Source organism: Schistocerca gregaria, unplaced genomic scaffold, assembly GCF_023897955.1.
Source record: "Schistocerca gregaria isolate iqSchGreg1 unplaced genomic scaffold, iqSchGreg1.2 ptg000259l, whole genome shotgun sequence".
In the NCBI taxonomy this organism is placed as follows: domain Eukaryota; kingdom Metazoa; phylum Arthropoda; class Insecta; order Orthoptera; family Acrididae; genus Schistocerca; species Schistocerca gregaria.
Window position 1 is genome coordinate 3,213,542 of NW_026061764.1, and position 72,089 is coordinate 3,285,630.

Consider the following 72,089-nt stretch of genomic DNA (forward strand, 5'->3'; position numbering starts at 1 on the left):
AATTACTCCCATGGAGGAAAGTGCGCATGGTGACTGTTGTATTCAATTCCGATGCAATTTCTGTGTTTCATTAACACTCTGATAGTCCACAGATTACAGAATGCCTACAGATGTGCATCGGAAACTACTACTGGTCTTCCAGGGAAAGACCAAAGCGTAGACTGTTTGAGACATCACTCCAAGGGAGGAATGTGCACATGGTGACTGTTGTATTCACTCCCGAAGCAATATCTGTGTTTCATCAACACGCTGATTGTCCACAGATTACAGAATGGCTCCAGATGTGCATCGGAAACTACTACTGGTCTTCCTGGGAACGATGAAATCGTAGACTGTTTGAGACATTACTCCCATGGAGGAAAGTGTGCATGGTGACTGTTGTATTCAATCCCGATGAATTTTTGGTTTCATCAACACTCTGATGGACGACAGAATACAGAATGCCTCCAGATGTGCATCGGAAACTACTACTGGTCTTCCAGGGAACGATCAAAGCGTAGACTGTTTGAGACATCACTCCCATGGAGGAAAGTGCACATGGTGACTGTTGTATTCACTCCCGATGCAATTTCTGTGTTTCATCAACACTCTGGTAGTCCACAGATTAAAAAATGCTTCTAGATGTGCATCGGAAACTACTACTGGTCTTCCAGGGAACCATTAAATCGTAGACTGTTTGAGACATTACTCCTATGGAGGAAAGTGTGCATGGTGACTGTTGTATTCTATACCGATGCGATAACTGTGTTTCATCAACACTCTGATAGTCCACAGATTAAAGAATGCTTCCAGATGTGCATCGGAAACTACTACTGGTCTTCCAGGGAACGATGAAAGCGTAGACTGTTTGAGACATTACTCCCATGGAGGAAAGTGTGCATGGTGACTGTTGTATTCAATCCCGACGCAATTTCTGTGTTACATCAACTCTCTGATAGACGACAGATTACAGAATGCCTCCAGATGTGCATCGGAAACTTATACTGGTCTTCCAGGGAACGACCAACGCGTAGACTGTTGAGACATTACACCCATGGAGTAAAGTGCGCATGGTGACTGTTGTATTCAATCCCGATGAAATTTCTGTATTTCATCAACACTCTGATAGTCCACAGATTACAGAATGCCTCTAGATGTGCATCGGAAACTTATACTGGTCTTCCAGGGAACGATCAAAGCGTAGACTGTTTGAAACATTACACCCATGGAGAAAAGTGCGCATGGTGACTGTTGTATTCAATCCCGAGGCAATTTCTGTGTTTCATCAACACTCTGATAGTCCACAGATTACAGAATGCCTCCAGTTGTGCATCGGAAACTACTGCTGGTCTTCCAGGGAACGATCAAAGTGTAGACTGTTTGAGAATTACTCCCATGGAGGAAAGTGCGCATGGTGACTGTTGTATTCTATTCCGATGCAATTTCTGTGTTTCATGAACACCCTGATAGTCCACACATTACAGAATGCCTACAGATGTGCATCGGAAACTACTACTGGTCTTCCTGGGAAGGATCAAAGCGTTGACTGTTTGAGACATCACTCCCATGGAGGAAAGTGCACATGGTGACTGTTGTATTCACTCCCGATGCAATATTTGTGTTTCAACAACACTCTGATAGTCCACAGATTACAGAATGCCTCCAGGTGTGCATCGGAAACTACTACTGGTCTTCCTGGGAACGATCAAAGAGTAGACTGTTTGAGACATTACTCCCATGGGGGAAAGTGTGCATTGTGACTGATGTATTTAATCCCAATGCAGATTTGGTTTCATCAACACTCTGATATTCCACAAAATACAGAAAGCCCCCAGATGCTCATCGGAAACTACTACAGGTCTTTCTGGGAACGATCAAAGCGTTGACTCTTTGAGACATTACTCCCATGGAGGAAAGTGCGCATGGTGACTGTTGTATTCAATCCCGAAGCAATTTCTGTTTTTCATAATTCTCTGATCGTCCACAGATTACAGAATGCCTCCAGATGTGCATCGGAAACTACTACTGGACTTCCAGGGAACGATGAAAGCGTAGACTGAGACATTACTCCCATGGAGGAAAGTGCGCATGGTGACTGTTGTATTCAATCTCGATGCAATTTCTGTGTTTCATCAACACTCTGATAGTCCACAGATTACAGAATGCCTCCAGATGTGCATCGGAAATTACTACTGGTCTTCCAGGGAACGATCAAAGCGTTAACTGTTTGAGACATTACTCCCATGGAGGATAGTGCGCATGGTGACTGTTGTATTCAATCCCGATGCAATTTCTGTGTTTCATCAATCCTCTGATAGTCCACAGATTACAGAATGCCTCCAGATGTGCATCGGAAACTTTTACTGGTCTTCCAGGGAACGATCAAAGCGTAGAATGTTTGAGACATTACACCCATGTAGGAAAGTGCGCATGGTGACTGTTGTATTCAATCCCGAGGCAATTTCTGTGTTTCATCAACACTCTGATAGTCCACAGATTACAGAATGCCTCCAGATGTGCATCGGAAACTACTACTGGTCTTCCAGGGAACGATCAAAGTGTAGACTGTTTGAGAATTACTCCTATGGAGGAAAGTGCGCATGGTGACTCTTGTATTCAATTCCGATGCAATATCTGTGTTTCATGAACACTCTGATAGTCCACAGATTAAAGAATGCTTCCAGATGTGCATCGGAAACAACTACTGGTCTTCCAGGGAACGATCAAAGCGTACACTGTTTGAGACATTACTACAATAGAGGAATGTGCGCATGGTGACTGTTGTATTCAATCCCGATGCAATTTCTGTGTTTCATCAACACTTTGATGGTCCACAGATTACAGAATGCCTCCAGATGTGCATCGGAAACTACTACTGGTCTTCCAGGGAACGATGAAAGCGTAGACTCTTTGAGACATTACTCCCATGGAGGAAAGTGTGCATGGTGACTGTTGCATTCAATCCCGATGCAATTTCTGTGTTTCATCAACACTCTGATAGTCCACACATTACAGAATGCCTCAAGATGTGCATCGGAAACTTATACTGGTTTTCCAGGGAACGATCAAAGCGTAGACTGTTTGAGACATTACACCCATGGATTAAAGTGCGCATGGTGACTGTTGTATTCAATCCCGAGGGAATTTCTGTGTTTCATCAACACTCTGATAGTAAACAGATTACAGAAAGCCTCCAGATGTGCATCGGAAACTACTGCTGGTCTTCCAGGGATCGATCAAAGCGTAGACTCTTTGAGACATTACTCCCATGGAGGAAAGTGCGCATGGTGACTGTGGTATTCAATCCCGAAGCAATTTCTGTGTTCCTAAACACTCTGATAGTCCACAGATTACAGAATGCCTCCAGATGTGTATCGGAAACTACTACTGGTCTTCCTGAGAACGATCAAAGCGTAGCCTGTTTGAGACATTACACCCATGGAGGAAAGTGTGCATGGTGACTGTTGTATTCTATCCCGATGAAATTTCTGTATTTCATCAACACTCTGATAGTCCACAGATTACAGAATGCCTCAAGATGTGCATCGGAGACTACTACTGGTCTTCCAGGGAACGATGAAAGTGTAGACTGCTTGAGACATTACTCCCATGGAGGAAAGTGTGCATGGTGACTGTTGTATTCTATCCCGATGAAATTTCTGTATTTCATCAACACTCTGATAGTCCACAGATTACAGAATGCCTCAAGATGTGCATCGGAGACTACTACTGGTCTTCCAGGGAACGATGAAAGTGTAGACTGCTTGAGACATTACTCCCATGGAGGAAAGTGTGCATGGTGACTGTTGTATTCAATCCCGAGGCAATTTCTGTGTTTCATCAACACTCTGATAGTCCACAGATTACAGAATGCCTCCAGATGTGCATCGGAAACTACTGCTGGTCTTCCAGGGAACGATCAAAGTGTAGACTGTTTGAGAATTACTCCCATGGAGGAAAGTGCGCATGGTGACTGTTGTATTCAATTCCGATGCAATTTCTGTTTTTCATGAACACCCTGATAGTCCACAGATTACAGAATGCCTACAGATGTGCATCGGAAACTACTACTGGTCTTCCAGGGAAAGACTAAAGCGTAGACTGTTTGAGACATCACTCCAATGGAGGAAAGTGCACATGGTGACTGTTGTATTCACTCCCGAGGCAATATCTGTGTTTCATAAACACTCTGATTGTCCACAGATTACAGAATTGCTCCAGATGTGCATCGGAAACTACTACTGGTCTTCCTGGGAACGATGAAATCGTAGACTGCTTGAGACATTACTCCCATGGAGGAAAGTGCGCATGGTGACTGTTGTATTCAATACCGAAGCAATTTCTGTGTTCCTAAACACTCTGATAGTCCACAGATTACAGAATGCCTCCAGATGTGTATCGGAAACTACTACTGGTCTTCCTGAGAACGATCAAAGCGTAGGATGTTTGAGAATTACTCCCATGGAGGACACTGCGCATGGTGACTGTTGTATTCAATCCCAAACAATTTCTGTGATTCATAAACTCTCTGATCGTCCACAGATTACAGAATGCCTCCAGATGTGCATCGGAAAATACTACTGGTCTCCCAGGGAACGATGAAAGCGTAGACTGTTTGAGACATTACTCCCATGGAGGAAAGTGCGCATGGTGACTGTTGTATTCAATCTCGATGCAATTTCTGTGTTTCATCAACACTCTGATAGTCCACAGATTACAGAATGCCTCCAGATGTGCATCGGAAATTACTACTGGTCTTCCAGGGAACGATCAAAGCGTTAACTGTTTGAGACATTACTCCCATGTAGGATAGTGCGCATGGTGACTGTTGTATTCAATCACGATGCAATTTCTGTGTTTCATCAACTCTCTGATCATCCACAGATTACAGAACGCCTCCAGATGTGCATCGGAAACTACTACTGGTCTTCCAGGGAACGATGAAAGCGTAGACTGTTTGAGACATTACTCCCATGGAGGAGAGTTTGCATGGTGACTGTTGTATTCAATCCCGATGCAATTTCTGTGTTTCATCAATCCTCTGATAGTCCACAGATTACCGAATGAGTCCAGATGTGCATCGGAAACTTTTACTGGTCTTCCAGGGAACGATCAAAGCGTAGAATGTTTGAGACATTACACCCATATAGGAAAGTGTGCATGGTGACTGTTGTATTCAATCCCGAGGCAATTTCTGTGTTTCATCAACACTCTGATAGTCCATAGATTACAGTATGCCTCCAGATGTGCATCGGAAACTACTACTGGTCTTCCAGGGAACGATCAAAATGTAGACTGTTTGAGAATTACTCCTATGGAGGAAAGTGCGCATGGTGACTGTTGTATTCAATTCCGATGCAATTTCTGTGTTTCATGAACACTCTGATAGTCCACAGATTACAGAATGCTTCCAGATGTGCATCGGAAACTACTACTGGTCTTCCAGGGAAAGATCAAAGCGTACACTGTTTGAGTCATTACTACAATAGAGGAATGTGCGCATGGTGACTGTTGTATTCAATCCCGATGCAATTTCTGTGTTTCATCAACACTCTGATGGTCCACAGATTACAGAATGCCTCCAGATGTGCATCGGAAACTACTACTGGTCTTCCAGGGAACGATGAAAGCGTAGACTGTTTGAGACATTACTCCCATGGAGGAAAGTATGCATGGTGACTGTTGTATTAAATCCCGATGCAATTTCTGTGTTTCATCAACACCCTTATAGTCCACAGATTACAGAATGCCTCAAGATGTGCATCGGAAACTTATACTGGTTTTCCAGGGAACGATCAAAGCGTAGACTGTTTGAGACATTACACCCATGGAGTAAAGTGCGCATGGTGACTGTTGTATTCAATCCCGAGGCAATTTCTGTGTTTCATCAACACTCTGATAGTAAACAGATTACAGAATGCCTCCAGATGTGTATCGGAAACTACGGCTGGTCTTCCAGGGAACGATGAAAGTGTAGACTGTTTGAGAATTACTAGCATGGAGGAAAGTGCGCATGGTGACTGTTGTATTCATTTACGATGCAATTTCTGTGTTTAATGAACACTCTGATAGTCCAAAGAATACAGAATGCCTCCAGATGTGCATCGGAAACTACTACTGGTCTTCCAGGGAACGATCAAAGCGTAGACTCTTTGAGACATTACTCCCATGGAGGAAAGTGCGCATGGTGACTGTGGTATTAAATCCCGAAGCAGTTTCTGTGTTCCTAAACACTCTGATAGTCCACAGATTACAGAATGCCTCCAGATGTGTATCGGAAACTACTACTGGTCTTCCTGAGAACGATCAAAGCGTAGCCTGTTTGAGACATTACTCCCATTAAAGAAACTGCGCATGGTGACTGTTGTATTCAATCCCGATGCAATATCTGTGTTTCATCAACTCTCTGATCGTCCACAGATTCCAGAATGCCTCCATATGTGCATCGGAAACTACTACTGGTCTTCCAGGGAGCGATGAAATCGTAGACTGTTTGAGACATTACTCCCATGGAGGAAAGTGCGCATGGTGACTGTTGTATTCAATCTCGATGCAATTTCTGTGTTTCATCAACACTCTGATAGTCCACAGATTACAGAATGCCTCCAGATGTCCATCGCAAATTACTACTGGTCTTCCAGGGAACGATCAAAGCGTAAACTGTTTGAGACATTACTCCCATGGAGGAAAGTGCGCATGGTGACTGTTGTATTCAATCCCGATGCAATTTCTGTGTTTCATCATCTCTCTGATCATCCACAGATTAGAGAATGCCTCCAGATGTGCATCGGAAACTACTACTGGTCTTCCAGGGAACGATCAAAGCGTAGGCTGTTCGAGATATTACTCGCATTGAGGAAAGTGCGCATGGTGACTGTTGTATTCAATCCCCATGCGATAACTGTGTTTCATCGACACCCTGATAGTCTACAGATTAAAAAAATGCTTCCAAATGTGCATCGGAAACTACTACTGGTCTTCCAGGGAACGATCAAATCTTAAACTGTTTGAGAGATTACACCCATGGAGGAAAGTGCGCATGGTGACTGTTGTATTCAATCTCGATGCAATTTCTGTGTTTCATCAACACTCTGATAGTTCACAGATTACAAAATGAATCAAGATGTGCAACGGAAATTACTACTGGTCTTCCTGGGAACGATCAAAGCGTAGACTGTTTAAGACATTACTCCCCTTGGAGGAAAGTGTGCATGGTGACTGTTGTATTCAATCCCGATGCAATTTTGGTTTCATCAACACTCTCGTAGTCCACAGATTAGAGAATGCCTCCAGATGTGCATCGGAAACTACTACTGGTCTTCCAGGGAACGATGAAAGCGTAGACTGTTTGAGACATTACTCCCATGGAGGAAAGTGTGCATGGTGACTGTTGTATTCCATCCCGATGCAATTTCTGTGTTTCATCAATACTCTGATAGCCCACAGATTACAGAATGGCTCCAGATGTGCATCGGAAACTACTACTGGTCTTCCAGGGAACGATCAAAGCGTAGGCTGTTCGAGATATTACTCGCATTGAGGAAAGTGCGCATGGTGACTGTTGTATTCAATCCCCATGCGATAACTGTGTTTCATCGACACCGTGATAGTCTACAGATTAAAAAATGCTTCCAAATGTGCATCGGAAACTACTACTGGTCTTCCAGGGAACGATCAAATCTTAAACTGTTTGAGAGATTACACCCATGGAGGAAAGTGCGCATGGTGACTGTTGTATTCAATCTCGATGCAATTTCTGTGTTTCATCAACACTCTGATAGTCCACAGATTACAAAATGACTCAAGATGTGCAACGGAAATTACTACTGGTCTTCCTGGGAACGATCAAAGCGTAGACTGTTTAAGACATTACTCCCCTTGGAGGAAAGTGTGCATGGTGACTGTTGTATTCAATCCCGATGCAATTTTGGTTTCATCAACACTCTCGTAGTCCACAGATTACAGAATGCCTCCTGATGTGCATCGGCAACTACTACTGGTCTTCCAGGGAACGATCAAGGCGTAAACTGTTTGAGACAATACTCCCATGGAGGAAAGTGCGCATGGTGACTGTTGTATTCAATCCTGAAGCAATTTCTGTGTTCCTAAACACTCTGATAGTCCACAGATTACAGAATGCCTCCAGATGTGTATCGGAAACTACTACTGGTCGTCCTGGGAACGATCAAAGCGTAGACAGTTTGAGACATTACTCCCATGGAGGAAACTGCGCATGGTGACTGTTGTATTCAATCCCGATGCTATTTCTTTGTTTTATCAACAATCTGATGGTCCACAGATTACAGAATGCCTACAGATGTGCATCGGAGACTACTACTGGTTTTCCAGGGAACGATCAAATCGTAGACTCTTTGAGACATTACACCCATGGAGGAAAGTGCACATGGTAACTGTTGTATTCAATCCTGATGCAATTTCTGTGTTTTATCAACACTCTAATAGTCCACAGATTACAGAATGCCTCCAGATGTGCATCGGAAACTACTACTGGTCTTCCAGGGAAAGACCAAAGCGTAGACTGTTTGAGACATTACTCCCATGGGGGAAAGTGTGCATGATGACTGTTGTATTCAATCCCGATGATATTTTGGTTTCATCAACACTCTAATAGTCCACAGATTACAGAATGGCTCCAGATGTGCATTGGAAACTACTACTGGTCTTCCTGGGAACGATCAAAGCGTAGACTGTTTGAGACATTACTCCCATGGAGGAAAGTGCGCATGGTGACTGTTGTATTCAATCCCGCAGAAATTTCTGTGTTCCTAAACACTCTTATAGTCCACAGATTACAGAATGCCTCCAGATGTGTATCGGAAACTACTAGTGGTCTTCCTGAGAACGATCAAAGCGTAGACTGTTTGAGACATTACTCCCATGGAGGAAAGTGCGCATGGTGACTGTTGTATTCAATCTCGATGCAATTTCTGTGTTTCATCAACACTCTGAAGGTCCTCAGATTACAGAATGCCTCCAGATGTGCATCGGAAACTACTACTGGTCTTCCAGGGAACGATCAAAACGTAGACTGTTTGAGACACTACTCCTATGGAGGAAAGTGCGCATGCTGACTGTTGTATTCAATCCCGATGCGATAACTGTATTTCATCGACACTATGACAGTCCACAGATAAAAAAATGCTTCCAGATGTGCATCGGAAACTACTACTGGTCTTCCAGGGAATGATCAAAGCGTAGACTGTTTGAGACATTACTCCTATGGAGTAAAGTGCGCATGGTGACTGTTGTATTCAATCCCGATGCGATTACTGTGTTTCATCAACACTCTGATAGTCCACAGATTAAAAAATGCTTCTAGATGTGCATCGGAAACTACTACTGGTCTTCCAGGGAACGATCAAAGCGTACACTGTTTGAGACATTACTACAATAGAGGAATGTGCGCATGGTGACTGTTCCATTCAATCCCGATGCAATTTCTGTGTTTCATCAACACTCTGATTGTCCACAGATTACAGAATGCCTCCAGATGTGTATCGGAAACTACTATTGGTCTTCCAGGGAACGATCAAAGCGTAAACTGTTTGAGACATTACTCCCATGGAGGAAAGTGCGAATGGTGACTGTTGTATTCAATCCCGATGCAATTTCTGTGTTTCATCAACTCTCTGATCATCCACAGATTACAGAATGCCTCCAGATGTGCATCGGAAACTACTACTGTTCTTCCAGGGAACGATGAAAGCTTAGACTGTTTGAGACATTACTCCCATGGAGGAAAGTGTGCATGGTGAGTGTTTTATTCAATCCTGATGCAATTTCTGTGTTTCATCAATACTCTGATAGTCCACAGATTACAGAATAGCTCCAGATGTGCATCGGAAACTACTACTGGTCTTCCAGGGAACGATCAAAGCGTAGGCTGTTCGAGATAATACTCGCATTGAGGAAAGTGCGCATGGTGACTGTTGTATTCAATCCCCATGCGATAACTGTGTTTCATCGACACTCTGATAGTCCACAGATTAAAAAATGCTTCCAAATGTGCATCGGAAACTACTACTGGTCTTCCAGGGAACGATCAATTCGTAAACTGTTTGAGACAATACTCCCATGGAGGAAAGTGCGCATGGTGACTGTTGTATTCAATCCTGAAGCAATTTCTGTGTTCCTAAACACTCTGATAGTCCACAGATTACAGAATGCCTCCAGATGTGTATCGGAAACTACTACTGGTCGTCCTGGGAACGATCAAAGCGTAGACTGTTTGAGACATTACTCCCATGGAGGAAACTGCGCATGGTGACTGTTGTATTCAATCCCGATGCTATTTCTTTGTTTTATTAACACTCTGATGGTCCACAGATTACAGAATGCCTACAGATGTGCATCGGAAACTACTACTGGTCTTCGAGGGAACGATCAAAGCGTAGACTGTTTGAGACATCACTCCCACGGAGGAAAGTGCGAAAGGTGACTGTTGTATTCAACCCCGATGCAATTTCTGTGTTTCAACAACACTCAGAGAGTCCACAGATTACAGGATGCCTCCAGATGTGCATCGGAAACTACTACTGGTCTTCCAGGGAACGATCAAAGCGTAAACTGTTTGAGACAATACTCCCATGGAGGAAAGTGCGCATGGTGACTGTTGTATTCAATCCCGAAGCAATTTCAGTGTTCCTAAACACTCTGAGTGTCCACAGATTACAGAATGCCTCCAGATGTGTATCGGAAACTACTACTGGTCGTCCTGGGAACGATCAAAGCGTAGACTGTTTGAGACATTACTCCCATGGAGGAAAGTGTGCATGGTGACTGTTGTATTCAATCCCGATGCCATTTCTGTGTTTCATCAATACTCTGATAGTCCACAGATTACAGAATGCCTCCAGATGTACATCGGACACTTTTACTGGTCTTCCAGGGAACGATCAAAGAGTAGACTGTTTGAGACATTACACCCATGGAGGAAAGTGCGCATGGTGACTGTTGTATTCAATCCCGAGGCAATTTCTGTGTTTCATCAACACTCTGATAGTCCACAGATTACAGAATGCCTCCAGATGTGCATCGGAAACTACTACTGGTCGTCCTGGGAACGATCAAAGCGTAGACTGTTTGAGACATTACTCCTATGGAGGAAAGTGCGCATGCTGACTGTTGTATTTAATCCCGATGCGATAACTGTATTTCATCGACACTATGATAGTCCACAGATTAAAAAATGCTTCCAGATGTGCATCGGAAACTACTACTGGTCTTCCAGGGAACGATCAAAGCGTAGACTGTTTGAGACATTACTCCTATAGAGTAATGTGCGCATGGTGACTGTTGTATTCAATCCCGATGCGATAACTGTCTTTCATCAACACTCTGATAGACCACAGATTAAAAAATGCTTCCAGATGTGCATCGGAAACTACTACTGGTCTTCCAGGGAACGATCAAAGCGTAGACTGTTTGAGACATTACTCCCATGGAGGAAAGTGTGCATGGTGACTGTTGTATTCAATCCCGATGCAATTTCTGTGTTTCATCAATACTCTGATAGTCCAGAGATTACAGAATGGCTCCAGATGTGCATCGGAAACTACTACTGGTCTTCCAGGGAACGATCAAAGCGTAGGCTGATCGAGATATTACTCGCATTGAGGAAAGTGCGCATGGTGACTGTTGTATTCAATCCCGATGCAATTTTGGTTTCATCAACACTCTGGTAGTCCACAGATTACAGAATGCATCCAGATGTGCATCGGCAACTACTACTGGTCTTCCAGGGAACGATCAATTCGTAAACTGTTTGAGACAATACTCCCATGGAGGAAAGTGCGCATGGTGACTGTTGTATTCAATCCTGAAGCAATTTCTGTGTTCCTAAACACTCTGATAGTCCACAGATTACAGAATGCCTCCAGATGTGTATCGGAAACTACTACTGGTCGTCCTGGGAACGATCAAAGCGTAGACTGTTTGAGACATTACTCCCATGGAGGAAACTGCGCATGGTGACTGTTGTATTCAATCCCGATGCTATTTCTTTGTTTTATTAACACTCTGATGGTCCACAGATTACAGAATGCCTACAGATGTGCATCGGAAACTACTACTGGTCTTCGAGGGAACGATCAAAGCGTAGACTGTTTGAGACATCACTCCCACGGAGGAAAGTGCGAAAGGTGACTGTTGTATTCAACCCCGATGCAATTTCTGTGTTTCAACAACACTCAGAGAGTCCACAGATTACAGGATGCCTCCAGATGTGCATCGGAAACTACTACTGGTCTTCCAGGGAACGATCAAAGCGTAAACTGTTTGAGACAATACTCCCATGGAGGAAAGTGCGCATGGTGACTGTTGTATTCAATCCCGAAGCAATTTCAGTGTTCCTAAACACTCTGAGTGTCCACAGATTACAGAATGCCTCCAGATGTGTATCGGAAACTACTACTGGTCGTCCTGGGAACGATCAAAGCGTAGACTGTTTGAGACATTACTCCCATGGAGGAAAGTGTGCATGGTGACTGTTGTATTCAATCCCGATGCCATTTCTGTGTTTCATCAATACTCTGATAGTCCACAGATTACAGAATGCCTCCAGATGTACATCGGACACTTTTACTGGTCTTCCAGGGAACGATCAAAGAGTAGACTGTTTGAGACATTACACCCATGGAGGAAAGTGCGCATGGTGACTGTTGTATTCAATCCCGAGGCAATTTCTGTGTTTCATCAACACTCTGATAGTCCACAGATTACAGAATGCCTCCAGATGTGCATCGGAAACTACTACTGGTCGTCCTGGGAACGATCAAAGCGTAGACTGTTTGAGACATTACTCCTATGGAGGAAAGTGCGCATGCTGACTGTTGTATTTAATCCCGATGCGATAACTGTATTTCATCGACACTATGATAGTCCACAGATTAAAAAATGCTTCCAGATGTGCATCGGAAACTACTACTGGTCTTCCAGGGAACGATCAAAGCGTAGACTGTTTGAGACATTACTCCTATAGAGTAATGTGCGCATGGTGACTGTTGTATTCAATCCCGATGCGATAACTGTCTTTCATCAACACTCTGATAGACCACACATTAAAAAATGCTTCCAGATGTGCATCGGAAACTACTACTGGTCTTCCAGGGAACGATCAAAGCGTAGACTGTTTGAGACATTACTCCCATGGAGGAAAGTGTGCATGGTGACTGTTGTATTCAATCCCGATGCAATTTCTGTGTTTCATCAATACTCTGATAGTCCAGAGATTACAGAATGGCTCCAGATGTGCATCGGAAACTACTACTGGTCTTCCAGGGAACGATCAAAGCGTAGGCTGATCGAGATATTACTCGCATTGAGGAAAGTGCGCATGGTGACTGTTGTATTCAATCCCGATGCAATTTTGGTTTCATCAACACTCTGGTAGTCCACAGATAACAGAATGCCTCCAGATGTGCATCGGCAACTACTACTGGTCTTCCAGGGAACGATCAATTCGTAAACTGTTTGAGACAATACTCCCATGGAGGAAAGTGCGCATGGTGACTGTTGTATTCAATCCTGAAGCAATTTCTGTGTTCCTAAACACTCTGATAGTCCACAGATTACAGAATGCCTCCAGATGTGTATCGGAAACTACTACTGGTCGTCCTGGGAACGATCAAAGCGTAGACTGTTTGAGACATTACTCCCATGGAGGAAACTGCGCATGGTGACTGTTGTATTCAATCCCGATGCTATTTCTTTGTTTTATTAACACTCTGATGGTCCACAGATTACAGAATGCCTACAGATGTGCATCGGAAACTACTACTGGTTTTCCAGGGAACGATCAAATCGTAGACTGTTTGAGACATTACACCCATGGAGGAAAGTGCGCATGGTAACTGTTGTATTCCATCCTGATGCTATTTCTGTGTTTCATTAACACTCTTATAGTCCACAGATTACAGAATGTCTCCAGATTTGCATCGGAAACTACTACTGGTCTTCCAGGGAAAGACCAAAGCGTAGACTGTTTGAGACATTACTCCCATGGGGGAAAGTGTGCATGATGACTGTTGTATTCAATCCCGATGCTATTTTGGTATCATCAACACTCTGATAGTCCACAGAATACAGAAAGCCTCCAGATGTGTATCGGAAACTACTACTGGTCTTCCTGACAACGATCAAATCGTAGACTGTTTGAGACATCACTCCCATGGAGGAAAGTGCACATGGTGACTGTTGTATTCACTCCCGATGCAATATCTGTGTTTCATCAACACTCTGATTGTCCACAGATTACAGAATGGCTCCAGATGTGCATCGGAAAGTACAACTGGTCTTCCTGGGAACGATCAAAGCGTAGACTGTTTGAGACATTACTCCCATGGAGGAAAGTGCGCATGGTGACTGTTGCATTCAATCCCGCAGAAATTTCTGTGTTCCTAAACACTCTTATAGTCCACAGATTACAGAATGCCTCCAGATGTGTATCGGAAACTACTAGTGGTCTACCTGAGAACGATCAAAGCGTAGACTGTTTGAGACATTACTCCCATGGAGGAAACTGCGCATGGTGACTGTTGTATTCAATCCCGATGTAATTTCTGTGTTTCGTCAACTCTCTGATCATCCACAGATTACAGAATGCCTCCAAATGTGCATCGGAAACTACTACTGGCATTCCAGGGAACGATGAAAGCGTAGACTGTTTGAGACATTACTCCCATGAAGGAAAGTGCGCATGGTGACTGTTGTATTCAATCTCGATGCAATTTCTGTGTTTCATCAACACTCTGATAGTCCACAGATTACAGAACGCCTCCAGATGTGCATCGGAAACTACTACTGGTCTTCCAGGGAACGATCAAAACGTAGACTGTTTGAGACATTACTCCTATGGAAGAAAGTGCGCATGCTGACTGTTGTATTCAATCCCGATGCGATAACTGTATTTCATCGACACTATGATAGTCCACAGATTAAAAAATGCTTCCAGATGTGCATCGGAAACTACTACTGGTCTTCCAGGGAACGATCAAAGCGTAGACTGTTTGAGACATTACTCCTATGGAGTGAAGTGCGCATGGTGACTCTTGTATTCAATCCCGATGCGATAACTGTGTTTCATCAACACTCTGATAGTCCACAGATTATAAAATGCTTCCAGATGTGCATCGGAAAGTACTACTGGTCTTCCAGGGAACGATCAAAGCGTACACTGTTTGAGAAATAACTACTATAGAGGAATGTGCGCATGGTGACTGTTGCATTCAATCCCGATGCAATTTCTGTGTTTCATCAACACTCTGATTGTCCACAGATTACAGAATGCCTCCAGATGTGTATCGGAAACTACTATTGGTCTTCCAGGGAACGATCAAAGCGTAAACTGTTTGAGACATTACTCCCATGGAGGAAAGTGCGCATGGTGACTGTTGTTTTAAATCCCGATGCAATTTCTGTGTTTCATCAACTCTCTGATCATCCACAGATTACAGAATGCCTCCAGATGTGCATCGGAAACTACTACTGTTCTTCCAGGGAACGATGAAAGCTTAGACTGTTTGAGACATTACTCCCATGGAGGAAAGTGTGCATGGTGAGTGTTTTATTCAATCCTGATGCAATTTCTGTGTTTCATCAATACTCTGATAGTCCACAGATTACAGAATAGCTCCAGATGTGCATCGGAAACTACTACTGGTCTTCCAGGGAACGATCAAAGCGTAGGCTGTTCGAGATAATACTCGCATTGAGGAAAGTGCGCATGGTGACTGTTGTATTCAATCCCCATGCGATAACTGTGTTTCATCGACACTCTGATAGTCCACAGATTAAAAAATGCTTCCAAATGTGCATCGGAAACTACTACTGGTCTTCCAGGGAACGATCAATTCGTAAACTGTTTGAGACAATACTCCCATGGAGGAAAGTGCGCATGGTGACTGTTGTATTCAATCATGAAGCAATTTCTGTGTTCCTAAACACTCTGATAGTCCACAGATTACAGAATGCCTCCACATGTGTATCGGAAACTACTACTGGTCGTCCTGGGAACGATCAAAGCGTAGACTGTTTGAGACATTACTCCCATGGAGGAAACTGCGCATGGTGACTGTTGTATTCAATCCCGATGCTATTTCTTTGTTTTATTAACACTCTGATGGTCCACAGATTACAGAATGCCTCCAGATGTGCATCGGAAACTACTACTGGTCTTCGAGGGAACGATCAAAGCGTAGACTGTTTGAGACATCACTCCCACGGAGGAAAGTGCGAAAGGTGACTGTTGTATTCAACCCCGATGCAATTTCTGTGTTTCAACAACACTCAGAGAGTCCACAGATTACAGGATGCCTCCAGATGTGCATCGGAAACTACTACTGGTCTTCCAGGGAACGATCAAAGCGTAAACTGTTTGAGACAATACTCCCATGGAGGAAAGTGCGCATGGTGACTGTTGTATTCAATCCCGAAGCAATTTCAGTGTTCCTAAACACTCTGAGTGTCCACAGATTACAGAATGCCTCCAGATGTGTATCGGAAACTACTACTGGTCGTCCTGGGAACGATCAAAGCGTAGACTGTTTGAGACATTACTCCCATGGAGGAAAGTGTGCATGGTGACTGTTGTATTCAATCCCGATGCCATTTCTGTGTTTCATCAATACTCTGATAGTCCACAGATTACAGAATGCCTCCAGATGTACATCGGACACTTTTACTGGTCTTCCAGGGAACGATCAAAGAGTAGACTGTTTGAGACATTACACCCATGGAGGAAAGTGCGCATGGTGACTGTTGTATTCAATCCCGAGGCAATTTCTGTGTTTCATCAACACTCTGATAGTCCACAGATTACAGAATGCCTCCAGATGTGCATCGGAAACTACTACTGGTCGTCCTGGGAACGATCAAAGCGTAGACTGTTTGAGACATTACTCCTATGGAGGAAGGTGCGCATGCTGACTGTTGTATTTAATCCCGATGCGATAACTGTATTTCATCGACACTATGATAGTCCACAGATTAAAAAATGCTTCCAGATGTGCATCGGAAACTACTACTGGCCTTCCAGGGAACGATCAAAGCGTAGACTGTTTGAGACATTACTCCCATGGAGGAAAGTGTGCATGGTGACTGTTGTATTCAATCCCGATGCAATTTCTGTGTTTCATCAATACTCTGATAGTCCAGAGATTACAGAATGGCTCCAGATGTGCATCGGAAACTACTACTGGTCTTCCAGGGAACGATCAAAGCGTAGGCTGATCGAGATATTACTCGCATTGAGGAAAGTGCGCTGGGGAGTGTTGTATTCAATCCCGATGCAATTTTGGTTTCATCAACACTCTGGTAGTCCACAGATTACAGAATGCCTCCAGATGTGCATCGGCAACTACTACTGGTCTTCCAGGGAACGATCAATTCGTAAACTGTTTGAGACAATACTCCCATGGAGGAAAGTGCGCATGGTGACTGTTGTATTCAATCCTGAAGCAATTTCTGTGTTCCTAAACACTCTGATAGTCCACAGATTACAGAATGCCTCCAGATGTGTATCGGAAACTACTACTGGTCGTCCTGGGAACGATCAAAGCGTAGACTGTTTGAGACATTACTCCCATGGAGGAAACTGCGCATGGTGACTGTTGTATTCAATCCCGATGCTATTTCTTTGTTTTATTAACACTCTGATGGTCCACAGATTACAGAATGACTACAGATGTGCATCGGAAACTACTACTGGTCTTCGAGGGAACGATCAAAGCGTAGACTGTTTGAGACATCACTCCCACGGAGGAAAGTGCGAAAGGTGACTGTTGTATTCAACCCCGATGCAATTTCTGTGTTTCAACAACACTCAGAGAGTCCACAGATTACAGGATGCCTCCAGATGTGCATCGGAAACTACTACTGGTCTTCCAGGGAACGATCAAAGCGTAAACTGTTTGAGACAATACTCCCATGGAGGAAAGTGCGCATGGTGACTGTTGTATTCAATCCCTAAGCAATTTCAGTGTTCCTAAACACTCTGAGTGTCCACAGATTACAGAATGCCTCCAGATGTGTATCGGAAACTACTACTGGTCGTCCTGGGAACGATCAAAGCGTAGACTGTTTGAGACATTACTCCCATGGAGGAAAGTGTGCATGGTGACTGTTGTATTCAATCCCGATGCCATTTCTGTGTTTCATCAATACTCTGATAGTCCACAGATTAAAGAATGCCTCCAGATGTACGTCGGACACTTTTACTGGTCTTCCAGGGAACGATCAAAGAGTAGACTGTTTGAGACATTACACCCATGGAGGAAAGTGCGCATGGTGACTGTTGTATTCAATCCCGAGGCAATTTCTGTGTTTCATCAACACTCTGATAGTCCACAGATTACAGAATGCCTCCAGATGTGCATCGGAAACTACTACTGGTCGTCCTGGGAACGATCAAAGCGTAGACTGTTTGACACATTACTCCTATGGAGGAAAGTGCGCATGCTGACTGTTGTATTTAATCCCGATGCGATAACTGTATTTCATCGACACTATGATAGTCCACAGATTAAAAAATGCTTCCAGATGTGCATCGGAAACTACTACTGGTCTTCCAGGGAACGATCAAAGCGTAGACTGTTTGAGACATTACTCCTATAGAGTAATGTGCGCATGGTGACTGTTGTATTCAATCCCGATGCGATAACTGTCTTTCATCAACACTCTGATAGACCACAGATTAAAAAATGCTTCCAGATGTGCATCGGAAACTACTACTGGTCTTCCAGGGAACGATCAAAGCGTAGACTGTTTGAGACATTACTCCCATGGAGGAAAGTGTGCATGGTGACTGTTGTATTCAATCCCGATGCAATTTCTGTGTTTCATCAATACTCTGATAGTCCAGAGATTACAGAATGGCTCCAGATGTGCATCGGAAACTACTACTGGTCTTCCAGGGAACGATCAAAGCGTAGGCTGATCGCGATATTACTCGCATTGAGGAAAGTGCGCATGGTGACTGTTGTATTCAATCCCGATGCAATTTTGGTTTCATCAACACTCTGGTAGTCCACAGATTACAGAATGCCTCCAGATGTGCATCGGCAACTACTACTGGTCTTCCAGGGAACGATCAATTCGTAAACTGTTTGAGACAATACTCCCATGGAGGAAAGTGCTCATGGTGACTGTTGTATTCAATCCTGAAGCAATTTCTGTGTTCCTAAACACTCTGATAGTCCACAGATTACAGAATGCCTCCAGATGTGTATCGGAAACTACTACTGGTCGTCCTGGGAACGATCAAAGCGTAGACTGTTTGAGACATTACTCCCATGGAGGAAACTGCGCATGGTGACTGTTGTATTCAATCCCGATGCTATTTCTTTGTTTTATTAACACTCTGATGGTCCACAGATTACAGAATGCCTACAGATGTGCATCGGAAACTACTACTGGTTTTCCAGGGAACGATCAAATCGTAGACTGTTTGAGACATTACACCCATGGAGGAAAGTGCGCATGGTAACTGTTGTATTCCATCCTGATGCAATTTCTGTGTTTCATTAACACTCTTATAGTCCACAGATTACAGAATGTCTCCAGATTTGCATCGGAAACTACTACTGGTCTTCCAGGGAAAGACCAAAGCGTAGACTGTTTGAGACATTAGTCCCATGGGGGAAAGTGTGCATGATGACTGTTGTATTCAATCCCGATGCTATTTTGGTATCATCAACACTCTGATAGTCCACAGAATACAGAAAGCCTCCAGATGTGTATCGGAAACTACTACTGGTCTTCCTGACAACGATCAAATCGTAGACTGTTTGAGACGTCACTCCCATGGAGGAAAGTGCACATGGTGACTGTTGTATTCACTCCCGATGCAATATCTGTGTTTCATCAACACTCTGATTGTCCACAGATTACAGAATGGCTCCAGATGTGCATCGGAAAGTACTACTGGTCTTCCTGGGAACGATCAAAGCGTAGACTGTTTGAGACATTACTCCCATGGAGGAAAGTGCGCATGGTGACTGTTGCATTCAATCCCGCAGAAATTTCTGTGTTCCTAAACACTCTTATAGTCCACAGATTACAGAATGCCTCCAGATGTGTATCGGAAACTACTAGTGGTCTACCTGAGAACGATCAAAGCGTAGACTGTTTGAGACATTACTCCCATGGAGGAAACTGCGCATGGTGACTGTTGTATTCAATCCCGATAAAATTTCTGTGTTTCGTCAACTCTCTGATCATCCACAGATTACAGAATGCCTCCAGATGTGCATCGGAAACTACTACTGGCATTCCAGGGAACGATGAAAGCGTAGACTGTTTGAGGCATTACTCCCATGAAGGAAAGTGCGCATGGTGACTGTTGTATTCAATCTCGATGCAATTTCTGTGTTTCATCAACACTCTGATAGTCCACAGATTACAGAACGCCTCCAGATGTGCATCGGAAACTACTACTGGTCTTCCAGGGAACGATCAAAACGTAGACTGTTTGAGACATTACTCCTATGGAGGAAAGTGCGCATGCTGACTGTTGTATTCAATCCCGATGCGATAACTGTATTTCATCGACACTATGATAGTCCACAGATTAAAAAATGCTTCCAGATGTGCATGGAAACTACTACTGGTCTTCCAGGGAACGATCAAAGCGTAGACTGTTTGAGACATTACTCCTATGGAGTGAAGTGCGCATGGTGACTCTTGTATTCAATCCCGATGCGATAACTGTGTTTCATCAACACTCTGATAGTCCACAGATTAAAAAATGCTTCCAGATGTGCATCGGAAAGTACTACTGGTCTTCCAGGGAACGATCAAAGCGTACACTGTTTGAGAAATAACTACTATAGAGGAATGTGCGCATGGTGACTGTTGCATTCAATCCCGATGCAATTTCTGTGTTTCATCAACACTCTGATTGTCCACAGATTACAGAATGCCTCCAGATGTGTATCGGAAACTACTATTGGTCTTCCAGGGAACGATCAAAGCGTAAACTGTTTGAGACATTACTCCCATGGAGGAAAGTGCGCATGGTGACTGTTGTTTTAAATCCCGATGCAATTTCTGTGTTTCATCAACTCTCTGATCATCCACAGATTACAGAATGCCTCCAGATGTGCATCGGAAACTACTACTGGTCTTCCAGGGAACGATGAAAGCGTAGACTGTTTGAGACATTACTCCCATGGAGGAAAGTGTGCATGGCGACTGTTGTATTCAATCCCGATGCAATTTCTGTGTTTCATCAATACTCTGATAGTCCACAGATTACAGAATGGCTCCAGATGTGCATCGGAAACTACTACTGGTCTTCCAGGGAACGATCAAAGCGTAGGCTGTTCGAGATATTACTCGCATTGAGGAAAGTGCGCATGGTGACTGTTGTATTCAATCCCCATGCGATAACTGTGTTTCATCGACACTCTGATAGACCACAGATTAAAAAATGCTTCCAAATGTGCATCGGAAACTACTACTGGTCTTCCAGGGAACGATCAAAGCGTAAACAGTTTGAGACATTACACCCATGGAGGAAAGTGCGCATGGTGACTGTTGTATTCAATCTCGATGCAATTTCTGTGTTTCATCAACACCCTGATAGTCCACAGATTACAAAATGACTCAAGATGTGCAACGGAAATTACTACTGGTCTTCCTGGGAACGATCAAAGCGTAGCTGTTTGAGACATTACTCCCCTTGGAGGAAAGTGTGCATGGTGACTGTTGTATTCAATCCCGATGCAATTTTTTTTATCAACACTCTGGTAGTCCACAGATTACAGAATGCCTCCAGATGTGCATCGGCAACTACTACTGGTCTTCCAGGGAACGATCAAAACGTAGACTGTTTGAGACATTACTCCTATGGAGGAAAGTGCGCATGCTGACTGTTGTATTCAATCCCGATGCGGTAACTGTACTTCATCGACACTATGATTGTCCACAGATTAAAAAATGCTTCCAGATGAGCATCGGAAACTACTACTGGTCTTCCAGGGAACGATCAAAGCGTACACTGTTTGAGACATTACTACAATAGAGGAATGTGCGCATGGTGACTGTCCCATTCAATCCCGATGCAATTTCTGCGTTTCATCAACACTCTGATTGTCCACAGATTACAGAATGCCTCCAGATGTGTATCGGAAACTACTATTGGTCTTCCTGGGAACGATCAAAGCGTAAACTGTTTGAGACATTACTCCCATGGAGGAAAGTGCGCATGGTGACTGTTGTATTCAATCCCGATGCAATTTCTGTGTTTCATCAACTCTCTGATCATGCACAGATTACAGAATGCCTCCAGATGTGCATCGGAAACTACTACTGGTTCTCCAGGGAAAGACCAAATCGTAGACTGTTTGAGACATCACTCCCACAGAGGAAAGTGCACATCGTGACTGTTGTATTCACTCCTGATCCAATATCTGTGTTTCATCAACACTCTGATTGTCCACAGATTAAAAAATGCTTCCAGATGTGCATCGGAAACTACTACTGGTCTTCCAGGGAACGATCAAAGCGTAGACTGTTTGAGACATTACTCCCATGGAGGAAAGTGTGCATGGTGACTGTTGTATTCAATCCCGATGCAATATCTGTGTTTCATCAATACTCTGATAGTCCAGAGATTACAGAATGGCTCCAGATGTGCATCGGAAACTACTAATGGTCTTCCAGGGAACGATCAAAGCGTAGGCTGTTCGAGATATTACTCTCATTGACGAAAGTGCGCATGGTGACTGTTGTATTCAATCCCGATGCAATTTTGGTTTCATCAACACTCTGGTAGTCCACAGATTACAGAATGCCTCCAGATGTGCATCGGCAACTACTACTGGTCTTCCAGGGGACGATCAATTCGTAAACTGTTTGAGACAATACTCCCATGGAGGAAAGTGCGCATGGTGACTGTTGTATTCAATCCTGAAGGAATTTCTGTGTTCCTAAACACTCTGATAGTCCACAGATTACAGAATGCCTCCAGATGTGTATCGGAAACTACTACTGGTCGCCCTGGGAACGATCAAAGCGTAGACTGTTTGAGACATTACTCCCATGGAGGAAACTGCGCATGGTGACTGTTGTATTCAATCCTGATGTTATTTCTTTGTTTTATTAACACTCTGATGGTCCACAGATTACAGAATGCCTACAGATGTGCATCGGAAACTACTACTGGTTTTCCAGGGAACGATCAAATCGTAGACTGTTTGAGACATTACACCCATGGAGGAAAGTGCGCATGGTAAGTGTTGTATTCCATCCTGATGCAATTTCTGTGTTTCATTAAAACTCTTATAGTCCACAGATTACAGAATGCCTCCAGATTTGCATCGGAAACTACTACTGGTCTTCCAGGGAAAGACCAAAGCGTAGACTGTTTGAGACATTACTCCCATGGGGGAAAGTGTGCATGATGACTGTTGTATTCAATCCCGATGCTATTTTGGTATCATCAACACTCTGATAGTCCACAGAATACAGAAAGCCTCCAGATGTGTATCGGAAAATACTACTGGTCTTCCTGACAACGATCAAAGCGTAGACTGTTTGAGACATCACTCCCATGGAGGAAAGTGCACATGGTGTCTGTTGTATTCACTCCCGATGCAATATCTGTGTTTCATCAACACTCAGATTGTCCACAGATTACAGAATGGCTCCAGATGTGCATCGGAAGGTACTACTGGTCTTCCTGGGAACGATCAAAGCGTAGACTGTTTGAGACATTACTCCCATGGAGGAAAGTGCGCATGGTGACTGTTGCATTCAATCCCGCAGAAATTTCTGTGTTCCTAAACACTCTTATAGTCCACAGATTACAGAATGCCTCCAGATGTGTATCGGAAACTACTAGTGGTCTTCCTGAGAACGATCAAAGCGTAGACTGTTTGAGACATTACTCCCATGGAGGAAACTGCGCATGGTGACCGTTGTATTCAATCCCGATGTAATTTCTGTGTTTCATCAACTCTCTGATCATCCACAGATTACAGAATGCCTCCAGATGTGCATCGGAAACTACTACTGGCATTCCAGGGAACGATGAAAGCGTAGACTGTTTGAGACATTACTCCCAAGAAGGAAAGTGCGCATGGTGACTGTTGTATTCTATCTCGATGCAATTTCTGTGTTTCATCAACACTCTGATAGTCCACAGATTACAGAATGCCTCCAGATGTGCATCGGAAACTACTACTGGTCTTCCAGGGAACGATCAAAACGTAGACTGTTTGAGACATTACTCCTATGGAGGAAAGTGCGCATGCTGACTGTTGTATTCAATCCCGATGCGATAACTGTATTTCATCGACACTATGATAGTCCACAGATTGAAAAATGCTTCCCGATGTGCATCGGAAACTACTACTGGTCTTCCAGGGAACGATCAAAGCGTAGACTGTTTGAGACATTACTCCTATGGAGTGAAGTGCGCATGGTGACTCTTGTATTCAATCCCGATGCGATAACTGTGTTTCATCAACACTCTGATAGTCCACAGATTAAAAAATGCTTCCAGATGTGCATCGGAAAGTACTACTGGTCTTCCAGGGAACGATCAAAGCGTACACTGTTTGAGACATAACTACTATAGAGGAATGTGCGCATGGTGACTGTTGCATTCAATCCCGATGCAATTTCTGTGTTTCATCAACACTCTGATTGTCCACAGATTACAGAATGCCTCCAGATGTGTATCGGAAACTACTATTGGTCTTCCAGGGAACGATCAAAGCGTAAACTGTTTGAGACATTACTCCCATGGAGGAAAGTGTGCATGGCGACTGTTGTATTCAATCCCGATGCAATTTCTGTGTTTCATCAATACTCTGATAGTCCACAGATTACAGAATGGCTACAGATGTGCATCGGAAACTACTACTGGTCTTCCAGGGAACGATCAAAGCGTAGGCTGTTCGAGATATTACTCGGATTGAGGAAAGTGCGCATGGTGACTGTTGTATTCAATCCCCATGCGATAACTGTGTTTCATCGACACTCTGATAGGCCACAGATTAAAAAATGCTTCCAAATGTGCATCGGAAACTACTACTGGTCTTCCAGGGAACGATCAAAGCGTAAACTGTTTGAGACATTACACCCATGGAGGAAAGTGCGCATGGTGACTGTTGTATTCAATCTCGATGCAATTTCTGTGTTTCATCAACACTCTGATAGTCCGCAGATTACAAAATGACTCAAGATGTGCAACGGAAATTACTACTGGTCTTCCTGGGAACGATCAAAGCGTAGACTGTTTGAGACATTACTCCCCTTGGAGGAAAGTGTGCATGGTGACTGTTGTATTCAATCCCGATGCAATTTTTTTTTATCAACACTCTGGTAGTCCACAGATTACAGAATGCCTCCAGATGTGCATCGGCAACTACTACTGGTCTTCCAGGGAACGATCAAAACGTAGACTGCTTGAGACATTACTCCTATGGAGGAAAGTGCGCATGCTGACTGTTGTATTCAATCCCGATGCGGTAACTGGATTTCATCGACACTATGATAGTCCACAGATTACAGAATGCCTCCAGATGAGCATCGGAAACTACTACTGGTCTTCCAGGGAACGATCAAAGCGTAAACTGTTTGAGACATTACTACAATAGAGGAATGTGCGCATGGTGACTGTTCCATTCAATCCCGATGCAATTTCTGCGTTTCATCAACACTCTGATTGTCCACAGATTACAGAATGCCTCCAGATGTGTATCGGAAACTACTATTGGTCTTCCTGGGAACGATCAAAGCGTAAACTGTTTGAGACATTACTCCCATGGAGGAAAGTGCGCATGGTGACTGTTGTATTCAATCCCTATGCAATTTCTGTGTTTCATCAACTCTCTGATCATGCACAGATTACAGAATGCCTCCAGATGTGCATCGGAAACTACTACTGGTTCTCCAGGGAAAGACCAAATCGTAGACTGTTTGAGACATCACTCCCATAGAGGAAAGTGCACAACGTGACTGTTGTATTCACTCCTGATCCAATATCTGTGTTTCATCAACACTCTGATTGTCCACAGATTACAGAATGCCTCCAGATGTGTATCGGGAACTACTACCGGTCTTCCTGAGAACGATCAAAGCGTAGACTGTTTGAGACATCACTCCCATGGAGGAAAGTGCACATGGTGTCTGTTGTATTCACTCCCGATGCAATATCTGTGTTTCATCAACACTCAGATTGTCCACAGATTACAGAATGGCTCCAGATGTGCATCGGAAGGTACTACTGGTCTTCCTGGGAACGATCAAAGCGTAGACTGTTTGAGACATTACTCCCATGGAGGAAAGTGCGCATGGTGACTGTTGCATTCAATCCCGCAGAAATTTCTGTGTTCCTAAACACTCTTATAGTCCACAGATTACAGAATGCCTCCAGATGTGCATCGGAGATTACTACTGGTCTTCCAGGGAACGATCAAAGCGTAAACTGTTTGAGACATTACTCCCATGGAGGAAAGTGCTCATGGTGACTGTTGTATTCAATCCCGATGCAATTTCTGTGTTTCATCAACTCTCTGATAGTCCACAGATTACAGAATGCCTCCAGATGTGCATCGGAAACTACTACTGGTCTTCCAGGGAACGATGAAAGCGTAGACTGTTTGAGACATTACTCCCATGGAGGAAAGTGTGCATGGTGACTGTTGTATTCAATCTCGATGCAATTTCTGTGTTTCATCAACACTCTGATAGTCCACAGATTACAGAATGCCTCCAGATGTGCATCGGAAACTACTACTGGTCTTCCAGGGAACGATCAAAACGTAGACTGTTTGAGACATTACTCCTATGGAGGAAAGTGCGCATGCTGACTGTTGTATTCAATCCCGATGCGATAACTGTATTTCATCGACACTACGATAGTCCACAGATTAAAAAATGCTTCCAGATGTGCATCGGAAACTACTACTGGTCTTCCAGGGAACGATCAAAGCGTAGACTGTTTGAGACATTACTCCTATGGAGTGAAGTGCGCATGGTGACTCTTGTATTCAATCCCGATGCGATAACTGTGTTTCATCAACACTCTGATAGTCCACTGATTAAAAAATGCTTCCAGATGTGCATCGGAAAGTACTACTGGTCTTCCAGGGAACGATCAAAGCGTACACTGTTTGAGACATAACTACTATAGAGGAATGTACGCATGGTGACTGTTGCATTCAATCCCGATGCAATTTCTGTGTTTCATCAACACTCTGATTGTCCACAGATTACAGAATGCCTCCAGATGTGTATCGGAAACTACTATTGGTCTTCCAGGGAACGATCAAAGCGTAAACTGTTTGAGACATTACTCCCATGGAAGAAAGTGCGCATGGTGACTGTTGTTTTAAATCCCGATGCAATTTCTGTGTTTCATCAACTCTCTGATCATCCACAGATTACAGAATGCCTCCAGATGTGCATCGGAAACTACTACTGGTCTTCCAGGGAACGATGAAAGCGTAGACTGTTTGAGACATTACTCCCATGGAGGAAAGTGTGCATGGCGACTGTTGTATTCAATCCCGATGCAATTTCTGTGTTTCATCAATACTCTGATAGTCCACAGATTACAGAATGGCTACAGATGTGCATCGGAAACTACTACTGGTCTTCCAGGGAACGATCAAAGCGTAGGCTGTTCGAGATATTACTCGCATTGAGGAAAGTGCGCATGGTGACTGTTGTATTCAATCCCCATGCGATAACTGTGTTTCATCGACACTCTGATAGACCACAGATTAAAAAATGCTTCCAAATGTGCATCGGAAACTACTACTGGTCTTCCAGGGAACGATCAAAGCGTAAACTGTTTGAGACATTACACCCATGGAGGAAAGTGCGCATGGTGACTGTTGTCTTCAATCTCGATGCAATTTCTGTGTTTCATCAACACTCTGATAGTCCGCAGATTACAAAATGACTCAAGATGTGCAACGGAAATTACTACTGGTCTTCCTGGGAACGATCAAAGCGTAGACTGTTTGAGACATTACTCCCCTTGGAGGAAAGTGTGCATGGTGACTGTTGTAATCAATCCCGATGCAATTTTTTTTTATCAACACTCTGGTAGTCCACAGATTACAGAATGCCTCCAGATGTGCATCGGCAACTACTACTGGTCTTCCAGGGAACGATCAAAACGTAGACTATTTGAGACATTACTCCTATGGAGGAAAGTGCGCATGCTGACTGTTGTATTCAATCCCGATGCGGTAACTGTATTTCATCGACACTATGATAGTCCACAGATTAAAAAATGCTTCCAGATGAGCATCGGAAACTACTACTGGTCTTCCAGGGAACGATCAAAGCGTGAACTGTTTGAGACATTACTACAATAGAGGAATGTGCGCATGGTGACTGTTCCATTCAATCCCGATGCAATTTCTGCGTTTCATCAACACTCTGATTGTCCACAGATTACAGAATGCCTCCAGATGTGTACCGGAAACTACTATTGGTCTTCCTGGGAACGATCAAAGCGTAAACTGTTTGAGACATTACTCCCATGGAGGAAAGTGCGCATGGTGACTGTTGTATTCAATCCCGATGCAATTTCTGTGTTTCATCAACTCTCTGATCATGCACAGATTACAGAATGCCTCCAGATGTGCATCGGAAACTACGACTGGTTCTCCAGGGAAAGACCAAATCGTAGACTGTTTGAGACATCACTCCCATAGAGGAAAGTGCACATCGTGACTGTTGTATTCACTCCTGATCCAATATCTGTGTTTCATCAACACTCTGATTGTCCACAGATTACAGAATGCCTCCAGATGTGTATCGGGAACTACTACCGGTCTTCCTGAGAACGATCAAAGCGTAGACTGTTTGAGACATTACTCCCATGGAGGAAACTGCGCATTGTGATTGTTATATTCAATCAAGATGCATTTTCTGTGTTTCATCAACTCTCTGATCGTCCACAGATTACAGAATGCCTTCAGATGTGCATCGGAAACTACTACTAGTGTTCCAGGGAACGATGAAAGCGTAGACTGTTTGAGACATTACTCCCATAAAGGAAAGTGCGCATGGTGACTGTTGTATTCAATCTCAATGCAATTTCTGTGTTTCATCAACACTCTGATAGTCCACTGATTACAGAATGCCTCCAGATGTGCATCGGAGATTACTACTGGTCTTCCAGGGAACGATCAAAGCGTAAACTGTTTGAGACATTACTCCCATGGAGGAAAGTGCTCATGGTGACTGTTGTATTCAATCCCGATGCAATTTCTGTGTTTCATCAACTCTCTGATAGTCCACAGATTACAGAATGCCTCCAGATGTGCATCGGAAACTACTACTGGTCTTCCAGGGAACGATGAAAGCGTAGACTGTTTGAGACATTACTCCAATGGAGGAATGTGTGCATGGTGACTGTTGTATTCAATCCCGATGCAATTTCTGTGTTTCATCAATACTCTGATAGTTCACAGATTACAGAATGGCTCCAGATGTGCATCGGAAACTACTACTGGTCTTCCAGGGAACGATCAAATAGTAGGCTGTTTGAGATATTACTCGCATTGAGGAAAGTGCGCACGGTGACTGTTGTATTCAATCCCGATGCGATAACTGTGTTTCATCAACACTCTGATAGTCCACAGATTAAAAAATGCTTCCAGATGTGCATCGGAAACTAATACTGGTCTTCCAGGGAACGATCAAAGCGTACACTGTTTGAGACATTACTACCATAGAGGAATGTGCGCATGGTGACTGTTGTATTCAATCCCGATGCAATTTCTGTGTTTCATCAACACTCTGATAGTCCACAGATTACAGAATGCCACCAGATGTGCATCGGAACTACTACTGGTCTTCGAGGGAACGATCAAAGCGTAGACTGTTTGAGACATCACTCACACGGAGGAAAGTGCGAATGCTGACTGTTGTATTCAACCCCGATGCAATTTCTGTGTTTCAACAACACTCAGAGAGTCCACAGATTACAGGATGCCTCCAGATGTGCATCGGAAACTACTACTGGTCTTCCAGGGAACGATCAATGCGTAAACTGTTTGAGACAATACTCCCATGGAGGAAAGTGCGCATGGTGACTGTTGTATTCAATCCCGAAGCAATTTCAGTGTTCCTAAACACTCTGAGAGTCCACAGATTACAGAATGCCTCCAGATGTGTATCGGAAACTACTACTGGTCGTCCTGGGATCGATCAAAGCGTAGACTGTTTGAGACATTACTCCCATGGAGGAAAGTGTGCATGGTGACTGTTGTATTCAATCCCGATGCCATTTCTGTGTTTCATCAATACTCTGATAGTCCACAGATTACAGAATGCCTCCAGATGTACATCGGACACTTTTACTGGTCTTCCAGGGAACGATCAAAGCGTAGACTGTTTGAGACATTACACCCATGGAGGAAAGTGCGCATGGTGACTGTTGTATTCAATCCCGAGGCAATTTCTGTGTTTCATCAACACTCTGATAGTCCACAGATTACAGAACGCCCCCAGATGTGCATCGGAAACTACTACTGGTCTCCCAGGGAACGATCAAAACGTAGACTGTTTGAGACATTACTCCTATGGAGGAAAGTGCGCATGCTGACTGTTGTATTTAATCCCGATGCGATAACTGTATTTCATCGACACTATGATAGTCCACAGATTAAAAAATGCTTCCAGATGTGAATCGGAAACTACTACTGGTCTTCCAGGGAACGATCAAAGCGTAGACTGTTTGAGACATTACTACAATAGAGGAATGAGCGCATGGTGAATGTTCCATTCAATCCCGATGCAATTTCTGCGTTTCATCAACACTCTGATTGTCCACAGATTACAGAATGCCTCCAGATGTGTATCGGAAACTACTATTGGTCTTCCTGGGAACGATCAAAGCGTAAACTGTTTGAGACATTACTCCCATGGAGGAAAGTGCGCATGGTGACTGTTGTATTCAATCCCGATGCAATATCTGTGTTTCATCAACTCTCTGATCATGCACAGATTACTGAATGCCTCCAGATGTGCATCGGAAACTACTACTGGTTCTCCAGGGAAAGACCAAATCGTAGACTGTTTGAGACATCACTCCCATAGAGGAAAGTGCACATCGTGACTGTTGTATTCACTCCTGATCCAATATCTGTGTTTCATCAACACTCTGATTGTCCACAGATTACAGAATGCCTCCAGATGTGTATCGGGAACTACTACCGGTCTTCCTGAGAACGATCAAAGCGTAGACTGTTTGAGACATTACTCCCATGGAGGAAACTGCGCATTGTGACTGTTATATTCAATCAAGATGCATTTTCTGTGTTTCATCAACTCTCTGATCGTCCACAGATTACAGAATGCCTTCAGATGTGCATCGGAAACTACTACTGGTGTTCCAGGGAACGATGAAAGCGTAGACTGTTTGAGACATTACTCCCATAAAGGAAAGTGCGCATGGTGACTGTTGTATTCAATCTCAATGCAATTTCTGTGTTTCATCAACACTCTGATAGTCCACTGATTTCAGAATGCCTCCAGATGTGCATCGGAGATTACTACTGGTCTTCCAGGGAACGATCAAAGCGTAAACTGTTTGAGACATTACTCCCATGGAGGAAAGTGCTCATGGTGACTGTTGTATTCAATCCCGATGCAATTTCTGTGTTTCATCAACTCTCTGATAGTCCACAGATTACAGAATGCCTCCAGATGTGCATCGGAAACTACTACTGGTCTTCCAGGGAACGATGAAAGCGTAGACTGTTTGAGACATTACTCCAATGGAGGAAAGTGTGCATGGTGACTGTTGTATTCAATCCCGATGCAATTTCTGTGTTTCATCAATACTCTGATAGTTCACAGATTACAGAATGGCTCCAGATGTGCATCGGAAACTACTACTGGTCTTCCAGGGAACGATCAAATAGTAGGCTGTTTGAGATATTACTCGCATTGAGGAAAGTGCGCACGGTGACTGTTGTATTCAATCCCGATGCGATAACTGTGTTTCATCAACACTCTGATAGTCCACAGATTAAAAAATGCTTCCAGATGTGCATCGGAAACTAATACTGGTCTTCCAGGGAACGATCAAAGCGTACACTGTTTGAGACATTACTACTATAGAGGAATGTGCGCATGGTGACTGTTGTATTCAATCCCGATGCAATTTCTGTGTTTCATCAACACTCTGATAGTCCACAGATTACAGAATGCCACCAGATGTGCATCGGAACTACTACTGGTCTTCGAGGGAACGATCAAAGCGTAGACTGTTTGAGACATCACTCCCACAGAGGAAAGTGCGAATGGTGACTGTTGTATTCAACCCCGATGCAATTTCTGTGTTTCAACAACACTTAGAGAGTCCACAGATTACAGGATGCCTCCAGATGTGCATCGGAAACTACTACTGGCCTTCCAGGGAACGATCAATGCGTAAACTGTTTGAGACAATACTCCCATGGAGGAAAGTGCGCATGGTGACTGTTGTATTCAATCCCGAAGCAATTTCAGTGTTCCTAAACACTCTGAGAGTCCACAGATTACAGAATGCCTCCAGATGTGTATCGGAAACTACTACTGGTCGTCCTGGGATCGATCAAAGCGTAGACTGTTTGAGACATTACTCCCATGGAGGAAAGTGTGCATGGTGACTGTTGTATTCAATCCCGATGCCATTTCTGTGTTTCATCAATACTCTGATAGTCCACAGATTACAGAATGCCTCCAGATGTACATCGGACACTTTTACTGGTCTTCCAGGGAACGATCAAAGCGTAGACTGTTTGAGACATTACACCCATGGAGGAAAGTGCGCATGGTGACTGTTGTATTCAATCCCGAGGCAATTTCTGTGTTTCATCAACACTCTGATAGTCCACAGATTACAGAATGCCCCCAGATGTGCATCGGAAACTACAACTGGTCTCCCAGGGAACGATCAAAACGTAGACTGTTTGAGATATTACTCCTATGGAGGAAAGTGCGCATGCTGACTGTTGTATTTAATCCCGATGCGATAACTGTATTTCATCGACACAATGATAGTCCACAGATTAAAAAATGCTTCCAGATGTGAATCGGAAACTACTACTGGTCTTCCAGGGAACGATCAAAGCGTAGACTGTTTGAGACATTACTCCTATAGAGTAAAGTGCGCATGGTGACTGTTGAATTCAATCCCGATGCGATAACTGTCTTTCATCAACACTCTGGTAGTCCACAGATTGAAAAATGCTTCCAGATGTGCATCGGAAACTACTACTGGTCTTCCAGGGAACGATCAACGCGTAGACTGTTTGGGACATCAGTCCCACGGAGGAAAGTGCGAATGGTGACTGTTGTATTCAAACCCGATGCAATTTCTGTGTTTCAACAACACTCAGAGTCCACAGATTACAGGATGCCTCCAGATGTGCATCGGAAACTACTACTGGTCTTCCAGGGAACGATCAAAGCGTAAACTGTTTGAGACAATACTCCCATGGAGGAAAGTGCGCATGGTGACTGTTGTATTCAATCCCGAAGCAATTTCAGTGTTCCTAAACACTCTGAGAGTCCACAGATTACAGAATGCCTCCAGATGTGTATCGGAAACTACTACTGGTCGTCCTGGGAACGATCAAAGCGTAGACTGTTTGAGACATTACTCCCATGGAGGAAAGTGTGCATGGTGACTGTTGTATTCAATCCCGATGCCATTTCTGTGTTTCATCAATACTCTGATAGTCCACAGATTACAGAATGCCTCCAGATGTACATCGGACACTTTTACTGGTCTTCCAGGGAACGATCAAAGCGTAGACTGTTTGAAACATTACACCCATGGAGGAAAGTGCGCATGGTGACTGTTGTATTCAATCCCGAGGCAATTTCTGTGTTTCATCAACACTCTGATAGTCCACAGATTACAGAATGCCCCCAGATGTGCATCGGAAACTACTACTGGTCTTCCAGGGAACGATCAAAACGTAGACTGTTTGAGACATTACTCCTATGGAGGAAAGTGCGCATGCTGACTGTTGTATTTAATCCCGATGCGATAACTGTATTTCATCGACACTATGATAGTCCACAGATTAAAAAATGCTTCCAGATGTGCATCGGAAACTACTACTGGTCTTCCAGGGAACGATCAAAGCGTAGACTGTTTGAGACATTACTCCTATAGAGTAAAGTGCGCATGGTGACTGTTGTATTCAATCCCGATGCGATAACTGTCTTTCATCAACACTCTGGTAGTCCACAGATTAAAAAATGCTTCCAGATGTGCATCGGAAACTACTACTGGTCTTCCAGGGAACGATCAAAGCGTAGACTGTTTGAGACATTACTCCCATGGAGGAAAGTGTGCATGGTGACTGTTGTATTCAATCCCGATGCAATTTCTGTGTTTCATCAATACTCTGATAGTCCAGAGATTACAGAATGGCTCCAGATGTTCATCGGAAACTACTACTGGTCTTCCAGTGAACGATCAAAGCGTAGGCTGATCGAGATATTACTCGCATTGAGGAAAGTGCGCATGGTGACCGTTGTTTTCAATCCCCAAGCGATAACTGTGTTTCATCGACACTCTGATAGTCCACAGATTAAAAAATGCTTCCAAATGTGCATCGGAAACTACTACTGGTCTTCCAGGGAACGATCAAAGCGTAAACTGTTTGAGACATTACACCCATGGAGGAAAGTGCGCATGGTGACTGTTGTATTCAATCTCGATGCAATTTCTGTGTTTCATCAACACTCTGATAGTCCACAGATTACAAAATGACTCAAGATGTGCAACGGAAATTACTACTTGTCTTCCTGGGAACGATCAAAGCGTAGACTGTTTGAGACATTACTCCCCTTGGAGGAAATTGTGCATGGTGACTGTTGTATTCAATCCTGATGAAATTTTGGTTTCATCAACACTCTGGTAGTCCACAGATTACAGAATGCCTCCAGATGTGCATCGGCAACTACTACTGGTCTTCCAGAGAACGATCAATTCGTAAACTGTTTGAGACAATACTCCCATGGAGGAAAGTGCGCATGGTGACTGTTGTATTCAATCCTGAAGCAATTTCTGTGTTCCTAAACACTCTGATAGTCCACAGATTACGGAATGCCTCCAGATGTGTATCGGAAACTACTACTGGTCGTCCTGGGAACGATCAAAGCGTAGACTGTTTAAGACATTACTCACATGGAGGAAACTGCGCATGGTGACTGTTGTATTCAATCCCGATGCTATTTCTTTGTTTTATCAACACTCTGATGGTCCACAGATTACAGAATGCCTACAGATGTGCATCGGAAACTACTACTGGTTTTCCAGGGAACGATCAAATCGTAGACTCTTTGAGACATTACACCCATGGAGGAAAGTGCGCATGGTAACTGTTGTATTCAATCCTGATGCAATTTCTGTGTTTCATTAACACTCTTATAGTCCACAGATTACAGCATGCCTCCAGATTTGCATCGGAAACTACTACTGGTCTTCCAGGGAAAGACCAAAGCGTAGACTGTTTGTGCCATTACTCCCATGGGGGAAAGTGTGCATGATGACTGTTGTATTCAATCCCGGTGCTATTTTGGTATCATCAACACTCTGATAGTCCACAGAATACAGAATGCCTCCAGATGTGTATCGGAAACTACTACTGGTCTTCCAGGGAACGATCAAAGCGTAAACTGTTTGAGACAATACTCCCATGGAGGAAAGTGCGCATGGTGACTGTTGTATTCAATCCCGAAGCAATTTCAGTGTTCCTAAACACTCTGAGAGTCCACAGATTACAGAATGCCTCCAGATGTGTATCGGAAACTACTACTGGTCGTCCTGGGAACGATCAAAGCGTAGACTGTTTGAGACATTACTCCCATGGAGAAAAGTGTGCATGGTGACTGTTGTATTCAATCCCGATGCCATTTCTGTGTTTCATCAATACTCTGATAGTCCACAGATTACAGAATGCCTCCAGATGTACATCGGACACTTTTACTGGTCTTCCAGGGAACGATCAAAGCGTAGACTGTTTGAAACATTACACCCATGGAGGAAAGTGCGCATGGTGACTGTTGTATTCAATCCCGGGGCAATTTCTGTGTTTCATCAACACTCTGATAGTCCACAGATTACAGAATGCCCCCAGATGTGCATCGGAAACTACTACTGGTCTTCCAGGGAACGATCAAAACGTAGACTGTTTGAGACATTACTCCTATGGAGGAAAGTGCGCATGCTGACTGTTGTATTTAATCCCGATGCGATAACTGTATTTCATCGACACTATGATAGTCCACAGATTAAAAAATGCTTCCAGATGTGCATCGGAAACTACTACTGGTCTTCCAGGGAACGATCAAAGCGTAGACTGTTTGAGACATTACTATTATAGAGTAAAGTGCGCATGGTGACTGTTGTATTCAATCCCGATGCGATAACTGTCTTTCATCAACACTCTGGTAGTCCACAGATTAAAAAATGCTTCCAGATGTGCATCGGAAACTACTACTGGTCTTCCAGGGAACGATCAAAGCGTAGACTGTTTGAGACATTACTCCCATGGAGGAAAGTGTGCATGGTGACTGTTGTATTCAATCCCGATGCAATTTCTGTGTTTCATCAATACTCTGATAGTCCAGAGATTACAGAATGGCTCCAGATGTTCATCGGAAACTACTACTGGTCTTCCAGTGAACGATCAAAGCGTAGGCTGATCGAGATATTACTAGCATTGAGGAAAGTGCGCATGGTGACCGTTGTTTTCAATCCCCAAGCGATAACTGTGTTTCATCGACACTCTGATAGTCCACAGATTAAAAAATGCTTCCAAATGTGCATCGGAAACTACTACTGGTCTTCCAGGGAACGATCAAAGCGTAAACTGTTTGAGACATTACACCCATGGAGGAAAGTGCGCATGGTGACTGTTGTATTCAATCTCGATGCAATTTCTGTGTTTCATCAACACTCTGATAGTCCACAGATTACAAAATGACTCAAGATGTGCAACGGAAATTACTACTTGTCTTCCTGGGAACGATCAAAGCGTAGACTGTTTGAGACATTACTCCCCTTGGAGGAAATTGTGCATGGTGACTGTTGTATTCAATCCTGATGAAATTTTGGTTTCATCAACACTCTGGTAGTCCACAGATTACAGAATGCCTCCAGATGTGCATCGGCAACTACTACTGGTCTTCCAGAGAACGATCAATTCGTAAACTGTTTGAGACAATACTCCCATGGAGGAAAGTGCGCATGGTGACTGTTGTATTCAATCCTGAAGCAATTTCTGTGTTCCTAAACACTCTGATAGTCCACAGATTACAGAATGCCTCCAGATGTGTATCGGAAACTACTACTGGTCGTCCTGGGAACGATCAAAGCGTAGACTGTTTAAGACATTACTCACATGGAGGAAACTGCGCATGGTGACTGTTGTATTCAATCCCGATGCTATTTCTTTGTTTTATCAACACTCTGATGGTCCACAGATTACAGAATGCCTACAGATGTGCATCGGAAACTACTACTGGTTTTCCAGGGAACGATCAAATCGTAGACTCTTTGAGACATTACACCCATGGAGGAAAGTGCGCATGGTAACTGTTGTATTCAATCCTGATGCAATTTCTGTGTTTCATTAACACTCTTATAGTCCACAGATTACAGCATGCCTCCAGATTTGCATCGGAAACTACTACTGGTCTTCCAGGGAAAGACCAAAGCGTAGACTGTTTGTGCCATTACTCCCATGGGGGAAAGTGTGCATGATGACTGTTGTATTCAATCCCGGTGCTATTTTGGTATCATCAACACTCTGATAGTCCACAGAATACAGAATGCCTCCAGATGTGTATCGGAAACTACTACTGGTCTTCCAGGGAACGATCAAAGCGTAAACTGTTTGAGACAATACTCCCATGGAGGAAAGTGCGCATGGTGACTGTTGTATTCAATCCCGAAGCAATTTCAGTGTTCCTAAACACTCTGAGAGTCCACAGATTACAGAATGCCTCCAGATGTGTATCGGAAACTACTACTGGTCGTCCTGGGAGCGATCAAAGCGTAGACTGTTTGAGACATTACTCCCAAGGAGGGAAGTGTGCATGGTGACTGTTGTATTCAATCCCGATGCCATTTCTGTGTTTCATCAATACTCTGATAGTCCACAGATTACAGAATGCCTCCAGATGTACATCGGACACTTTTACTGGTCTTCCAGGGAACGATCAAAGCGTAGACTGTTTGAAACATTACACCCATGGAGGAAAGTGCGCATGGTGACTGTTGTATTCAATCCCGAGGCAATTTCTGTGTTTCATCAACACTCTGATAGTCCACAGATTACAGAATGCCCCCAGATGTGCATCGGAAACTACTACTGGTCTTCCAGGGAACGATCAAAGCGTAAACTGTTTGAGACATTACACCCATGGAGGAAAGTGCGCATGGTGACTGTTGTATTCAATCTCGATGCAATTTCTGTGTTTCATCAACACTCTGATAGTCCACAGATTACAAAATGACTCAAGATGTGCAACGGAAATTACTACTTGTCTTCCTGGGAACGATCAAAGCGTAGACTGTTTGAGACATTACTCCCCTTGGAGGAAATTGTGCATGGTGACTGTTGTATTCAATCCTGATGAAATTTTGGTTTCATCAACACTCTGGTAGTCCACAGATTACAGAATGCCTCCAGATGTGTATCGGAAACTACTACTGGTCGTCCTGGGAACGATCAAAGCGTAGACTGTTTAAGACATTACTCACATGGAGGAAACTGCGCATGGTGACTGTTGTATTCAATCCCCATGCTATTTCTTTGTTTTATCAACACTCTGATGGTCCACAGATTACAGAATGCCTACAGATGTGCATCGGAAACTACTACTGGTTTTCCAGGGAACGATCAAATCGTAGACTCTTTGAGACATTACACCCATGGAGGAAAGTGCGCATGGTAACTGTTGTATTCAATCCTGATGCAATTTCTGTGTTTCATTAACACTCTTATAGACCACAGATTACAGCATGCCTCCAGATTTGCATCGGAAACTACTACTGGTCTTCCAGGGAAAGACCAAAGCGTAGACTGTTTGTGCCATTACTCCCATGGGGGAAAGTGTGCATGATGACTGTTGTATTCAATCCCGGTGCTATTTTGGTATCATCAACACTCTGATAGTCCACAGAATACAGAATGCCTCCAGATGTGTATCGGAAACTACTACTGATCTTCCAGGGAAAGACCAAAGCGTAGACTGTTTGTGACATTACTCCCATGGGGGAAAGTGTGCATGATGACTGTTGTATTCAATCCCGGTGCTATTTTGGTATCATCAACACTCTGATAGTCCACAGAATACAGAATGCCTCCAGATGTGTATCGGAAACTACTACTGGTCTTCCTGACAACGATCAAAGCGTAGACTGTTTGAGACATCACTCCCATGGAGGAAAGTGCACATGGTGACTGTTGTATTCACTCCCGATGCAATTTTTGAGTTTCATCAACACTCTGATTGTCCACAGATTAAAGAATGGCGCCAGATGTGCATCGGAAACTACTACTGGTATTCCAGGGAACGATGAAAGCGTAGACTGTTTGAGACATTACTCGCATGGAGGAAAGTGCGCATGCTGACTGTTGTATTCAATCCCGATGCGATAACTGTGTTTCATCGACACTATGATAGTCCTCAGATTAAAAAATGCTTCCAGATGTGCATCGAAAGCTACTACTGGTCGTCCTGGGAACGATCAAAGTGTAGACTGTTTGAGAATTACTCCCATGGAGAAAAGTGCGCATGGTGACTGTAGTATTCAATTCCGATGCAATATCTATGTTTCATGAACACTCTGATAGTCCACAGATTACAGAATGCCTCCAGATGTGTATCGGAAACTACTACTGGTCTTCCTGAGAACGATCAAAGCGTAGACTGTTTGAGACATTACTCCCATGGAGGAAACTGCGCATTGTGACTGTTATATTCAATCAAGATGCAATATCTGTGTTTCATCAACTCTCTGATCGTCCACAGATTACAGAATGCCTCCAGATGTGCATCGGAAACTGCTACTGGTGTTCCAGGGAGCGATGAAAGCGTAGACTGTTTGAGACATTACTCCTATGGAGGAAAGTGCGCATGGTGACTGTTGTATTCAATCTCAATGCAATTTCTGTGTTTCATCAACACTCTGATAGTCCACTGATTACAGAATGCCTCCAGATGTGCATCGGAGATTACTACTGGTCTTCCAGGGAACGATCAAAGCGTAAACTGTTTGAGACATTACTCCCATGGAGGAAAGTGCGCATGGTGACTGTTGTATTCAATCCCGATGCAATTTCTGTGTTTCATCAACACTCTGATGGTCCACAGATTACAGAATGCCTCCAGATGTGCATCGGAAACTACTACTGGTCTCCCAGATAACGATGAAAGCGTAGACTGTTTGAGACATTACTCCCATGGAGGAAAGTGTGCATGGTGACTGTTGTATTCAATCCCGATGCAATTTCTGTGTTTTAACAACACTCAGAGAGTCCACAGATAAAATAATTTTTCCAGATGTGCATCGGAAACTAATACTGGTCTTCCAGGGAACGATCAAAGCGTACACTGTTTGAGATATTACTACCATGGAGGAATGTGCGCATGGTGACTGTTGTATTCAATCCCGATGCAATTTCTGTGTTTCATCAACACTCTGATAGTCCACAGATTACAGAATGCCTCCAGATGTGCATCGGAAACTACTACTGGTCTTCGAGGGAACGATCAAAGTGTAGACTGTTTGAGACATCACTCCCACGGAGGAAAGTGCGCATGGTGACTGTTGTATTCAATCCCGATGCAATTTCTGTGTTTCATCACACTCTGATAGTACACAGATTACAGATTGCCTCCAGATGTGCATCGGAAACTACTACTGGTCTTCCAGGGAACGATCAAAGCGTAGACTGTTTTAGACATTACTCCCATGAAGGAATGTGCGGATGGTGACTGTTGTATTCAATCCCGATGCAATTTCTGTGTTTCATCAACACTCTGATAGTCCACAGATTACAGAATGCCTCCAGTTGTGCATCGGAAACTTATACAGGTCTTCCAGGGAACGATCAAAGCGTAGACTGTTTGAGTCGTTACACCCATGGAGTAAAGTGCGCATGGTGTCTGTTGTATTCAATCCCGAGGCAATTTCTGTGTTTCATCAACACTCTGATGGTCCACAGATTACAGAATGCCTCCAGATGTGCATCGGAAACTACTACTGGTCTTCCAGGGAACGATGAAAGCGTAGACTGTTTGAGACAATACTCCCATGGAGGAAAGTGCGCATGGTGACTGTTGTATTCAATCTCAATGCAATATCTGTGTTTCATCAACACTCTGATAGTCCACAGATTACAGAATGCCTCCAGATGTGCATCGGAAATTACTACTGGTCTTCCAGGGAACGATTAAAGCGTAAACTGTTTGAGACATTACTCCCATGGAGGAAAGTGCGAATGCGTACTGTTGTATTCAATCCCGGTGCAATATCTGTGTTTCACCAACTCTCTGATCATCCACAGATTACAGAATGCCTCCAGAAGTGCATCGGAAACTACTACTGGTCTTCGAGGGAACGATCAAAGCGTAGACTGTTTGAGACATCACTCCCATGGAGGCAAGTGCGAATGGTGACTGTTGTATTCAATCCCGATGCAATTTCTGTGTTTCAACATCACTCAGAGAGTCCACAGATTACAGGATGCCTCCAGATGTGCATCGGAAACTACTACTGGTCTTCCAGGGAACGATCAAAGCGTAAACTGTTTGAGACAATACTCCCATGGAGGAAAGTGCGCATGGTGACTGTTGTATTCAATCCCGAGCAATTTCTGTGTTCCTAAACACTCTGATAGTCCACAGATTACAAAATGCCTCCAGATGTGTATCGGAAACTACTACTGGTCGTCCTGGGAACGATCAAAGCGTAGACTGTTTGAGAAATTACTCCCATGGAGGAAACTGCGCATGGTCACTGTTGTATTCAATCCCGATGCAATTTCTGTGTTCAATCAACTCTCTGATGGTCCACAGATTACAGAATGCCTCCAGATGTGCATCCGAAACTACTACTGGTCTACCAGGGAACGATGAAATCGTAGACTTTTTGAGACATTACTCCCATGGAGGAAAGTGCGCATGGTGACTGTTGTATTCAATCCCGATTCAATTTCTGTGTTTCATCAACACTCTGATGGTCCACAGATTACAGAATGCCTCCAGATGTGCATCGGAAACTACTACTGGTCTTCCAGGGAACGATCAAAGCGTAGTCTCTTTGAGAAATTACTCACATGGAATAAAGGGCGCATGGTGACTGTTGAATTCAATCCCGAAGCAATTTCTGTGTTCCTAATCACTCTGATAGTCCACAGATTACAGAGTGCCTCCAGATGTGTATCGGAAACTATTAGTGGTCGTCCTGGGAACGATCAAAGCGTAGACTGTTTCAGACATTACTTCCATGGAGGAAACTGCGCATGGTGACTGTTGTATTCAATCCCGATGCAATTTCTGTGTTTCATCAACAATCTGATGGTCCACAGAATACAGAATGCCTCCAGATGTGCATCGGAAACTACTACTGGTCTTCCAGGGAACGATCAAAGCGTAGACTCTTTGAGACATTAGTCCCATGGAGGAAAGTGCGCATGGTGACTGTTGTATTCAATCCCGATGCAATTTCTGTGTTTCATCAACACTCTGATGGTCCACAGATTACAGAATGCCTCCAGATGTGCATCGGAAACTACTACTGGTCTTCCAGGGAACGATCAATGCGTAGTCTCTTTGAGAAATTACTCCCATGGAGGAAAGGGCGCATGGTGACTGTTGAATTCAATCCAGATGCAATTTCTGTGTTTCATAAACACTCTGATAGTCCACAGATTACAGAATGGCTTCAGATGTGCATCGGAAATTACTACTCGTCTTTCAGGGAGCGATCAAAGCGTAGGCTGTTTGAGATATTACTCCCGTGGAGGAAAGTGCGCAGTGTGACTGTTGTATTCAATCCCGAAGCGATAACTGTGTTTCATCAACACTCTGATAGTCCACAGATTACAGAATGCTTCCAGATGTGCATCAGAAACTACTACTGGTCTTCCAGGGAACGATCAAAGCGTAGACTGTTTGAGACATCACTCCTATGGAGGAAAGTGCGCATGGTGACTGTTGTATTCAATCCCGATGCGATAATTGTGTTTCATCGACACTCTGATAGTCCACAGATTAAAAAATGCTTCCAGATGTGCATCGGAAACTACTACTGGTCTTCCAGGGAACGATCCGAGCGTAGGCTGTTTGTGACATTACTCCTATGGAGGAAAGTGCGCATGGTGAATGTTGTATTCAATCCCGATGCGATAACTGTGTTTCATCAACACTCTGATAGTCCACAGATTAAAAAATGCTTCCAGATGTGCATCGGAAACTACTACTGGTCTTCCAGGGAACGATCAAAGCGTACACTGTTTCAGACATTACTACCATGGAGGAAAGTGAGCGTGGTGACTGTTGTATTCAATCCCGAAGCAATTTCTGTGTTCCTAAACACTCCGATAGTCCACAGATTACAGAATGCCTCCAGATGTGTATCGGAAACTACTACTGGTCGTCCTGGGAACGATCAAAGCGTAGACTGTTTGAGACATTACACCCATGGAGGAAAGCGCGCATGGTAACTGTTGTATTCAATCCCGAAGCAATTTCTGTGTTCCTAATCACTCTGATAGTCCACAGATTACAGAATGCCTCCAGATGTGTATCGGAAACTACTACTGGTTGTCCTGGGAACGATCAAAGCGTAGACTGTTTCAGACATTAGTTCCATGGAGGAAAGTGCGCATGGTGACTGTTGTATTCAATCCCGATGCAATTTCTGTGTTTCATCAACACTCTGATGGTGCACAGATTACAGAATGCCTCCAGATGTGCATCGGAAACTACTACTGGTCTTCGAGGGAACGATCAAAGCGTAGACTGTTTGAGACATCGCTCCCATGGAGGAAAGTGCGCATGGTGACTGTTGTATTCAATCCCGATGCAATTTCTGTGTTTCATCAACACTCTGATGGTCCACAGATTACAAAATGCCTCCAGATGTGCATCGGAAACTACTACTGGTCTTCCAGGGAACGATCAAAGCGTAGAGTTTTTGAGACATTACTCCCATGGAGGAAAGTGCGCATGGTGACTGTTGTATTCAATCCCGATGCAATTTCTGTGTTTCATCAACACTCTGATGGTCCACAGATTACAGAATGGCTACAGATGTGCATCGGAAATTACTACTGGTCTTTCAGGGAGCGATCAAAGCGTAGGCTGTTTGAGATATTACTTCCATGGAGGAAAGTGCGCATTGTGACTGTTGTATTCAATCCCGATGCGATAACTGTGTTTCATCAACACTCTGATAGTCCACAGATTACAGAATGCTTCCAGATGTGTATCAGAAACTACTACTGGTCTTCAGGGGAACGATCAAATCGTAGACCGTTTGAGACATTACTCCCATGGAGGAAAGTGCGCAAGGTGACTGTTGTATTCAATCCCGATGCAATTTCTGTGTTTCATCAACACTCGGATAGTCCACAGATTACAGAATGCCTCTAGATGTGCATCGGAAACTACTACTGGTCTTCCAGGAAACGATCAAAGCGTAGACTGTTTGAGACATTACTCCCATGGAGGAAAGTGCGCAAGGTGACTGTTGTATTCAATCTCGATGCAATTTCTGTGTTTCATCAACACTCTGATAGTCACAGATTACAAAATGACTCAAGATGTGCAACGGAAATTACTACTGGTCTTCCAAGGAACGATCAAAGCGTAAACTGTTTGAGACATTACCCCACGGAGGAAAGTGCGCATGGTGACTGTTGTATTCAATCCCGATGCAATTTTTATGTTTCATCCACTCTCTGATCGTCCACAGATTACAGAATGCCTCCAGATTTGCATCGGAACTACTACTGGTCTTCCAGGGAACGATGAAAGCGTAGACTGTTTGAGACATCACTGCTATGGAGGAACGTGCGCATGGTGAATGTTGTATTCAATCCCGATGCGATAACTGTGTTTCATCGACACTCTGATAGTCCACAGATTAAAAAATGCTTCCAGATGTGCATCGGAAACTACTACTGGTCTTCCAGGGAACGATCAAAGCGTAGGCTGTTTGAGACATTACTCCTATGGAGGAAAGTGCGCATGGTGAATGTTGTATTCAATCCCGATGCGATAAGTGTGTTTCATCAACACTCTGATATTCCACAGATTAACAAATGCTTCCAGATATGCATAGACACAACTACTGGTCTTCCAGGGAACGATCAAAGCGTACACTATTTGAAACATTACTACCATGGTGGAATATGCGCATGGTGACTGTTGTATTCAATCCCGATGCAATTTCTGTGTTTCATCAACACTCTGATAGTCCACAGATTTCAGAATGCCTCCAGATGTGCATCGGAAACTACTACTGGTCTTCGAGGGAACGATTAAAGCGTAGAATGTTTGAGACATCACTCCCATGGAGGAAAGTGCGCATGGTGACTGTTGTATTCAATCCCGATGCAATTTCTGTGTTTCATCAACACTCTGAGAGTCCACAGATTACAGAAGGCCTCCAGATGTGCATCGGAAACTACTACTGGTCTTCCAGGGAACGATCAAAGCGTAAACTGTTTGAGACAATGCTCCCATGGAGGAAAGTGAGCATGGTGACCGTTGTATTCAATCCCGAAGCAATTTCTGTGTTCCGAAACACTCTGATAGTCAACAGATTACAGAATGCCTCCAGATGTGTATCGGAAACTACTACTGGTCGTCCTGGGAACGATCAAAGCGTAGACTGTTTGAGACATTACCCCCATGGAGGAAACTGCGCATGGTGACTGTTGTATTCAATCCCGATGCAATTTCTGTGTTTCATCAACACTCTGATAGTCCACAGATTACAGAATGCCTCCAGATGTGCATCGGAAACTACTACTGGCCTTCCAGGGAACGTTCAAAGCGTAGACTGTTTGAGACATTACTCTAATGGAGGAAAGTGCGCAAGGTGACTGTTGTATTCAATCTCGATGCAATTTCTGTGTGTCATCAACACTCTGATAGTCCACAGATTACAAAATGACTCAAGATGTGCAACGGAAATTACTACTGGTCTTCCAAGGAACGATCAAAGCGTAAACTGTTTGAGACATTACCCCATGGAGGAAAGTGCGCATGGTGACTGTTGTATTCAATCCCGATGCAATTTTTATGTTTCATCAACTCTCTGATCGTCCACAGAATACAGAATGCCTCCAGATGTGCATCGGCAACTACTACTGGTCTTCCAGGGAACGATGAAAGCGTAGACTGTTTGAGACATTACTCCCATTGAGGAAAGTGCGCATGGTGACTGTTGTATTCAATCTCGATGCAATTTCTGTGTTTCATCAACTCTCTGATCGTCCACAGGTTACAGAATTCATCCAGATATGCAACGGAAACTACTACTGGTCTTCCAGGGAACGATTAAAGCGTAGACTGTTTATGAATTACTTGCATGGAGGAAAGTGCGCATGGTGACTGTTGTATTCAATCCCGACGCAATTACTGTGTTTCATGAACACTCTGATAGTCCACAGATTACAGAATGCCTCCAGATGTGCATCGGAAACTACTACTGGTCTTCCAGGGAACGATCAAAGCGTAGACTGTTTGAGACATCACTCCCATGGAGGAAAGTGCGCATGGTGACTGTTGTATTCAATCCCGATGCAATTTCTGTGTTTCATCAACAATCTGATAGTCCACAGATTACAGAATGCCTCCAGATGTGCATCGGAAACTACTAATGGTCTTCCAGGGAACGATCAACGCGTAGACTGTTTGAGACATTACTCCCATGGAGGAAAGTACGCAAGGTGACTGTTGTATTCCATCTCGATGCAATTTCTGTGTTTCATCAACACTCTGATAGTCCACAGATTACAAAATGACTCAAGATGTGCAACGGAAATAACTACTGGTCTTCCAAGGAACCATCAAAGCGTAAACTGTTTGAGACATTACCCCATGGAGGAAAGTGCGCATGGTGACTGTTGTATTCAATCCCGATGCAATTTCTATGTTTCATCAACTCTCTGATCGTCCACAGATTACAGAATGCCTCCAGATGTGCATCGGAAACTACTACTGGTCTTCCAGGGAACGATGAAATCGTAGACTGTTTGAGACATTACTCCCATGGAGGAAAGTGCGCATGGTGACTGTTGTATTCAATCTCGATGCAATTTCTGTGTTTCATCAACACTCTGATAGTCCACAGATTTCAGAATGCCTCCAGATGTGCATCGGAAATTACTACTGGTCTTCCAGGGAACGATCAAAGCGTAAACTGTTTGAGACATTACTCCCATGTAGGAAAGTGCGCATGGTGACTGTTGTGTTCAATCCCGATGCAATTTCTGTGTTTCATGAACACTCTGATAGTCCACAGATTACAGAATGCCTCCAGATGTGCATCGGAAACTACTACTGGTTTTCCAGGGAACGATCAAAGCGTAGACTGTTTGAGACATTACTCCCATGGAGGAAAGTGCGCATGGTGACTGTTGTATTCAATCTCGATGCAATTTCTGTGTTTCATCAACACTCTGATAGTCCACAGATTTCAGAATGCCTCCAGATGTGCATCGGAAATTACTACTGGTCTTCGAGGGAACGATTAAAGCGTAGACTGTTTGAGACATCACTCCCATGGAGGAAAATGCGCATGGTGACTGTTGTATTCAATCCCGATGCATTTTCTGTGTTTCATCAACACTCGGAGAGTCCACAGATTACAGAATGCCTCCAGATGTTCTTCGGAAACTACTACTGGTCTTCCAGGGAACGATCAAAGCGTAAACTGTTTGAGACAATACTACCATGGAGGAAAGAGAGCATGGTGACTGTTGTATTCAATCCCGAAGCAATTTCGGTGTTCCTAAACACTCTGATAGTCCACAGATTACAGAATGCCTCCAGATGTGTATCGGAAACTACTACTGGTCGTCCTGGGAACGATCAAAGCGTAGACTGTTTGAGACGTTACTCCCATGGAGGAAACTGCGCATGGTGACTGTTGTATTCAATCCCGATGCAATTTCTGTGTTTCATCAACAGTTTCATGGTCCACAGATTACAGAATGCCTCCAGATGTGCATCGGATACTACTACTGGTCTTCCAGGGAACGATCAAAGCGTAGTCTCTTTGAGAAATTACTCCCATGGAGGAAAGGGCGCATGGTGACTGTTGTATTCAATCCCGATGCAATTTCTGTGTTTCATCAACACTCTGATGGTCCACAGATTACAGAATGATTCCAGATGTGCATCGGAATCTTCTACTGTTCTTCCAGGGAACGATCAAAGCGTAGACTGTTTGAGACATTACTCCCATAGAAGAAAGTGCGCATGGTGACTGTTGTACTCAATCCCGATGCAATTTTTGTGTTTCATCAAGACTCTGATAGTCCACAGATTACAGAATGCTTCCAGATGTGCATCGGAAACTACTACTGGTCTTCCAGGGAACGATCAAAGCGTAGACTGCTTGAGACATTACTCCCATGGAGGAAAGTGCGCATGGTGACTGTTGTATTCAATCCCGATGCAATTTCTGTGTTTCATCAACACTCTGATAGTCCACAGATTGCAGAATGCCTCCAGATGTGCATCGGAAACTACTACTGGTCTTTCTGGGAACGATCAAAGCGTAGACTGTTTGAGACATTTCTACCCATGGAGGAAAGTGTGCATGGTGACTGTTGTATTCAATCCCGCTGCAATTTCTGTGATTCATCAACTCTCTGATCGTCCACAGATTACAGAATGCCTCCAGATGTGTATCGGAAACTACTACTGGTCTGCCTGAGAACGATCAAAGCGTAGACTGTTTGAGACATTACTCCCATGGAGGAAAGTGTGCATGGTGACTGTTGTATTCAATCCCGAGGCAATATCTGTGTTTCATCAATACTCTGATAGTCCACAGATTACAGAATGACTCCAGATGTGTATCGGAAACTACTACTGGTCGTCCTGGGAACGATCAAAGCGTAGACTGTTTGAGACGTTACTCCCATGGAGGAAACTGCGCATGGTGACTGTTGTATTCAATCCCGATGCAATTTCTGTGTTTCATCAACAGTTTGATGGTCCACAGATTACAGAATGCCTCCAGATATGCATCGGAAACTACTACTGGTCTTCCAGGGAACGATGAAACCGTAGACTCTTTGAGACATTACTCCCATGGAGGAAAGTGCGCAAGGTGACTGATGTATTCAATCCCGATGTGATAACTGTGTTTCATCGACACTCTGATAGTCCACAGATTAAAAAACGCTTCCAGATGTGCATCGGAAACTACTACTGGTCTTCCAGGGAACGATCAAAGCGTAGACTGTTTGAGACATTACTCCTATGGAGGAAAGTGCGCATGGTGACTGTTGTATTCAATCCCGATGCGATAACTGTGTTTCATCAACACTCTGATAGTCCACAGATTAAAAAATGCTTCCAGATGTGCATCGGAAACTACTACTGGTCTTCCAGGGAACGATCAAAACGTACACTGTTTGAGACATTACTACCATGGAGGAATATGCGCAAGGTGACTGTTGTATTCAATCCCGATGCAATTTCTGTGTTTCATCGACACTCTGATAGTCCACAGATTACAGAATGCCTCCAGATGTGCAGCGGAAACTAGTACTGGTGTTCGAGGGAACGATCACAGCGTAGACTGTTTGAGACATCACTACCATGCAGGAAAGTGCGCATGGTGACTGTTGTATTCAATCCCGATGCAATATCTGTGTTTCATCAACACTCTGAGAGTCCTCAGATTACAGAATGCCTCCAGATGTGCATCGGAAACTACTACTGGTCTTCCAGGGAACGATCAAAGCGTATACTGTTTGAGACAATACTCCCATGGAGGAAAGTGCGCATGGTGACTGTTGTATTCAATCCCGAAGCAATTTCTGTGTTCCTAATCACTCTGATAGTCCACAGATTACAGAATGCCTCCAGATGTGTATCGGAAACTACTACTGGTCGTCCTGGGAACGATCAAAGCGTAGACTGTTTCAGACATTACTTCCATGGACGAAACTGCGCATGGTGACTGTTGTATTCAATCCCGATGCAATATCTGTGTTTCATGAACACTCTGATAGTCCACAGATTACAGAATGCCTCCAGATGTGCATCGGAAACTACTACTGGTCTTCCAGGGAACGATCAAAGCGTAGACTGTTTGATACATTACTCCCATGGAGGAAAGTGCGCAAGGTGACTGTTGTATTCAATCTCGATGCAATTTCTGTGTTTCGTCAACACTCTGATAGTCCACAGATTACCAAATGACTCAAAATGTGCAACGGAAATTACTACTGGTCTTGCAATTAACGATTAAAGCGTAAACTGTTTGAGACATTACCCCATGGAGGAAAGTGCGCATGGTGACTGTTGCATTCAATCCCGATGCAATTTCTATGTTTCATCAACTCTCTGATCGTCCACAGATTACAGAATGCCTCCAGATGTGCATCGGTAACTACTACTGGTCTTCCAGGGAACGATGAAAGCGTAGACTGTTTGAGACATTACTCCCATGGAGGAAAGTGCGCATGGTGACTGTTGTATTCAATCCCGATGTGATAACTGTGTTTCATCGACACTCTGATAGTCCACAGATTAAAAAATGCTTCCAGATGTGCATCGGAAACTACTATTGGTCTTCCAGGGAACGATCAGAGCGTAGGCTGTTTGAGACATTACTCCTATGGAGGAAAGTGCGCATGGTGAATGTTATATTCAATCCCGATGCGATAACTGTGTTTCATCAACACTCTGATAGTCCACAGATTAAAAAATGCTTCCAGATGTGCATCGGAAACTACTACTGGTCTTCCAGGGAACGATCAAAGCGTACACAGTTTGAGACATTACTACCATGGAGGAATATGCGCATGGTGACTGTTGTATTCAATCCCGATGCAATTTCTGTGTTTCATCAACACTCTGATAGTCCACAGATTACAGAATGCCTCCAGATGTGCATCGGACACTACTACTGGTCTTCGAGGGAACGATTAAAGCGTAGACTGATTGAGACATCACTCCCATGGAGGTAAGTGCGCATGGTGACTGTTGTATTCAATCCCGATGCAATTTCTGTGTTTCATCAACACTCTGATGGGCCACAGATTACAGAATGCCTCCAGATGTGCATCGGATACTACTACTGGTCTTCCAGGGAACGATAAAAAGCGTAGACTCTTTGAGACATTACTCCCATGGAGGAAAGTGCGCATGGTGACTGTTGTATTCAATCCCGATGCAATTTTTGTGTTTCATCAACACTCTGATGGTCCACAGATTACAGAATAACTCCAGATGTGCATCGGAAACTACTACTGGTCTTCCAGGGAACGATCAAAGCGTAGTCTCTTTGAGAAATTACTCCCATGGAGGAAAGGGCGCATGGTGACTGTTGAATTCACTCCAGATGCAATTTCTGTGTTTCATCAACATTCTGATAGTCCACAGATTACAGAATGGCTCAGATGTGCATCGGAAATTACTACTAGTCTTTCAGGGAGCGATCAAAGCGTAGGCTGTTTGAGATATTACTCCCATGGAGGAAAGTGCGCATTGTGACTGTTGTATTCATTCCCGATGCGATAACTGTGTTTCATCAACACTCTGATAGTCCACAGATTACAGAATGCTTCCAGATGTGCATCAGAAACTACTAATGGTCTTCCAGGGAACGATCAAAGCGTAGACCGTTTGAGACATTACTCCCATGGAGGAAAGTGCGCATGGTGACTGTTGTATTCAATCCCGATGCAATCTGTGTTTCATCAACACTCTCATAGTCCACAGATTACAGAATGCCTCCAGATGTGCATCGGAAACTACTACTGGTCTTCCAGGGAACGATCAAAGCGTAGACTGTTTGAGACATTACTCCCATGGAGGAAAGTGCGCAAGGTGACTGTTGTATTCAATCTCGATGCAATTTCTGTGTTTCATCAACACTCTGATAGTCCACAGATTACCAAATGACTCAAGATGTGCAACGGAAATTACTACTGGTCTTCCAAGGAACGATCAAAGCGTAAACTGTTTGAGACATTACCCCATGGAGGAAAGTGCGCATGGTGACTGTTGCATTCAATCCCGATGCAATTTCTATGTTTCATCAACTCTCTGATCGTCCACAGATTACAGAATGCCTCCAGATGTGCATCGGAAACTACTACTGGTCTTCCAGGGAACGATGAAAGCGTAGACTGTTTGAGACATTACTCCCATGGAGGAAAGTGCGCATGGTGACTGTTGTATTCAATCTCGATGCAATTTCTATGTTTCATCAACACTCTGATAGTCCACAGTTTTCAGAATGCCTCCAGATGTGCATCGGAAATTACTACTGGTCTTCCAGGGAACGATCAAAGCGTAAACTGTTTGAGACATTACTCCCATGGAGGAAAGTGCGCATGGTGACTGTTGTATTCAATCCCGATGCAATTTCTGTGTTTCATGAACACTCTGATAGTCCACAGATTACAGAATGCCTCCAGATGTGCATCGGAAACTACTACTGGTCTTCCAGGGAACGATCAGAGCGTAGGCTGTTTGAGACATTACTCCTATGGAGGAAAGTGCGCATGGTGAATGTTGTATTCAATCCCGATGCGATAACTGTGTTTCATCAACACTCTGATAGTCCACAGATTAAAAAATGCTTCCAGATGTGCATCGGAAACTACTACTGGTCTTCCAGGGAACGAACAAAGCGTACACAGTTTGAGACATTACTACCATGGAGGAATATGCGCATGGTGACTGTTGTATTCAATCCCGATGCAATTTCTATGTTTCATCAACACTCTGATAGTCCACAGATAACAGAATGCCTTCAGATGTGCATCGGACACTACTACTGGTCTTCTAGGGAACGATTAAAGCGTAGACTGATTGAGACATCACTCCCATGGAGGTAAGTGCGCATGGTGACTGTTGTATTCAATCCCGATCCAATTTCTGTGTTTCATCAACACTCTGATGGGCCACAGATTACAGAATGCCTCCAGATGTGCATCGGAAACTACTACTGGTCTTCCAGGGAACGATCAAAGCGTAGACTCTTTGAGACATTACTCCCATGGAGGAAAGTGCGCATGGTGACTGTTGTATTCAATCCCGATGCAATTTTTGTGTTTCATGAACACTCTGATAGTCTACAGATTACAGAATGCCTCCAGATGTGCATCAACTACTACTGGTCTTCCAGGGAACGATCAAAGCGTAGACTGTTTGAGACATCACTCCTATGGAGGAAAGTGCGCATGGTGACTGTTGTATTCAATCCCGATGTGATAACTGTGTTTTATCGACACTCTGATAGTCCACAGATTAAAAAATGCTTCCAGATGTGCATCGGAAACTACTACTGGTCTTCCAGGGAACGATTAGAGCGTAGGCTGTTTGAGACATTACTCCTATAGAGGAAAGTGCGCATGGTGAATGTTGTATTCAATCCCGTGGAGATAACTGTGTTTCATCAACACTCTGATAGTCCACAGATTAAAAAATGCTTCCAGATGTGCATCGGAAACTACTACTGGACTTCCAGGGAACGATCAAAACGTAGTCTCTTTGAGAAATTACTCCCATGGAGGAAAGGGCGCATGGTGACTGTTGAATTCAATCCAGATGCAATTTCAGTGTTTCATCAACACTCTGATAGTCCACAGATTACAGAATGCCTCCAGATGCGCATCGGAATCTACTACTGGTCTTCCAGGGAACGATCAAAGCGTAGATTGTTTGAGACATTACTCCCATGGAGGAAAGTGCGCATGGTGACTGTTGTATTCAATCTCGATGCAATTTCTATGTTTCATCAACACTCTGATAGTCCACAGATTAAAAAATGCTTCCAGATGTGCATCGGAAACTACTACTGGTCTTCCAGGGAACGATCAAAGCGTACACAGTTTGAGACATTACTACCATGGAGGATTATGCGCATGGTGAGTGTTGTATTCAATCCCGATGCAATTTCTGTGTTTCATCAACACTCTGATAGTCCACAGATTACAGAATGCCTCCAGATGTGCATCGGAAACTACTACTGGTCTTCGAGGGAACGATTAAACCGTAGACTGATTGAGACATCACTCCCATGGAGGTAAGTGCGCATGGTGACTGTTGTATTCAATCCCGATGTGATAACTGTGTTTTATCGACACTCTGATAGTCCACAGATTAAAAAATGCTTCCAGATGTGCATCGGAAACTACTACTGGTCTTCCAGGGAACGATCAGAGCGTAGGCTGTTTGAGACATTACTCCTATAGAGGAAAGTGCGCATGGTGAATGTTGTATTCAATCCCGTGGAGATAACTGTGTTTCATCAACACTCTGATACTCCACAGATTACAGAATGCCTCCAGATGTGCTTCGGAAGCTACTACTTGACTTCCAGGGAAAGAGCAAAGCGTAGACAGTTTGAGACATTACTCCCATTAAAATAGGCCCGCATGGTGCCTGTTGTATTCAATCCCGATGCAATTTCTTTGTTCCAACAATACTCTGAAGGTAAACAGATTACAGAGCGCCTCCAGATGTGCTTTGGAAACTACATCTGGTCTTCCAGAAATCAATCAAAGCGTAGACAGATTGAGACATTTCTCCCATGGAGAAAAGTCCACATGGTGCATGTTGTATTCATTCCCGATGCAATTTCTATGATTCGTCAAGACTCTGAAGGTATACAGATTACAGAATGCCTCCAGATGGGTTTCGGAAACAACTACTGTTCTTCCAGAAATCAATCAAAGCGTAGACAGATTGAGACATTACTCCCATGGAGATAGGTCCGCATGGTGCCTGTTGTCTTCAATAACGATGTAATATGTGTGTTCCATCAACACTATGAAGTTCCACAGATAACAGAAAGCCTCCAGATGTGCTTCGGAAACTACTACGGGTTCTCCAGAAATCGATCAAAGTGTATACTGTTTCAGACATTACTCCCAGGGTGAAAAGTCATCATAGTGGCTGTTGTATTAAATCCAGATGCATTTTCTGTGTTTCATGAACACTGTGAAAGTCCACAGATTACAGAATGCCTTCGGATGTTCTTCGGAAACTACTACTTGACTTTCAGGGAACGATCAAAGCGGAGACAGTTTGAGACGTTACTCACATGGGGGAATTTCCGCATGGTGAATGTTGTATTCAATCCCGATGCAATTTATGTGTTTCATGAACACTGTGAAAGTCCACAGATTACAGAATGCCTTCGGATGTCCTTCGGAAACTACTACTTGACTTTCAGGGAACGATCAAAGGGGAGACAGTTTGAGACGTTACTCACATGGGGGAATTTTGCGCATGGTGCCTGTTGTATTCAATCCCGATGCAATTTATGTGTTTCATGAACACTGTGAAAGTCCACAGATTACAGAATGCCTCCAGATGTGCTTTGGAAACTACTACGGGTTATCCAGAAATCGATCAAAGCGTATACAGTTTGAGACATTACCCTTAGGGAGAAAAGTAAGCATGGTGCCTGTTGTATTCAATCCCGATACATTTTGTGTGTTTCATCAACACTCTGAAGGTCCACAGATTACAGAATTCCTCCAGATGTGCTTCAGAAACTACTACTGGTCTTCCAGAAATCAATCAAAGCGTAGACAGATTGAGATATTACTCACATGGAGAAAGGTAAGCATGGTGCCTGTTGTATTCAATCAAGGTGCAATTTCAGTGTTTCATCAACACTCTGAAGGTCAACAGATTAGAGAATGCCTCCAGATGTGCTTCCGAAACAACTACTGATCTCCCATTGAACGATCAAAGCGTAGGCAGTTTGAGACATTACTCCCATGGAGAAGAGTCCACATGGTGCTTGTTGTATTCAATTCTGATGCAATTTCTGTGTTTCATCGACACTCTGAAGGTTCACAGATTACAGAATGCATCCAGATGTGCTTCGGAAACTACTACTGACCTCTCATTGAGCGATCAAAGCGTAACAGTTTGTGACATTACTCCCATGGAGAAAAGTCCACATGGTGCCTGTTGTATTCATTCCCGATGCAATTTCTGTGATTCGTCAAGACTCTGAAGGTATACAGATTACAGAATGCCTCCAGATGTGCTGCGGAAACTACCACTGGCCTTCCAGAAATCAGTCAAAGCGTAGACAGATTGAGACATTACTCCCATGGAGATAGGTCCGCATGGCGCCTGTTGTATTCAATCCCGATGCAATTTCTGTGTTCCATCTATACTCTGAAGGTCCACAGATTACAGAATGCCTCCAGATGTGCTTCGGAAACTACTATGGGTTTTCCAGAAATCGATCAAAGCGTATACAGTTTGAGACATTACTCCCAGGGAGAAAAGTTAACATGGTGAATGTTGTATTCAATCCCGATGCAGTTTCTGTGTTTCATGAACACTGTGAAAGGCCACAGATTACAGAATGCCTTCAGATGTGTTTCGGAAACTACTACTGGACTTCCAGGGAACGATAAAAGCGGAGACAGTTTGAGACGTTACTCCCATGGAGGAATTTCCGCATGGTGACTGATTTATTCAATCCCGATGCAATTTCTGTGTTCCATCAACACTCTGTAGCACCACAGATTACAGAGTGAATCCAGATGTGCGTCGGAAACTACTACTGGTATTCCATAAATCAATCAGAGCGTAGAAAGATTGAGACATTACTCCCATGGAGAAAGGTCCGCATGGTGCCTGTTGTATTCAATCCCTATGCAATTAATGTGTTTCATCAACACTCTGAAGGTCCGCATAATAGAGAATGCCTCCAGATGTGTTTCGGAATTTACTACTGATCTCCCATTGAACGATCAAAGCGTAGACAGTTTGAGACATTAATCCCATGTGAGAAAATTATACATGGTGCCTGTTGTATTCAATCCCGATGCAATTTCTGTGTTTCATCAACACTCTGAAGGTCCACAGATGACGGAACGCCTCCAGATATGCTTCGGAAGCTACTACTGGTCTTCCAGGGAAAGATCAAAGCGTGGACTGCTTGAGACATTACTACTGGTCATCCAGAAATCAATTAAAGTGTAGGCAGATTGAGACATTAATCACATGGAGAAAGTTATCCATGGTGCCTGTTGTGTTCAATCCCGGGCCAATTTCTGTGTTTCTTCAACACTCTGTAGGTCCACAGATTAGAGAATGACTCCAGATGTGCTTCGGAAACTACTACTGATCTCCCATTGAACGATCAAAGCGTAGACAGTTTGAGACATTACTCCCTTGGTGAAATGTCCACATGGTGCCTGATGTATTCAATTCCGATGCAACTTCTGTGATCCATCAATACTATGAAGGTCGACAGATTACAGAATGCCTCCAGATGTGCTTCAGAAACTTCTACTGGTCTTCCAGAAATCAATCAAACCGTAGACTGATTGAGACGTTACTCACATGGAGAAAGGTCCGCATGGTGCCTGTTGTCTTCAATCCCGATGCAATTTCTGTGTTCCATCAACACCCTGAAGGTCCACAGTTTACAGAAAGCCTACAGATGTGCTTCGGAAACTACTACGGGTTCTCCAGAAATAGATCAAAACGTATATAGTTTGAGACATACTCCCAGAGAAAAAAGTCAGCATAGTGGCTGTTGTATTAAATCCCGATGCATTTTCTGTGTTTCATGAACACTGTGAAAGTCCACAGATTACAGAATGCCTTCGGATGTGCTTCGGAAACTACTACTTGACTTCCAGGGAACGATCAAAGCGGAGACAGTTTGAGACGTTACTCCCATGGGGGAATTTCCGCATGGTGCCTGTTGTATTCAATCCCGATGCAATTTTTGTGTTTCATGAACACTGTGAAAGTCCACAGATTACAGAATGCCTCCAGATGTGCTTTGGAAACTACTACGGGTTTTCCAGAAATCGATTAAAGCGTATACAGTTTGAGACATTACCCCCAGGGAGAAAAGTAAGCATGGTGCCTGTTGTATTCAATCCCGATGCATTTTCTGTGTTTCATCAACACTCTGAACTTCCACAGATTACAGAATGCCTCCAGATGTGCATCAGAAACTAATACTGGTCTTCCAGAAATCAATCAAAGCGTAGACAGATTGAGACATTACTCCCATGCGGAAAGGTCCGCGTGGTGCCTGTTGTATTCAATCCCGATGTAAATTCTGTGTTTCATCAACACTCTGAAGGTCCACAGATTTAAGAATGCCTCCAGATGTGCTTCAGAAACTTCTACTGGTCTTCCAGAAATAAATCAAAGCGTAGACAGATTGAGACGTTACTCACATGGAGAAAGGTCCGCATGGTGCCTGTTGTCTTCAATCCCGATGCAATTTCTGTGTTCCATCAACACTCTGAAGGTCCACAGATTTCAGAATGCCTCCAGATGTGCTTCAGAAACTACTACTGGTCTTCCGGTAATCAATCAAAGCGTAGACAGATTGAGACATTACTCACATGGAGAAAGGACCGCATGGTACCTGTTGTATTCATTCCCGATGCAATTTCTGTGATTCGTCAAGACTCTGAAGGTATACAGATTACAGAGCGCATCCAGATGTGCTTTGGAAACTACAACTGGTCTTCCAGAAATCAATCAAAGCGTAGACAGATTGAGACATTACTCCCATGCGGAAAGGTCCACGTGGTGAATGTTGTATTCAATCCCGATGCAAATTCTGTGTTTCATCAACACTCTGGAGGTCCACAGATTTCAGAATGCCTCCAGATGTGCTTCAGAAACTACTACTGGTCTTCCAGTAATCAATCAAAGCGTAGACAGATTGAGACATTACTCACATGGAGAAAGGTCCGCATGGTACCTGTTGTATTCATTCCCGATGCAATTTCTGTGATTCGTCAAGACTCTGAAGGTATACAGATTACAGAGCGCCTCCAGATGTGCTTTGGAAACTACAACTGGTCTTCCAGAAATCAATCAAAGCGTAGACAGATTGAGACATTTCTCCCATGGAGAAAAGTCCACATAGTGCATGTTGTATTCTTTCCCGATGCAATTTCAGTGATTCGTCAAGACTCTGAAGGTATACAGATTACAGAGCGCCTCCAGATGTGCTTTGGAAACTACAACTGGTCTTCCAGAAATCAATCAAAGCGTAGACAGATTGAGACATTTCTCCCATGGAGAAAAGCCCACATAGTGCATGTTGTATTCCTTCCCGATGCAATTTCTGTGATTCGTCAAGACTCTGAATGTATACAGATTACAGAATGCCTCCAGATGGCCTTCGGAAACTACTACCGGTCTTCCAGAAATCAATAAAAAGTAGACAGATTGAGACATTACTCCCATGGAGATAGGTCCGCATGGTGCCTGTTGTTTTCAATCCCGATGCAATTTCTGTGTTCCATCAACACTCTGAAGGTCCACAGATTACAGGAAGCCTCCAGATGTGCTTCGGAAACTACTACGGGTTTTCCAGAAATCGATCAAAACGTATACAGTTTCAGACATTACTCCCAGGGAGAAAAGTCAGCATAGTGGATTTTGTACTAAATCCCGATGCATTTTCTGTGTTTCATGAACACTGCTCAAGTCCACAGATTAAAGAACGCCACCAGATGTGCTTCGGAAGCTACTACTGGTCTTCCAGAGAAAGATCAAAGCGTAGACTGTTTGAGACATTACTCCCATGGAGTAAAGTCCGCATGGTGCCTGTTGTATTCAATCCCGATGCAATTTCTGTGTTCCATCAACACTCTGAAGTTCCACAGATTACAGAATGCCTCCAAATGTGTTTCGCAAACTACTAAAGGCTTTAGAGATATCGATCAAAGCGTAAACAGTTAGAGACGTTACTCACAGGGAGAAAAGTTAGCATGGTGCCTGTTGTATTCAAACACGATGCATTTTCTGTGTTTCATCAACATTCTGAAGGTACACAGATTACAGAATGATTCCAGATGTGCACCATAAACTACTACTGGTCTTCCAGAAATCAATCAAATCGTAGACAAATTGACACATTACTCACATGGAGAAAGGTCCGCATGGTGCCTTTTGTGTTCAATCCCGGTGCAATTTCTGTGTTTCATCAAACCTATGACGGTCAACAGGTTATAGAATGCCTTCGGATGTCCTTCGGAATCTACTACAAATCTACCATTGAACGATCAAAGCGTAGACAGTTTGAGACATTACTCCCGTGGAGTGAACTCCACATGTTGCCTGTTGTATTCAATCTCGATGCAATTTCTGTGTTTCATCAACATTCTGATGGTCCACAGATTACAAAATGCCTCGGGATGTGCATCAGAAACTACTACTGGTCTTCCAGAAATCAATAAAATCGAAGACAGATTGCGACATTACTCACATGGAGAAAGGTCCGCATGGTGCCTGTTGTGTTCAATCCCGGTGCAATTTCTGTGTTTCATCAACACTCTGAAGGTCCAAAGATTACAGAACGCCTACGGATGTGCTTCGGAAACTACTACTGGTCTTCCAGATGACGATCAAATCGTATACAGTGTGAGACATCCTCCCAGGGGGAAAAGTCAGCCTGGTGCCTCTTTTATTCAATCCCGATGAATTTTCTGTGTTTCATGAACACTGTGAAAGTCCACAGATTACAGAATGCCTCCAGTTGTGCTTCAGAAACTACCACTGCTCTTCCAGAAATCAATAAAAGCGTAGAAAGATTGAGACATTACTCACAGGGATTAAGGTCCGCATGGTGCCTGTTGTATTCAATCCCGATGCAAATTCTGTGTCTCATCAACACTCTGAAGGTCCATGGATTACAGAACGCCTCAGGATGTGCTTCGGAAGCTACTACTGGTCTTCCAGGGAAAGATCAAAGCGTAGACTGTTTGAGACATTACTCCCATGGAGTAAAGCCACATCGTGCCTGTTCTATTCAAACCCGATGCATTTTCTGTGTTTAATCAACATTCTGAAGGTACACACATTACACAATGCCTCCAAATGTGCATCATAAACTACTACTGGCCTTCCAGAAATCAATCAAATCGTAGACAGATTGAGACATTACTCACATGGAGAAAGGTCCGCATGGTGCCTGTTGTGTTCAATCCCGGTGCAATTTCTGTGTTTCATCAAACCTCTGAGGGTGAACAGATTATAGAATGCCTCCAGATGTGCTTCGGAAACTACTACTGATCTCCCATTGAACGATCAAAGCGTAGACAGTTTGAGACATTACTCTCATGGAGAAGAGTTTACATGATGCCTGTTGAATTCAATCCCGATGCAATTTCTGTGTTTCATCAACATTCTGATGGTCCACAGATTACAGAATGCCTCCGGATGTGCATCAGAAACTACTACTGGTCTCCCAGAAATCAATCAAAGCGTAGACAATTTGAGACATTACTCACATTGAGAAAGGTCCGCATGGTGCCTGTTGTATTCAATCCCGATGCAATTTCTGTTTTTCATCAACACTCTGAAGGTCCACAGATTGCAGAATGCCTCCAGATGTGCCTCGGTACTACTACTAGTGGGCTCACATTGAAATATCACATCGTAGACAGTTTGAGACATTACTCCCATGGAGAAAAGTCCACACGGTGCCTGTTGGTTTCAATCCCGATGCAATTTCTGTGTCTCATCAACACTCTGAAGGTCCACAGATTACAGAACGCCAATAGATGTTCTTCAGAAACTACTACTGGTCCTCCTGAAATAGATCAAAGCGTATATAGTTTGAGACATTACTCCCATGGAGAAGAGTCCACATGTTGCCTTCTCTATTCAATCCCGATGCATTTTCTGTGTTTCATGAACACTGTGAAGGTCCAGAGATTACAGATTGCCTCAGGATGTGCATAAGAAACTACTACTGGTCTTCCAGAAATCAATCAAATCGTCGACAGATTGAGACATTACTCACATGGAGAAATGTCCGCATGGTGCTTGTTGTGCTCAATCCCGGTGCAATTTCTGTGTTTCATTAACACTCTGAAGGTCCACAGATTACAGAATGCCTCCTGATGTGCTTCAGAAACTACTACTGGTCTTCCAGAAATCGATCAAAGTGTAGACAGATTGAGACATTACTCACATGGAGAAAGATCCACATTGTACCTGTTGTGTTAAATCCCGGTGCAGTTTCTGTGTTTCATCAACACTCTGAAGGTCAACAAATTAGAGAATGCCTCCAGATGAGCTTCGGAAACTACTACTGATCTCCCATTGAACGATCAACGCGTTGACAGTTTGAGACATTACTCCCATGGAGAAGAGTCCACATGGTGCCTGTTGTATTCAATCCCGATGCAATTTCTGTGTTTCATCAACACTCTGAAGGTCCACAGGTTACAGAACGTCTCCAGATGTGTTTCGGAAGCTACTACTGGTCTTCCAGGGAAAGAACAAAGCGTAGACAGTTTGAGACATTTCTCCCATGGGGATAGGTCCGCATTGACACTCTCAAAGTCCACAGATTACAGAATGCCTTCAGATGTGCTTCGGAAACTACTACTGGTCTCCCACTGAACGATCAAAGCGTAGACAGTTTGAGACATTACTCACATGGAGTAAAGTCCACATGGTGGCTGTTGTATTCAATCCCGATGCAATTTCTGTGTTTCATAAACGTTCTGAAGGTACACAGATTAAAGAACGCCTCCGGATGTGCTTCGCAAACTATTACTGGGCTTCCAGGGAACGAGCATGTCGTAGACAGTTTGCGACATTACTCCCATGGGGAAAATTTCGCATGGTGCCTGTTGTATTCAATCCTGATGCAATTTCTGTGTTTCATCAACACTCTGTAGGTCCACAAATTTCAGAATGCCTCCAGATGTGCTTCGGAAACTATTAGTGGTTTTCCAGAAATCGATCAAACCGTAAACAGTTTAAGACATTACTCACACGCAGAAAAGTCCGCATGGTGCCTGCTGCATTCAATCCCGATGCAATTTCTGTGTTTTATCAACACTCTGAAGGTCCACAGATTACAGAATGACTCCAGATGTGCTTGGGAAACTAGTACTGACCTGCCATTAATCGATCATATCGTAGACACTTTGAGACATTACTCCGATGGAGAAAAGTCTGCATGGTTAATTTTGTAATCAATCTGGATGCAATTTCGGTGTTTCGCCAACACTCTGAAGGTCCACAGATTACAGAATGAATTCAGATGTGCTTCGGAAACTACTACTGATATTCCAGGGAACGGTCAAAGCGTAGACAGTTTAAGACTTTGCCCCCATGGAGAAAAGTCCGCATGGTGCCTGTTGTATTCAATCCCGATCCAATTTCAGTGTTTCATCAATACTCTGAAGGTCCACAGATTCCAGAATGCCTCCAGATGTGCTTCAGAAACAGCTACTGGTCTACCAGAAATCATTCAAAGCGTAGACAGATTGAGACATTACTCAAATGGAGAAAGGTCCGCATGGTGCCTGTTGTATTCAATCCCGATGCAATTTCTGTGTTTCATCAACACTCTGAAGGTCCACAGATAACAGAATGCCTCCAGATGTGCTTCGGAAACTACTACTGGTCTTCCAGATAACGATCAAAGCGTAGACAGTTTGAGACATTACTCCCACGGAGAAAAGTCATCATGGTTCCTGTTGTATTCAATCCCGATGCAATTTCTGTGTTTCATCAACACTCTGAAGGACCACAGATTACAGAATGCCTCCAGATGTGCTTCGGAAGCTACTACTGGTCTTCCACAATACAATAAAAGCGTACACAGATTGAGACATTACTCCTATGGAGGAAGTTCCGTGTGGTGGCTGCTGTATTTAATCCCGATGCATTTTTTGTGTTTCATCAACACTCTGATTGTCCACAGATTACAGAATGCCAGCAGATGTGCTTCGAAAACTGCTACGGATTTTCCAGAAATCGATCAAACCTTAGATAGTTTAAGATATTACTACCATGGTGTAAAGTCCGCATGGTGAATTTTGTAATCAACTACGATGCAATTACTGTGATTCGTCAACACTCTGTAGGTCCACAAATTACAGAATGCATCGAGATGTGCTTCGGAAGCTACTACGGGTATTCCAGAAATCGATCAAAGCGTATACAGTTTGAGACATTACTCCTAGGGAGAAAAGTCAGCATAGTGCCTGCTGTATTCAATCCCTATGCATTTAATGTGTTTCATGAACAATGTGAAAGTACACAGATTACAGAATGCCTCCAGATGTGCTTCGGAAACTACTACTGGACGTCCAGGGAACGATCAAAGCGGAGACAGTTTGAGACATTACTCCATGGGCAAAAGTCCGCATGGTGCCTGTTGTATTCAATCCCGATACAATTTCGGTGTTTCATGAACACTCTGAAGGTCCACAGATTACAGAATACCTCCAGATCTGCTTCAGAAATTACTACTGGACTTCAGGGAACGATCAAACCGGAGACAGTTTGTGACATTTCTCCCATGGGGAAAAGTCTGCATGGTGCCTGTTGTATTCAATCCTGATGCTATTTCTGTGTTTCATCAGCACTCTGAAGAACCACATATTACAGAATGACTCCAGATGTGCTTCGGATACTACTACTGCTCTATCAGAAATCAATCAAATCGTAGACAGATTGAGACAATACTCACATGGAGAAAGGTCCGCATGGTGTCTGTTCTATTCAATCCCGATGCAATATCTGTGTTTCATCAACACTCTAAAGGTCCACAGATTACAGAATGCCTCCAGATGTTCTTCGGAAAGTCTACTGGTCTTCCAAGGAACGATCAAAGCGTAGATAGTTTGAGACATTTCTCCCATGGGGAAAAGTCTGCATGGTGCCTGTTGTATTCAATCCTGATGCTACTTCTGTGTTCCATCAACACTCTGAAGTTCAACAGATTACAGAATGCCTACATATGTGCTTGGGAAACTAATACTATTCTTCCAGAAACCATTCAAAGCGTAGACAGATTGAGACTTTACTCACATTGAGAAAATTGCACATGGTGCCTGTTGTATTCATTCCCGATGCAATTTCTGTGTTTCATCAACACCCTTAAAGTCCACAGGTTACAGAATGCCTCCAGATGTGCTTCAGAAACTACTACTGGTCTTCCAGAAATTAACAAAGCGTAGTCAGTTTGAGACATTACTCACTTGCAGAAAGGTCCACATGGCAACTGTTGTATTCAATCTTGATGCAATTTCTGTGTTTCATCAACACTCTGAAGGTCCACAGATCACAGAATGCCTCCAGATGTGCTTCGGAAACTACTACTGGTCTCTCATTGAACGATCAAAGCGTAGACAGTTTGAGACATTACTCACATGGAGAAAAGTCCACATGGTGGCTGTTGTATACAATCCCGATGCAATTTCTGTGTTTCATAAACATTCTGAAGGTCCACAGATTACAGAACGCCTCCAGATGTGCTTCGCAAACTATTACTGGTCTTCCAGGGAACGAGCATGGCGTAGACAGTTTGCAACATTACTCCCATGGGGAAAAGTCCGCATGGTGCCTGTTGTATTCAATCCCGATGCAATTTCTGTGTTTCATCAACACTCTGTAGGTCCACAGATTACAGAATGCCTCCAGATGTGCTTCGGAAACTATTAGTGGATTTCCAAAAATCGATCAAACCGTAAACAGTTAAAGACATTACTCACACGGAGAAAGGTCCGCATGGTGCATGCTGTATTAAATCCCGATACAATTTCTGTATTTCATAAACACTCTGAAGGTCCACAGATTACAGAATGACTCCAGATGTGCTTGGGAAACTACTACTGGTCTGCCAGGAATCGATCAAATCGTAGACACTTTGAGACATTACAGGCATGGTGATAATTGAGCATGGTGAATTTTGTAATTAATCCCAATGCAATTTCTGTGTTTTTTCAACACTCTGAAGGTCCACTGATTACAGAATGGATCCAGATGTGCTTCGGAAACTACTACTGATATTTAAGGGAACGATCAAAGCGTAGACAGTTTAAGACGTTGCCCCCATGGATAAAAGTCCGCATGGTGCCTGTTGTATTCAATCCTGATGCAATTTATGTGTTTCATCAACACTCTGAAGGTCCAGAGATTATAGAATGAATCCAGATGTGCTTCGGAAACTACTACTGGTCTTCCAGAAATCAACCAAATCGTAGACAGAGTGAGACATTACTCACATGGAAAAAATTCCGCATGGTGACTGTTGAATTCAATCCCGATGCAATTTCTGAGTTTCATCAACACGCTGAAAGTCCACAGATTACAGAATGCCTCCAGATGTGCTTCAGTAACTACTACTGGTTTTCCAGAAATCATTCAAAGCGTAGACAGATTGAGATATTACGTACATGGAGAATGGTCCGCATTGTGCCTGTTGTATACAATCCCGATGCCATTTCTGTGTTTCATCAACACTCTGAATGTCCACAGATTACAGAATGCCTTCAGATGTGCTTCGGAAACTTCTACTGGTCTTCCAGAGAACGATCAAATCGTAGACCATTTGAGACATTACTCCCATGGAGAAGAGACCACATGGTGCCTGTTGTATTCAATCCCGATGCAATTTCTGTGTTTCATCAACACTCAGAGGGACCAAAAATTACAGAGAGCCTCCAGATGTGCTTCTTAGACTTCTACTGGTCTTCCTTAAATCAATCAAAGCGTAGACAGATTGAAACATTACTCCCATGGAGAAAGGTCCGGGTGGTGGCTGTTGTATTCAATCCCGATGCAATTTCTGTGTATCATCAACACTCTGATAGTCCACAGATTAGAGAATGCCTCCACATGTGCTTCGGAAACTACTACTGGTCTTTCAATGAACGATCAAAGCGTAGACAGTTTGAGATATTACTCTCATGGAGATAGGTCCACATGGTGCCTGTTGTATTCGATCCCGATGCAATTTCTGTGATACGTCAAGACACTGAAGGTCAACAGATTACAGAATGCCTCCATGTGTGCTTCAGAAACTACTACTGGTCTTCCAGAAATCAATCAAAGCGTAGACAGATTGAGACATTTCTCTCATGGAGATAGGTCCGCATGGTGTCTGTTGTATTCAATTACGATGCAATTTCTGTGTTTCATCAACACTCTGAAGGTCCACAGACTACAGAATGCCTCCAGATGTGCTTGGGAACCTAATACTGGTCTGCCAGTGATCGATCAAACCTAGACCCTTTGAGACATTAGTCCCATGGTGCAAAGCCCGCATGGTGAATTTTGTAATCAATCCCTATTCAATTTCTGAGTTTCTTCAACACTTTGAAGGTCCACAGATTACAGAATGCCTCCAGATGTGCTTCGGAAACTACTACTGATATTCAAGGGAACGATCAAAGCGTAGACAGTTTAAGTCGTTCCCCCATGGAGAAAAGTCCGCATGGTGCCTGTTGTATTCAATCCTGATGCAATTTATGTGTTTCATCAACACTCTGAAGGTCCACAGTTTATAGCATGACTCCAGATGTGCTTCGTAAACTACTACTGGTCTTCCAGATAACGATAATGCGGAGACATTTTGAGACATTACTCGCATGGGTAAAAGTCCTCATGGTGCCTGTTGTATTCAATCCCGATGCAATTTCTGTGTTTCATGAACACTCTGTAGGTCCACAGATTACAGAATGCCTCCACATGTGCTTTGGAAACTATTAGTGGATTTCCAGAAATCGATCAAATTGTAAACAGATTAAGACATTACTCACACGGAGAAAGGTCCGCATGGTGCATGCTGTATTCAATCCCGATGCAATTTATGTGTTTCATCAACACTCTGAAGGTCCACAGATTACAGAATGACTCCAGATGTGCTTGGGAAACTAATACCGGTCTGTCAGCAATCGATCAAAACGTTGACACTTTGAGACATTACTGCCATGGTGAAAAGTGCGCATGGTGAATTTTGTAATCACTCCCAATGCAATTTCTGTGTTTTTTCAACACTCTGAAGGTCCACAGATTACAGAATGAATCCAGATGTGCTTCGGAAACTACTACTGATATTCAAGGGAACGATCAAAGCGTAGACAGTTTAAGATGTTGCCCCCATGGAGAAAAGTCCGCACGGTGTCTGTTGTATTGAATCCTGATGCAATTTCTTTGTGTCATCAACACTCTGAAGGTCCACAGATTACAGAATGCATCAAGATGTGCTTCGGAAACTTCTACTGGTCTTCTTTAAATCAATCAAAGCGTAGACAGATTGAGACATTACTCTCATGGAGAAAGGTCTGGGTGGTGGCTGTTGTATTCAGTCCCGATGCAATTTCTGTGTTTCATCAACACTCTGAATGTCCACAGATTACAGAATGCCTCCAGATGTGCTTCGGAAACTTCTACTGGTCTTCCAGAGAACGATCAAATCGTAGACCATTTGAGACATTACTCCCATGGAGAAGAGACCACATGGTGCCTGTTGTATTCAATCCCGATGCAATTTCTGTGTTTCATCAACACTCAGAGGGACCAAAAATTACAGGGAGCCTCCAGATGTGCTTCTTAGACTTCTACTGGTCTTCCTTAAATCAATCAAAGCGTAGACAGATTGAAACATTACTCCCATGGAGAAAGGTCCGGGTGGTGGCTGTTGTATTCAATCCCGATGCAATTTCTGTGTATCATCAACACTCTGATAGTCCACAGATTAGAGAATGCCTCCACATGTGCTTCGGAAACTACTACTGGTCTTTCAATGAACGATCAAAGCGTAGACAGTTTGAGATATTACTCTCATTGAGATAGGTCCACATGGTGCCTGTTGTATTCGATCCCGATGCAATTTCTGTGATACGTCAAGACACTGAAGGTCAACAGATTACAGAATGCCTCCATGTGTGCTTCAGAACTACTACTGGTCTTCCAGAAATCAATCAAAGCGTAGACAGATTGAGACATTTCTCTCATGGAGATAGGTCCGCATGGTGTCTGTTGTATTCAATTATGATGCAATTTCTGTGTTTCATCAACACTGTGAAGGTCCACAGACTACAGAATGCCTCCAGATGTGGTTGGGAACCTAATACTGGTCTGCCAGTGATCGATCAAAAGTAGACTCTTTGAGACATTAGTCCCATGGTGCAAAGCCCGCATGGTGAATTTTGTAATCAATCCCTATTCAATTTCTGAGTTTCTTCAACACTTTGAAGGTCCACAGATTACAGAATGCCTCCAGATGTGCTTCGGAAACTACTACTGATATTCAAGGGAACGATCAAAGCGTAGACAGTTTAAGTCGTTTCCCCCACGGAGAAAAGTCCGCATGGTGCCGGTTGTATTCAATCCTGATGCAATTTATGTGTTTCATCAACACTCTGAAGGTCCACAGTTTATAGAATGACTCCAGATGTGCTTCGTAAACTACTACTGGTCTTCCAGATAACGATAAAGCGGAGACATTTTGAGACATTACTCGCATGGGTAAAAGTCCTCATGGTGCCTGTTGTATTCAATCCCGATGCAATTTCTGTGTTTCATGAACACTCAGTAGGTCCACAGATTACAGAATGCCTCCACATGTGCTTCGGAAACTATTAGTGGATTTCCAGAAATCGATCAAATTGTAAACAGATTAAGACATTACTCACACGGAGAAAGGCCCGCATGGTGCATGCTGTATTCAATCCCGATGCAATTTATGTGTTTCATCAACACTCTGAAGGTCCACAGATTACAGAATGACTAAAGATGTGCTTGGGAAACTAATACCGGTCTGTCAGCAATCGATCAAAACGTTGACACTTTGAGACATTACTGCCATGGTGAAAAGTGCGCATGGTGAATTTTGTAATCACTCCCAATGCAATTTCTGTGTTTTTTCAACACTCTGAAGGTCCGCAGATTACAGAATGAATCCAGATGTGCTTCGGAAACTACTACTGATATTCAAGGGAACGATCAAAGCGTAGACAGTTTAAGACGTTGCCCCCATGGAGAAAAGTCCGCACGGTGTCTGTTGTATTGAATCCTGATGCAATTTCTTTGTGTCATCAACACTCTGAAGGTCCACAGATTATAGAATGCATCAAGATGTGCTTCGGAAACTTCTACTGGTCTTCTTTAAATCAATCAAAGCGTAGACAGATTGAGACATTACTCCCATGGAGAAAGGTCCGGGTGGTGGCTGTTGTATTCAGTCCCGATGCAATTTCTGTGTTTCATCAACACTCTGATGGTCCACAGATTAGAGAATGCCTCCAGATGTGCTTCAGAAGCTGCTACTGGTTTCCCAGAAGTCATTCAAAGCGTAGACAGTTTGAGACATTACTCAAATCGAGAAAGGTACGCATGGTGCTTTTTGTATTCAATCCCGATGCAATTTCTGTGTTTCATCAACACTATGAAGGTCCACAGATTACAGAGTGCCTCCATATGTGCTTCGGAAACTACTAATGGTCTTCCAGAAGTCAATCAAAGCGTAGACAGATTGAGACAATACTCACATGGAGAAAGGTTCGCATGGTGCCTGTTGTATTGAATCCCGATGCAATTATGTGTTTCATCAACAGTCTGAAGGTCCACAGATTACAGAATTTGTCTAGATGTGCTTCGTATACTATTACTGGTCTCCCAGGAATCGATCAAAGCGTAGATAGTTTGAGACATTACTCCCATGTAGAAAAGTACGAATGGTGCCTTGTTGTATTCAATCCCTATTCAATGTCTGTGTATCATCAACACTCTGAAGGTTCACAGATTACAGAATTTGTCTAGATGTGCTTCGTATACTACTAATGGCTTTCCAGGAATCGATCAAAGCGTAGACAGTTTGAGACATTACTCCCATGGAGAAACGTCTGCATGGTGCCTGTTGTATTCAATCCCGAAGCAAATTCTGTGTTTCATCAACACTCGGAAGGTCCACAGAATCCAGGAAGCTTCCAAAAGTGCTTCGGCACTACTACTGGTCTCCCAGGGAACGATAAAAGCGTAGACGGTTTGAGACATCACTCCCATGGAGAAAAGTTCGCATGGTGCCTGTTGAATTCAATCCGGATGCAATTTCTGAGTTTCATCAACAATGTGAATGTTTACAGATTACATGAAGCCTCCAGATGCGCTTCGGAAACTACTGCTGGTTTCCAAGGGATTAATCAAGTCGTAGACTGTTTCATACATTACTCCCATGGAGAAAAGCCTGCATGGTGGCTGTCGTATTCAATCGCGCTGTAATTACTGTGTTTCATCAGACTCTGAACGTCCACAGATTACAGGAAAAGTTCGGATTGCTTGGGAAACCACTACTGGACTCCAAGAGAACGATCAAAGCGTAGACAGTATGAGACATTACTCCCATGGGGAAAAATCCTCATGGTTCATATTGTGTTCAATCCCGATGCAATTTCTTTGTTTCATCAACACTCTGAAGGTCCACAGATTACAGAAAGCCCCAAGATGTGCTTCCGAAACTACTACTGGTCTCCCAGGGAATGATCAAAGCGTAGACGGTTTGAGAGACTACTCCCATGAAGAAAAGTCCGCATGGTGCCTGTTGTGTTCAATCCCGATGCAATTTATGTGTTTTATCTACACTCTGATCGTCCACAGATTACAGGAAGCCTCCAGATGTGCTTCGGAAACTACTACTGGTCTACCAGGAATCGATCAAAGCGTAGACAGTTTGAGACATTACTACCATGGACAAATGTCGGCATACTGCCTGTTGTATTCAATCCATATAAAATTTCTGTGTTTCATCAACACTCTGAAGGTCCACAGATTACTAAAATGCCTCCAGATGTGCTTCGGAAACTACTACTGGTCTACCAGGTATTGATCAAATCGTTGATAGTTTGAGACATTACTCCCATGGAGAAATGACCGCATGGTGCTTGTTGTATCCAATCCCGATTCAATATCTGTGTTCAACAACGCTCTGGACGTCCACAGATTACAGGAAGATTCCAGATGTGCTTCAGAAACTACTACTGGTTTCCCAGCAAACGATCCAGGCGTAGACAGTTTGAGACATTACTCCCATGGATAAAAGTCCACATGGTGCTTGTTGTATTCAA